The sequence below is a fragment of the Musca domestica genome, unplaced genomic scaffold (genome assembly GCF_030504385.1).
Source record: "Musca domestica strain aabys unplaced genomic scaffold, Musca_domestica.polishedcontigs.V.1.1 5, whole genome shotgun sequence".
NCBI lineage: Eukaryota > Metazoa > Arthropoda > Insecta > Diptera > Muscidae > Musca > Musca domestica.
Genome location: NW_026712346.1, coordinates 5,084,760 through 5,156,848, shown reverse-complemented (window position 1 = coordinate 5,156,848; position 72,089 = coordinate 5,084,760). Strand labels below are relative to the sequence as shown.

The 72,089-nt window shown below is 33.9% G+C and overlaps 1 long non-coding RNA gene across 1 annotated transcript; it reads right to left on the bottom strand.

Annotated features, from left to right (window-relative positions):
- Positions 1-58,197: 58,197 nt before the first annotated feature.
- LOC131805016 (uncharacterized) lies at positions 58,198-59,188 on the bottom strand. Its single transcript, XR_009343468.1, has 3 exons — positions 58,997-59,188; positions 58,852-58,928; positions 58,198-58,784 (listed from the first exon to the last, which is right to left on the bottom strand). It is a non-coding gene; the product is annotated as an uncharacterized LOC131805016 (long non-coding RNA).
- Positions 59,189-72,089: the final 12,901 nt, after the last annotated feature.

The following is a 72,089-nucleotide window of genomic DNA, read 5'->3' as shown; positions in this document are numbered from 1 at the left end:
TCCATGGTCTCAATGGCCTAATTTTTTATTGGGACCCCTATTGCGATTTCCTCCCTTCAAACTACCTCACCACAGTAAGAGAACTGATTTTTTGTTTAGAGATTCATCTTGTTATTACAAGGTGTATTTAGAATAATCAATTAAGGGATTCAAGAAAATTAAATAATTCAAGAAAATATAAAATATATATGAAAGAAGTGATTATACATTTTGAAATTCATTTGCTTTAAATGTAATGATTTAAAACTAATTTTTTTTTAATCTATTTTTGTATTATGATATATAAATAAAATTTTTTTAACCTTAACTAATTTTGTGGATGTATTCGAAAAAGATACACATATTGCGATATCAAAAATACCAAATAAAAACGAGACTTTAATGTCCTTTTGGAACAGAAAATGGTCTAAAGGACAATATAAAAATTTTAAATTTTCGGAAATATTTGATCCTTCGAATACATAATTTTTTAAGACTCATATGCAAAGATTTTAAATATTGATTATAACTTACTTACATCGAATTTCTTATCTGTTTGGGGTTTTCTCTTGTTTTGTGTTTTTTTTTAAGTTCTGGAGAGTCACATTACATTGGTGTGATCGACGAGGTCTCGTAGAACATCTTTGTATGTGTTGTTGTGTGAAGGAAGGATAATGCTTATTTTCTCTGTAAGATTAGAAGTAGTAAAAATTGGTTATGTGAAATGTGTTGCATATGTTAAGGAGAAATTTATAGAAATTATGATATAGATATTTTAAAAAAAAAACTTCTCTGACTTGTTTTTACAAATTTTATAAATACAAATTGTAGTACTGCCGGAGGTGGGATTCGAACCCACGTTACTGGTATCTAGACGGCGGACAAGGCCATCGTCCTACGCTCTGGGCTGCCGCCGATGATTGGGTACGTTGTTCTATAGATATGTTTTGTGTATTTACAGCCACCACCTTGGCTTACAATCATCGGAACAATCCGTCACTCGGTTTATAAGTTATTTTATGAACTCGGATTTGTCTATGTGAGGTGGTAAAGCTTGGCTGAAAGCATGCAGCCTTACACAGTGGTCGGTTTTACACAATTTTCAACTGTTGATAGATTTCCAAGGTAAGAAAACAGGTTTGACGTCGGTAGTAATTAAGATCGAAGAAAAAAATTCTCCAAAAACCAAAAGTTGAAAATGATGTTCCAACTGGTGGCAAATCTTTGTTAACCGTATAAGGAAAATTTTGGAAAATCTATGAAAGTAAAATAATTTGTCTAAAACCAATCTTTCATAGAATTTTTACGCCACTGCTTACCTTCTGTTAAATTTATTACTCTTTTGGTTTAGTTGAAGTCGATGGACTTAAAAAAAGAGATACCTATCGAAAAAAATCAGAGGTCTTTTCTGCGAGCCAGGACAAAATTTTGGGGAAACCTTTAATTTACATTTTATTTTTCAATCCTGCTTATTTGTCAAGCTTAAAAAATACCTTGAAATTAGGTTTGGTTGTGTTTTCCAAGCAAATTGTGGAAGCAATTGTACATAAAGTTTCGGGTGTCTTTGATATTTACGGATTTATATGCACTTTTTGTTATGTTTAAAATAAGCAAAAAATGGGTTGAGTTTTTTTTTTCACTTAATTGGTGTTCACACTATCAGAACGAGGAAACAAAAGAATGATTGTCGATTTGTTCCAACTGAGGAAAGTGCAAAATTCGTGGTATTTGATTTCCACCACTAATATGCAATATTACGGCGAATTTAATTGACAATACACACGTAATTTATAGCATAGCATCCCAGCACACAATTTGAATAACATTGGCTATGTGAGTTATTGTCTGAGCGTAGTTTCTCACACTGTGCAAGTTCTCGTCTTCATATAGCCCCCATTTAACGGTACCCCCGATATTCGGTTTTTTGACGATTTTATTCATTGGAATTGTTCCAAATTTGGTATTTAAAGTTTGTAATTGACACCATAGCCTAAGACTGAAAATTGTCAGTGCATGTCCACTCTTCGTGTAGCCCCCATATAACGGTACCTCCCGATATTCAATTTTTTGATGATTTTAGTGATATAATTCACCGGAATTGTTTCAAATTTGGTATTTGAAGTTTGTAATTGATACTACAGCCTAAGACAGAAAATTGTCTGTGCAGGTCCACGTTTTTATATAGCCCCCATATAGCGGTACCTCCCGATATTAGGTATTTTGATGATACTACAGCCTAAGACAGAAAATTGTCTGTGCAGGTCCACGTTTTCATATAGCCCCCATATAACGGTACCTCCCGATATTAGGTATTTTGATGATTTTAGCGACATTATTCAGGGGAATTGTTTCAAATTTGGTATTTGAAGTTCGTAATGGATACTACAGCCTATGACATTGTCTGTGCAGGTTCGCGTCTTCGTATAGCCCCCATGAAGGTACCTCCCGATATTCGGTACTTGGTTGATTTTAGCGACATTATTCACCGGAATTGTTTCAAATTTGGTATTTGATGTTCATAGTGGATACTACAGCCTATAACAGAAATTTGTATGTGCAGGTCCACGTCTTCGTATAGCCCCCATATAACGGTACCTTCCGATATTCGGTATTTTGATTATTTTAGCTACATTATTCAACGATTTTTTTTAAGTTTTGCATTTGAATATTGTAATGGCTTATGACAAAATTTACCTATGTAGGTCCATGTCGTCGTATAGGTCCTAATGTAACAGCTACATTCGGAATTTCTAAGAATTTTTAACGGATTTTATTGTTTTTGAGAAATGCCAAATTCGTTCCAAATGGCGTTTCGATGTACGCTTGTATTTTCCAAAATTTTCTTGCATATATCTAATTCATATTTATTGTAACCACTTGGATTTTTATACGAAACAGTGGATTAAATAAACCAGCTGTTAGATCCCAAATTTTGTTTCCAATTTTTATTTTATCATCAACAAAATACAGTTTGCTATTTCCAAAATTCCAATCGTATGCTTCGTCTTTGTGTGGGCCATATATGGCATCAAATGCATTTTTTCCCAATAATGCGTTCAAATTGTTAGACTCATTATCATGCACTGTTTCTGTTTCAGTAGAGTCATCTTGATCCTCGTTTTTATACCCTCTACCTTGGAAAGGAGGGTATATTAACTTTATCATTCCGTTTGTAACATCCCTAAATATTCGTCGTATACCCCATAAAGTATATACATTCATAATCAGCATAAAATTCTAAGTCGATTTAACGACGTCCGTCTGTCTGTCTGTTGAAATCACGATACAGCCCACATTATTTGACGTAGAGCATCAAAATTTAGCAGAATAATATCGTGTCTAAGATATTTCGTATTAAAAATGAGTTCCTCTCGATATTCGGTATTTTGATGATTTTTCCCACATTTTTTCGTGGATTTGTCTGAGAATTGTATGTATGTTGAATGTCTGCGTCCATTTTAAATCAGTGGGTGATTTAAAGCTTTTTTTAAATAGGTGGTTTCTAAACCGATGGTTTTCAAACTGGTGGTTTTTTTATTAAAGTGGTTTTTAATGAATGTAATTTAAAATTTTTAAACCGATGGTTTCAAACTGGTGGTTGCTTTATTAAAGTGGTTTTTAATGAATGTTATTTAAAATGTTGAAACCGGGGCGCTTTATATAAACTATTACATATGAAAGGATGTACCTTTCAATACAGCTGGACGGATTAAAATCTATGTCTTATTGAACCTCTAATTCAGCCATTCAAAATGCTATCATCTTTGTTTATAACTAAAAATCCTTCCAGCATACTCCACGAATCTCGACAAATTTTTTAAAAATATATTCCATGTTAGTCTTGTTTAAATATAATAAAAAAAATTGCATTATCTCTTACAAGATGTTTTGGAATTCTTGTGTATGGTTGACATAAATAAAAAAATATATTTCATCGTAAAATTTATTTGTTATTGTTTCTAGATTTTCGTTTTAAATATATTAAATGATTGTTTATTTCAAAAATAAATTCAAATGCAATCAAAACATACAAGGAAGAGGATTACTAAGTAAAACTATAAATCCACTTCCATTTAAGCTTCACTTACCTGGTTATCAATATTGTGGACCAGGAACAAAATTGGAAAAAAGATTACAACGAGGTGATAAAGAAATAAACGGCTTAGACCATGCTTGACCTTGAATATTCCAAAACAACTGATATAAATCTACCAAATAAAGCAAATCAAGAACTAGCAGAAAGTGAAAGCGAAAGATAGTACTTGGGGAGAAAAAGTTAATGCTTATTTGGTTACCAACACTATGAAAGATAAATCCAAGCTTGGTATGGGTATAACGAACCGGTGAGTCATCTATAATGAAAGCAATAAGCTCAACAAAGGATGCAAAGAGACAGAGGAAAATATTCGTCATAATAAATCTATAGAAAACATAGCTATAGGCAAGACACTCTATCTCAAACCATTTAAAAAGGGATTGGAATTTTTTACAAAAATAAACTATCGACAAAAAAGCTACCTAATAGACCTCTAACCGATTTAGATATTAGAATGTATGCAAGGAAATATATTCCGTATGACAAACTTCCCAAAAAACCACACATTATAGAATGCGGTATTGTAAATCTTAATTCTTATAAATGTCCTGGGACCCATTGGTTATCATACTGTAAAAATTATATTAAAAAAAATATTGTAATAGCTTCGGCAATCTTCAACCTGCTTTGGAAATACTGCAGTATCTGGGAACTGATGTAACTTATAATAATGTAAGAAAACAAAAATGCAATTCTTTAAACTGCGGGCATTTGTGTTTGGAGTTCCTTTTAAACGTTCGTCTATAAAGCGAGAGTAAAAGTAATAAACGTTAATGTAAAGAAAAAAACTTTAATAAATGTTCTATAAAAAAACAATATCTTTTTTTATTCGATTTGTATTTCTAGCTTTTATTTAAGTATTTATAAATTAAGAATGTGTATAAATCAGAAAGAACTACTAGGCAAAATATAAGAAACATTATAATATTATCAATTATTTAAGTACTCCGTATAGATGGGGTTATTGAAATTGAATGCTTTATTTCTTTGGAATGATATTGCTGTGATATGACAATAGTATGCATTCCGCACGTATAAAAGCCTGCTTCAGGCAGAATATTATTAAAAAAAGTTTAATGGTATGTTGTTGGTTGGAATTCCCCGCATTAAAGCACAGTTACTAGACTAATGTTTGTGTTCTGCCAGTGGCGAATCTGTTTCTTTCCAACAACAAATTTAAACTTCACAAAAATAATAAGCAACTCTATCTGTTTGTCCCGTATAATAAAATCCAACCATTGACTCGAATTGACATCGAATGTCTTCAACCTTTCCTTCTCTCTATAAAAACATGTTGAGTATAAGTTTTGATATCTAGAGAAATACATGCTTTTACTGAAACTTCTATTCTTATACTGATTTTGGGTAAAATATGAAATGCCTTTTTTATACCCTCCACCATACTATGGAGGGTATATTAACTTTGTCATTCCGTTTGTAACTCCTCGAAATACTCATATCAGACCCAACAAAGTATATATATTCTTGATCAGCGTAAAATTCTAAGTCGATTTAGCGATGTCCGTCTGTCTGTCTGTCTGTCTGTCTGTCCGTCTGTCTGTCTGTTGTAATCACGCTATCTTTCGAATGAATTGAGATAGGTGGCTAAAATTTTGCACACATGTTTATTTTTCCAGTAGGCAGGTTAAGTTCGTAAATGGGCCATGTTGGTCCACGTTTTCATATAGCCCCCATATAACGGTACCTCCCTATATTCGCTATTTTGATGATTTTAGCGACATTATTCACGGGAATTGTTTCAAATTTGGTATTTGAAGTTCAAAATGGTTACTACACCCTAAGACGGAAAATTGTCTGTGCAGGTCCACGTCTTCATATAGCCCCCATATAACGGTACCTCCCTATATTCGGTATTTTGATGATTTTAGCGACATTATTCACCGGAATTGGTTAAAAATTGGTATTTGAAGTTCGTTATGGGAACTACAGTCTGTGACAGAAAATTGTCTGTGCGGGTCCAGGTCTTCGTATAGCCCCCATATAACGGTACCTCCCTATATTGGGTATTTTGATGATTTTAGCTACATTATTCACCGTTTATTTCAAGTTTCGAATTTGAATATGGTAATGGCTTATGACAAACAATGCCTATGTATGTCCACGTCGTATAGACCCCAAAATAACGGCTATATTCGGTATTTTTAAAATTTTAACAGAATTTTTTAAGGATTTTATTTTTTGAAAATTTCCAAATTCGTTGCAAATTGTGGAGGGTATTAAAAGTTCGGCCCGGCCGAACTTACTGCTTTTTAACTTGTTATACAAATAAGAATGATTCTTTTGTGTATTTTATACCCTCCACCATACTACGGAGGGTATATTAACTTTGTCATTCCGTTTGTAACTCCTCGAAAAACTCATGTCAGACCCAACAAAGTAAGTATATTCATGATCAGCGTAAAATTCGAAATCGATTTAGCCATGTCCGTCTGTCTGTTGTAATCACGCTATCCTTCGGACGAATTGAGATAGAAGGTTAAAATTTTGCACACGTGTCTATTTTTCTAGTAAGCAGGTTAAGTTCGTAAATGGGCCATGTAGGTCCACGTTTTCATATAGCCCCCATACATAAGTACCTCCCGATATTCGGTATTATTCACCGGAATTGTTTCAACTTTGGTATTTGAAGTTCAAAGTGGATATTACAGCCTATGACAGAAAATTGTCAGTGCAGGTCCACGTCTTCGTATAGCCCCCATATAACGGTACCTCCCGATATTCGGTATTTTGATAATTTTAGCGACATTATTCACCGGAATTGTTTCAGATTTGGTGTTTGGGATTCATAATGGATACAACAGCCTACGACAAAAAATTGTTTTTGCAGGTCCACGTCTTCGTATAGCCACCATATAACGGTACCTCCCAAAGTTCGGTATTTTGACGATTTTAGGTACAATACCCATCGAAATTGTTTGAGATGTATTTGAGGTTCGTAATGGATGCTACAACCTTTGACGGAAATTGTCTATGCAGGACCAGGTCTTCTCACAGCCTCCTCCCTATATACGATAGTTTGATGATTTTAGCTACATTATTCACCGTTTATTTCAAGTTTCGAATTTGAAAATGGTAATGGCTTATGACAAACAAGGCCTATGTAGGTCCACGTCGTATAGACCCAAATATAACAGCTATATTCGGTATTTTTAAAATTTTAACCTTATTTTTTGAAAATTTCCAAATTCGTTCCAAATGGTGGAGGGTATTCAATTTTGCTTTTTAACTTGTTTTTATTAAGCTGAATATGGTGAATAAAATAAATCGCTTGGTAAAATAAATTTTAATTCTAATTTAAAGGTGGTGGTATTGTTCGCTTCATTCAATTTTTTTTCTTAGTAATCGAAAATTTTACTGAAAGATAGAAAATGAAGTCCTCCAATTTTTAAACCATTTTCATCCCATATTTTGTTTGAGTTTTGTAGGCGCTGCTTATTAAATATTTCTTATTAGTTTCCATATGCTTTTTCGGTGTAGGAATTCATCTTATTACTCTTGTTTTTAAGCTGTATGATATTTATATAATGTTGTATCTATCCATCCATTAATATTGTTTAAATATATTCCCCAATTATTATATAAAACAGAATGGGAAGGCAAACACAAAAAGACGACATTAATTTATTCTTATTTATTTTCTCTTTAATTTATTCCATTGCATCATCACTCTCATCTTCACTACATAAATCTATTACATCTTCATAAGTTTCCTCCTTCGCATATTCCTACGTATCTTCGATATCGCTTTTCTCCAACACATTTGACCAGCTCTCCACTGATATTATTATTAGTTTTTCTTGGAGATCAACCGTGAAATATGAGTAGGTCGCTTTCAATGTTTTGCCCCTCAGGTATCCTTACCCTTAGAAATTCTTCTGATTGTTCCTCATTTGGAACATCCCATACACTTGCATCTAGCGATCTTTCCTCAGCAACTTCTTCAGTTGCTCCTTCCTTGCACCATATGTTAGTTTCATGAGATGGTCTTTTTTCATCAGCTCCATCGGGGGATATTTTGTTAATTGACCCTTTATCTTTGGTAGTCGTTTCCTTCTCCGACCAATCCATACTTTCTAAATCCAGATCAAATGGTTGGATAATTAGTCCTCAAGCTGCCAAATCTTTATCCAATTCCGCTAAATTTTCGGGCGTGAAACATTCATCCTCTTCCCAATAGATAGATGACTGGTTTAAAACTTTTGAAGGTATGGAAAGATGTTTTTGTTTTTCAATCGTAAAAAATTTGATTCTTTATAGTTGAAGTCACAACAGAAAGTGAATTTGAATAGTAGATTGTTATACCCCGGCTACTGAATCAAGATAAATTATTCACATTTACGTGTTTGTTTTCTCTTTCGAGACGAGCTTAATGATCTAAAATTTGCAGTGAAAAGGAAAGCCAGATAGACACTATCACACACTCACCACTATGCGACGCGTTTCGCCGTTGGTTAAGCGGCTCATCAGGCATATTTGGTGTGGATGATGGCTTACAAGGGCCGTTCTCTGGAAAGTAGTATATATTTCGAACTTATTGCAAATTAGCATATGCGAATTATACACTAGAAACTCTCCAGGTTCGACTCAAGTTCTATTGGCAGATCTTTTTCACAGCAAAGTTTTTGTTTTTTGTAGTGATGGATTTTTTGTCCACAACAACTACATTGCTTCAAATGCATACACTTGTTTTAGTGCTACTTTAGGAACATTTACTCCACAAATCACCTTAAATATATATATATATATATATATATATATATATATATATATAATATATTATGTATAATAATAATACATATACGTATCGTGTTTGGTGCATCAAATATGTGAAATTGGCGAAAATATATATGGGAGCTATATCTGTATGATCTATTACTTTGAAATAGATCATACATATCGTGTTTGGTGTATCAAATAATCGAAATCAGTCGAAAATATATATGGGAGCATATCCAAATCGGAACCGATTTCAATATAATTTAGCAAATGTACGTTCGTTTAAAATTCCGTTACACTTTCTAAATTTCATTGAAATGAGAGACATATAGCGTGTTTGGCGCATCAAATACATGAAATCGGCCGACAATGTATACAGGAACTATATCCAAATCTGAACCGATTTCAAAATAATTTGCAAATATATTTTCTGATCAAATCCCGTCATTCATTTCAAATTTTAGGAGGTACCTCCGATTCTGATGCTATATCTCTAGTTCCAAGTGGAATTTTAAAAATTATTATAGCCTATGTTACTTTCAGGCCATGTTGGCGTATACTTGAAAATTTTTTAGGAAAATCTGTGCAGCGGTTTTCGCGTCCATAAATTACAAACAAACATACAACAATTTTCCTTTTTTATAGATATATATGTACTAGTTGCACGGGTCGCGTTACTGGCCCATGGTATTAGTGTTTAATGCACATTTTTAATAACCTAATGTAAGTTTTAAACTATAGATTTTCTATTTGAAAATTTGGCATATACATCGCATATATATTTTTTTTATATTTTGTATATATATATATATATATATATATATATATATATATATATATATATATATATATATGTGTATATGTAAGAGGAATGATTCGGGGACAGCAAAGAAAAATGATTTGGTAACAATTCTTTATACAATATAGATTATATAAGCATACATAACCCGATATCTGAGCGAAATAATTTATATCTTATGTTCTACGACGTTTTATATTCTTTGAGATTTATTTGGGGTCATCTGTTATACTGTGAATCATTTCGGACAATGTACCTGAAATGCGGGTATCATATACAACAATAGGTGTTGCCACCGCTATGTTAAATTTTACCATTTTTTTTTTTTTTTTTTGTTTTTTTCTAAACTATATTGAACGACCTCTCCTTTGAATTTTAATGAATATGAATATGTACTAAAAGGGTACAAAAATCACTTAAATATACTAAAAGCAGCATATTCGTATTGGCCAAACGGAATGAGCTAAAATTCTAAAATTTGAAACGACAGTAACTGATGCTCAAAAAGTAACTTTTAAAATATAGCTATCAGTGGAAAATGATTCAACTAATAAATTTCTTAAAAAAAACTTGTGTTTAAAAAACTGACCTGACCAGGAATTGAACCAGGGTCACCTGAGTCGCAATCAACAAAAATAACCCAGCGCCAGCCGACTACCGATTGAGCCACAACACTAATGATGATTTCGTAATCTAAATAAAAACAATAGATTTACATTTTGATGGCCGCTAGCTTGAATGTATACTAAAGGGAATGGTTTGTTATGAGAAATGCAACTACATGAAAGGACAACAGCTTAACATCTGTGTACGTGAACCAAATAAACTGTTCATATTGGTACAAACACAATTTTATTAAAATAATGTGCAAAATAACAATATGTGAATTCTATTATTTCAATTATAATAGGTTTATCTCATATTTTATTCTTTGCTTTTTTGCGGAAAATTTCATATTTCTATTCCTATATCAGCCGTGAGCAAATAAGAAAGACATAATTTAAGGGAGTAAAAAAATTTTATTTTTCATAATTTGGCATAAACTTTTTGATACATCGATATTGTGAACCAAATATTTAAAATTAACAAAAGTCTTAAATCTGATTTATAAAAAGAAGAAATAGGCATCATGTCCAGAATATATTTCATCTAATAATAGTAATAAAAAAGTAGAACAAAAACTGAACTAAAAATACCTGCATTTTAATTTTCATGGGCCGTTACTTTCCATGACGATGCTGTTAAGAGTTTCAGATGCAACATCAACATGAACTTTTGTTTATAAACATGTTGCACGATTCAGATTGCGATTTTAGATCATCCTGTTGCAGTGGAGCGGTGGTCGGGTTGGTTAAGGGCAAATGTTGGCGTGGACTGGGTTGGGAGTTCAAATCTGCGCTGGGGCGTTTTAAGTTTACTTATTTATATTTTTTTTGGAACATAAAACGGATGAATTCGGTAACGTATGTAAATGGTACAGGGTATATATCATTTGGTACGGTTAAAACAGTAATATAAACAAGTTAAAAAGTATCAGTCGGTATTGCCGCCAGAGATATACCCTCAGCCTATGTTCGATTATCTAAATATATTTTGACTAGTGTTAAGGTTATTCAAACATTTGACCCTCTATGGAGCAGATCCCAAAGGAATGGGCCAATATTGCCCATTTCCTATCGGACCCAAAATATGATTTCAATATTTTGTGGGGGAGGTACTTGATGGAGTGGACCGATATTGTCCATTTTCACACCTGTCCTAGCACTGGCGCAAATATTACGATTCGCAAAGTCGGAGCAAATTCGGATTAGCCTTTCTCTTTCTGTGCAAAAAATTTGTTTATTTTTGAAAATTTCGACCTTTTGTGGGGGAGGTACCAGAAGGAGTGGGCCGATATTGTTCATCTTAACACCAGACCATGGGTTAATATAAATATTGGGATGTGTGAAATTTGAAGACAATCGGACTCTTACATAACATTTTATGAGAGTTGTAATTATTCAAAATTTTGACCATTTGTGGGGGAGGTACTTGATGGAGTGGACCAATATTGCCCATTTTCACACCTGACCTAGCACTGACGCAAATATTAGGATTTGCAAAGTTGGAGCAAATTCGGGTTATCCTTTCTCTTCCTGTGCAAAAAATATATTTTTTGAAAATTTCGACCTTTTGTGGGGGAGGTACCAGAAGGAGTGGACCGATATTGCCCATCTCCGAACTCGATCTAAGTTTGACAAAAATATTACGTTGGAGCCAATTTGGACCAAATCGGATACTCCCTTGGAGAGTTATCGTGCGCACCAGCCAGACAGACGGACGGACGGACGGACATCGCTAGATCGACTCCAAATGTTCTAAAACGGATTTGGTCCAAAGAGACCTACGGTTTAAAACCGTTATTTCGACTAGGCACGTTTTGGCCGTATCTAATGATATATACACTCTGTAGCCATATAGCTGAGGGTATAAAAAGCGATGTCCGTCCGTCCGTCTGTCTTTTTGACTGGCTGGTGCGCACGATAACTCTCGAAGGGAGTATCCGATTTGGTCCAAACTTGGTACATCGTAATATTTTTGTCAAACTTAGATCGAGTTCGGAGATGGGCATATCGGCCCACTCCTTCTGGCACCTCCCCACAAAGGTCGACATTTTCAAAAAATACATTTTTTTGCACAGAAAGAGAAAGGATAATCCGATTTTGCTCCAACTTTGCAAATCCTAATATTTGCGTCAGTGCTATTTGCTAATGGACAACATCGGCCCAATCCTTCTGGTACCTCCCCCACAAAGGGTCAAAATTTTAAATAATTACAACTCTCATAGAGTGTGATGTAAGAGTCCGATTGTCTTCAAATTTCACACATCCCGATATTTATATTAACCCAATGTCTTGTGTTAGGATGGAATATATCGGTCCACTCCTTCTGGTACCTCCCTCAAACAACATCGAGATATTCACAAAAAAAAAATTCTAAAATTTTGCAAAGATCTGTCTTTGGTCTACAGGCCGGTTATGTTCGAAGATGGGCTATATAGGTCCACGATATCGTATACCCCCCATATAACGGTACCCCCGAAATTCGGTATTCTTATTATTTCAGCAACATTTTTCAATGAAATTGTCTGAAATTGTAAACAAGGAGTTCGTAACGATTACTTTGTCCCCTTACAGAGAATTATCTATATACGTCCACGATATCGATATTCGGTATTTTGATTATTTTAGTCACATTTTTTAATGGAATTGTCTGAATTGTACACAAGAAATTCCTAATGAGTATTTTACCCCCTGGCAGAGAATTGTCTATATAAGTCCACGATATCGTATAGGCCCCGTATAACGGTACCCCCCGATATTCGGCATTTTGAAGATTTTTAAATGGAATTGTCTGAAATTGTACACAAGGAGTTCTTTATGAGTGCTTTACCCCCTGGCAGAGAATTGTCTATATAGGTCCACGATATCGTATATCCCCCATACAACGGTAGCCCCAAATTCGATATTTTGATGATTTCACCCACATTTTTCAACGAAATTATCTGAAAATTCTCTCGAAGTGTTCCTTGTGAATACTTTAACCCCCTTAAAGGGAATTGTCTGTATTGGTCCACGATATCGTGTAGCCCCCATATTACGGTACCCCCCGATATTCGGTATTTTGATGATTTTAGCCACATTGTTCAATGGATTTGTCTGAAATTCTACACAAAGAGTTCTTTGTGAGTACTTTACCTCCTGAAAGAGAATTGTCTATATATGTCTACAATATCGTATATCCCCCATATAACGGTACTCCGATATTCGATATTTAGATGATTTTATCCACACTTTTCAACGGAATTCTGAAATTGCATAAAAGGAGTTCCTTGTGAGTACTTTATCCCCTGAAATAGAATTGTCTATATAGATCCACAATATCTTATATCCCCCATGTATCGGCACCTTCCAATATTCGGTATTTTTAAGATTTTAACAGTTAACAATTCTTAATGGATTGTATGTTTTTGAAAATTTTCTAATTCTTCCCAAATGGTGGAGGGTATTCAAAGTTCGGCCCGGTCGAACTTACTGTTTTTTTTTTACTTGTTATAACAAATACTGTGTTGATAGAAATATTGAGATGTACCACGTCTGGAGTGGAATCAGATATTTATTTCGCGTTTTATAAGCTTAATTGATATACAAAATGTCAACCTTTTTGGGAGAGGTACCTGAAGAATTGTATTCCATCTTTTCGCCAGACCTTGGGTTAATAAAATTATTGGGATGTGTGAAATTTGAAGACAACCGAACTCTTACATCACACTTTATTAGAGTTGTAACCATTCAAAATTTTTACTCTTTGTGGGGAAGGTACTTGATGGAGTGGACCAATATTGTCCATTTTCACACCTGACCTGGCACTGACGCAAATATTAGGATTTGCATAGTTGGAGCAAAATCAGAATATCGTTTCTCTTTCTGTGCAGAAAATATATATATTGGACGTATATGTTCCATCTTAACACCAGACCTTGGGTTATTAAAATTATTGGGATGTGCGAAAGTTAAAGACAATCGGACTCTTACATCACATTTTATAAGAGTTGTTATTATTCAAAATTTTGACCCATTGTGGGAGTGGTACTAGATGGAGTGGACCGATATTGTCCATTTTCGTATCTGACCTAGTGCATCTGACGCAAATATTAGGATTTGCAAATTTGGAGCAAAATCGGATTATGCTTTCCCTTTCTGTACAATATATTATTTTCTTTGAAAATATTGACATTTTGTGGGGGAGGTACAAGAAGGAGTGGACCGATATTGCCCATCTCGGAACTTGATATAAGTTTTGAGAAAAATATTACGATGTACCAAGTTTGGACCAAATCGGTTAGTCCCTTTGAAAGTTATCGTGCGCACCAGCCAGACTGACGGATGGACGGACATCGCCAGATAGACTCCAAATGTCCCGAACCGGATTTGGTTCACAGAGACCTAGTGTCTAAAAGCGTTATTTTGACTAGGCACGTTTTAACCGTATCAAAAGATATACGTTTATAAAATCCGAAATAAGCATCAGGTTCACTTTATATTTCACACATTCCATTATTTACACTAACAAGAGATCTGCTGTGAAAATAGATAAAATTTTGAATACACATGAAGCTTATACGATTCCATTCAAGACATAGTACATCTCAATATTTTCATCCACACAATATCTGTTATAAAGATGTTAGAGATCGGACCATTTCGTTTGCTACCTGCCCCACATAGGTTTCACGAGTTTGGAAAACAAAACGCTCAAAGAATGCGAAATAAACATTCAACACTCTTCAAATTCCACACACACAAACATTTTTATACCCTCCACCATACTATGGAGGGTATATTCATTTTGTCATTCCGTTTGTAACTCCTCGAAATACTCATGTCAGACCCAACAAAGTATATATATTCTTGATCAGCGTAAAATTCTAAGGCGATTTAGCCATGTCCGTCTGTCTGTCTGTGTGTCTGTCTGTCTGTCTGTCTGTCCGTCTGTCTGTTGTAATCACGCTATCTTTCGAACAAATTGAGATAGAAGGCTAAAATTTTGCACACATGTATATTTTGCCAGTAGGCAGGTTAAGTTCGAAAATGGGCCATGTAGGTCCAAGTTATCATATAGCCCCCATATAATGGTACCTCCCGATATTTGGTATTTTGATGATTTTAGCGACATTATTCATCGGAATTGTTTCAAATTTGGCATTTGAAGTTCGTAATGGATACTACATCGTAAGCCAACAAATGAGCCATGTAGGTCCACGTATTCATATAGTCCCCATATAACGGTACCCGCCGATATTCGGGATTTAGCGACATTGTTTACCGGAATCGTTTCAAATTTGGTATTTGAAGTTTGTAATGGATACTAAATCCTAAGTCAAAAAATGAGCCATGTAGGTCCACGTCTTCGTATAGCCCCCATATAAGGGTACCCCCCGATTTTCGGTATTTTGATGATTTAAACGACATTATTTAGCGAAATCGTTCCAAATTTGGTATTTGAAGTTCGTAATGGATACTACGGCCTAAGACAGAAAATTTTCTGTGCAGGTCCACATCTTCATATAGCCCCATATACCGTACCCCCCGATATTCGGTATTTTGATGATTTTAGGGACATTATTTATTGTTTCAAATTTCGCATGTGAAGTTCGTAATGGATACTTCAGCCCATGCCAGAAAATTGTCTGTGCAGGTCCACGTTTTCGAATAGCCCCCATATAACGGTACACCCCCCCCCCCATATTCGGTATTTTAATGATTTTAACTTCATTAAAAACAGATTTTTCTTCAAGTTTCACATTTAAATTATTGTAACAACTTATGACAAAATATGCCTATGCAGGCCCACGTCGTCGTATAAGCACTCGGTATTCTTAAGATTTTAACAGAATTTTTAACGGATTTTATTTTTTGGAAATTGCCAAATTTGTACCAAATGGTGGAGGGTATTAAAAGTTCGGCCCGGCCGAACTTACAGCTTTTTTACTTGTTTCTAATACAATATCTGTTGTGCAGATGATATCTATCAGTGAACCCCTTCTGGTACCTCACCCACAAAGGGTCACAATTTTCGATATTTTTATCTGTCATAACTTGCGAAACAAGTCAGCGATTCTTTAAAACTTGCTATTTCTAAATATATCTCTCTTTGCCAGAAACCTGAGATGAATATATAATATATGATTTTCCATAAATTGGATATAAATGTTTCATTTTCTTGTAATATTGCCCATACCAATATTTGTATATCTACTAGATGAAGCATGAAAATGGAATACTTCGATCGACTATATCTGGTACCTCACGCACATGTTCACATTTTCTAAAAATTATGATATATGTCATGTAAAGTTAAAATATTACCAAAGTTAAATGTTTCAAACCTGTCACGACGCAATATTTATATCATTAAGGTCCGATAGAAAATGGCCAATATTGGCCAATTCCTTCGGAACCTACTCTATAAGGGGTACATTGGCTGAAGGTATACAACTGTCGGCATAACCGAAAGATACTTTTTAACTTGTTCTATCAGATAATAGGTAGGCAGGCGACATAACAGAAATGTACTGGAAATTTTAGAAAGCGGAAAAAATTATCAGTTATAATAGGCATGCTCTCAAAAATCTATTCCAAAGCATTTCCTTGTACATTGAATTGATAAAAATCAACAACAACACTAAAAATGTGTCAGCTCTGTTTATAAAGTAATGCTATGTCGCGATATCGTGACATCACATATTTTTCCACAACCAACGCCATCTATTGAAGAAAAGTAACAATGTAATGTCCCATCTTATTATATTTTATGTCTTTGTATATACCCATTCTAGCCATATGGCTGAGGGTATAATAAATATTATGAAACATTGGTAGGTCAATTGTATTTAATGATAAAAAAATTGTACTATTTATAATACATTACCGAATTCATCCGTTTTATGCTCAAAAAAAAAATAAATAAGTAAACTTAAAACGCCCCTGCGCAGATTTGAACTCCCAACCCAGTCCACGCCAACATTTGCCCTTAACCAACCCGACCACCGCTCTACTGCAACGGAATGATCTAAAATCGCAATCTGAATCGTGCAACATGTTTATAAACAAAAGTTCATGTTGATGTTGCATCTGAAACTCTTAACAGCATCGTCATTGAAAGTAACGGCCCATGAAAATTAAAATGCAGGTATTTATAGTTCAGTTTTTGTTCTACTTTTTTATTACTATTATTAGATGAAATATATTCTGGACATGATGCCTATTTCTTCTTTTTATAAATCAGATTTAAGACTTTTGTTAATTTTAAATATTTGGTTCACAATATCGATGTATCAAAAAGTTTATGCCAAATTATGAAAAATAAAATTTTTTTACTCCCTTAAATTATGACTTTCTTATTTGCTCACGGCTGATATAGGAATAGAAATATGAAATTTTCCGCAAAAAAGCAAAGAATAAAATATGAGATAAACCTATTATAATTGAAATAATAGAATTCACATATTGTTATTTTGCACAGTATTTTAATAAAATTGTGTTTGTACCAATATGAACAGTTTATTTGGTTCACGTACACAGATGTTAAGCTGTTGTCCATTCATGTAGTTGCATTTCTCACAACAAACCATTCCCTTTAGTATACATTCAAGCTAGCGGCCATCAAAATGTAAATCTATTGTTTTTATTTAGATTGCGAAATCATCATTAGTGTTGTGGCTCAATCGGTAGTGTTGTGGCTCAATCGGTATATATATATATATATATATATATATATATATATATATATATATATATATATATATATATATATATATGTATGTATATATATATATCGCATGTATATATATATATATATATATATATATATATATATATATATATATATATATATGCGATGTATATGCCACATTTTCAAATAGAAAATCTATAGTTTAAAACTTACATTAGGTTATTAAAAATGTGCATTAAACACTAATACCATGGGCCAGTAACGCGACCCGTGCAATAATTTAGCAAATTTACTTTGAAATAGATCATACATATCGTGTTTGGTGTATCAAATACACGAAATCAGTCGAAAATATATATGGGAGCATATCCAAATCGGAAACGATTTCAATATAATTTAGCAAATGTACGTTCGTTTAAAATTCCGTTACACTTTCTAAATTTCATTGAAATGAGAGATATATAGCGTGTTTGGCGCATCAAATACATGAAATCGGCCGACAATGTATACAGGAACTATATCCAAATCTGAACCGATTTCAAAATAATTTGCAAATATATTTTCTTATCAAATCCCGTCATTCATTTCAAATTTTAGGAGGTACCTCCGATTCTGATGCTTTATCTCCAGTTCCAAGTGGAATTTTAAAAATTATTATAGCCTATGTTACTTTCAGGCCATGTTGCCGTATACTTGAAAATTTTTTAGGAAAATCTGTGCAGCGGTTTTCGCGTCCATAAATTACAAACAAACATACAACAATTTTCCTTTTTTATAGATATATATGTACTAGTTGCACGGGTCGCGTTACTGGCCCATGGTATTAGTGTTTAATGCACATTTTTAATAACCTAATGTAAGTTTTAAACTATAGATTTTCTATTTGAAAATTTGGCATATACATCGCATATATATTTTCGATTTTTTTGGAGTTTTCGTCCTCAGGTTGACATTAACTATGTAATTCCGTTGGTAACTGCCCTTAATACTCATGTTAGATCCAACAAAGTATACACATTCTGTATCAGCATAAAATTCTACGTCGATTTAGCGATATTCGTCTGTTTATTTTTCTGCCGGTCTGTAAGTCCGTCTGTTGCAATCATGCTATTTTTTGAACGAATTGAGATATAAGACTAAGGTTAAGTTTGTGAATGGACCATATCGGTCTAGATTTTCGTATGGCCTCCATATAACGATTTGCAATTACGATAGACGTCACCATATTCGATATGCGTCTTTGGAACTTTGTACGGGCTTTTATATTATTCTCAGGAAGATTGACATTACAAAATGTAAACATTGAGAAAGAGCTTTCATATAATATTATCTTATATTCATCCACCAAATGTGTTCTAACCTGGTATTTGATTATTTCAGTACAGCTAGTCTTTTTATACTGGTCTTTTTATACTGGTTCCACATATATAACCTGCCAATTTGAGGTATTTTGAAGGATTTAAATCAAGTTCGAGGTCAAAAAATTGCAAGAAAAGTTCAATTTATTATTTATTTCCTATTCGCCAGTACCTCTTTTTATTTAATTAAAACTTCCAATCTCAAGATAAAAGAGGAAAATGTTTGCATGTTTGATTTTTTTATTTATGGACCCAAAAACCGCTAAACAAATTTTCCTGAAAATTCCCAAAAATATATTTGTACGTCTACACTTCTTACGTTTTATATATTCTTGAATTTGTTTTAATATATCCTCCATCACACTATGGAGGGTGTATTGACTTTGTCATTCCATGTGTAACTCCTCGAAATAATCGAAAATGTAAGTCGATTTAGCGATGTCCGTCTGACTGTTGTAATCACGCTATCGTAACACATGTGTATTTTGCCAGTAGTTCGCAAATGGCCTCCATATAACGGAACCCCTAAATATTCGGTATCTTTATGTTTATAGCGACATTATTCACCAAAATTGTTTCGAATTTCGTATTCAAAGTTCGTTACGGGTACTACAGCCTACGACAGAAAATTGTATATGCAGTTCCACGACTTCGTATGACGGCTTTATAACGGTACCTCCCAATATTCGGTATTTGTATGGATTGGAATTGCGTATTAAAAGTTCGTAATGGGTTCTAATTAAAACTAACTAACCAACTAAAAAATTAATTAATTAAAAAATAGCTGCCATATAACGACACTTCCCGATAATACCGAATATCGGGAAGTGTCGTTATGTTTCGTTATGTTGTTTGATGATTTTAGCGACATTATTCAACGGAATTGTTTAACATTTCATATTGTCCTAATGGGTACTGCAGCCTATGACTCAGGCTTGCGTCATAGACAAATGAAAATATAGACAACGAAAAGTTAGTTTTGTCTTTTTATCCAGGTGGCTCTTATCATGTTTTGCATAGTCAACATGCTGATTTACGCATTCAACCCACTCAACTTCGAAAACACATTTTATCTTTTTTCACATTTCTTTTATTATGGAACAATTTTTAAATGACAAATATCCTACAGGGTGGGAATATTGAAGTCATTCAATTCTTAAATGTTAAAAATAACAAAAACTGTAGGAGGGGTTTGAACTCGTAAATCAGCATGTTGACTACGAAAAACATGATGAAATCCACCTGGAAGAAAGATAAAACTAACTTTTCGTTGTCTATGGTACGTTCACCAAAAACACACAAGGAGTATGAGCATGCTGGGAACGGCGCTTAAAATGATGACTTTTAGGAACAGAAACTTCGACTGATTGGTTTCAACGATTTAAGAATAATCTTAAAATAATCTAAACAAATAATGCTGTTACAAACTTGTTAGAAGTTTATATACTACACTGAAACAAACAACGTCACGTACTGTACAAACTAATTTTGTCGACAATATTCTCAACCAACTTGGAGCACAAACCCTCACACGACGTATACGACATCTACTAATTCGATTTCTTGTCCATGACAAACAGAATAAAAAGGAGTAAGTTTGTTTCGCAACATTTAATTGTTAATGTCCAGTACACCTACTAAACAATGTTCTGTTTTGTCGTATTGGGCATTCGATTTTTTTTAATTTCTTCCTTTAATTAGATATCGTGACCAGAAATGCCCAAAGGCTTTATCCACAACAAATCAAAACTCGTTTTTTGATTGAATCTGATACATAAAGCTATGATACACGCTAATGCAAAATGTCAAGCTTCTACGCTCAACAAGTTAAAAAGCAGTAAGTTCGGCCGGGCCGTTATAATGGGATCTATACGACGTGGACCTACATTGTTGTCATAACCCATTACCATATTCAATTTCGAAACTTGAAATAAACGGTGAATAATGGAGCTTAAATCATCAAAATACCGTACATAGGGAGGTACCGTTACATCGGAGCTATACGAAGACCTTGACTCGCATAGAGAATTTTCTGTTACAGCCTGTAGCATCCATTACGAACTTCAAATACCAAATTTGAAACAATTCCGGTGAATAATGTCGCTAAAATCATCAAAATACCGAATATCCGGAGGTACAGTGTAATGTACGGGTTAATATTTATTTTACATCATGGATGTGTTCTGTCCTTTGTGTGCATGGAGGACTTTGGGAGCCATTAAGTGGTAGCTACAGTCGGGATTTGGGGGGTTCTTGTCCACCTTCAACCAATATTCCTTTACAGATATTATTTCAGACTCCTATAACAAAATCAACAATATGCACAGTCCAAGTGGAACAGTGATTATACAAAAACAAGTAAAAAAGCGGTAAGTTCGGCCGGGCCGAACTTTGAATACCCTCCACCATTTAGAACGAATTTGAAAATTTTCGAAAAAGATAACTTTCGCCAAAAATTCTGTTAACATTTTTAAAATATCGAATATAGCCGTTATAATAGGGCCTGTACGACAAGCACCTACAAAGACATTATTTGTCGCAAGCCGTTACCATATTCAAATTCGAAACTTGAAATAAACGGTGAATAAAGTAGCCAAAATCGTCAAAATACCGAATATAAGGAGGTACTGATATATGGGGCCTATACGAACACCTGGACCTACATAGGCAATTTTCTGTCACAGGCTGTAGCTTCCATTACGAACTCTAAATAAGTAATTTGAAACTACTACGGTGATTAATGACGCTAAAATCATAAAAAAACCGGATATTGGTAGGTACCGTTATATGGGGGCTATACGCAGACGTAGATCTGCACAGACAATTTTCGGTATCCATTTCGAACTTCAAATGCCAAATATGAAATAATTCCGGTGAATAATGTCGCTAAAATCATCAAAATACCGAATATCGGGAGGTACCGTTATTTTTAGTTCAATCGACATGATTAGATTATTTATTAAAGTTACTATGTGTAATTTAATATTATATTTAGTGGGAAAATCGGGGCATCATCATATACATTTGTTGATAATCAGCATAAACAGAGCCAAAAATGTTGCCTTGTGGAAAGTTGGTATAAGTTCCAGGTTTAGTGGACCCTTCGAGGTGCCCTCTTCAAACAGGTCTGTCTGAACAGCGATCTGGACATTTTGATATTTATGTATTGCAGGTTAGGTTTAGGAGATATCATTCCTAAATCATCTATTAATTACTTAGATGAAGTTGGGAAAAATAGAATTGTCCAGATAACTCCCCGGATAACAGAATCTGATCGATTTTGGTATGATCATTCAAGTTGTTGTTGTTGGAAAATTTAGTTCATCATGGTTGGCATATCAGAATTTATAGATGCACGACTACCCCGTGGGTAGTGTAATCTGGAACTTGAAAACAGTATAACCAAGACTTCATCGATGTTGGGTATGGAATAATTTTTTAATAATTTTTTGGGTAGATGAATCGCAGTTTGGACACAGGGAAATATGATGTATTGGGTCCTTGATCTTTTTAGAATTGTGGGTTTGAGATTAGATTTCCAAGAAGAAACAATTTGGGTATTGACTTATTTGGCAGTGATCCAAACCACGAGGGTTGTTTTAATAGGAATAACTCTGCGGTATATTCTTCACAAATTTCCCTAAAATTTACTGGGAATACACGAATGTCATTTTTTTACCATAAAAACATATTACCTTTTTTAAATATATTTATTTAAAGCAGGATTGTTCGTTTTTTAAAATAATACAAATTTCACTATCACTTTATAATACTGAGGGATTGGTAAGATTTTTATCGATTTTATTCTTTGAAGGTCTTAAATGAAAAAAAAAATAATTTTTCTGGTAGATATGATACTGAGCTTACGTTGGCTGCAACGAAAGAAAAGAACAAAGTATAATGTTAAGTGCGATATTTACTTATGATTATAATGTTGCCAGCACAAATTAAGTGTTATCAAAACATAAAAAATATTAAATTTTCAACAAAATTTATCTTGTCTGCCAAAAAATGTAGTAGAATTCAAAAATTAAATTTGTTTATGCACCTGGAGACTAGATAGGGAATTATTTGCAATTAATTTATTTTTGGAGCACTGTGAATGTTGATAACACAAGACATGAACCTTTGTTTACTAGCGTAGTAAAATAAAATACTACAGATTAGAAACAAAGAATGAATGGAATGTCAATGAAGATCGAGAATTGCAAAAACAAAAACTTGTTTTCGCCATTGCTTTCATTCTCTTCTATTGAACTCGTTCTCAATATGGTAAAGAGATTTTTAATAAAAAATAATAGTGAGTTTATCAAAATAAAGAGATATTTCTCTATTGGTGAATTTGTTTTGGCTTTTATTGCAGCTCAATGAATTTTATTAAAATAAGTTGGAAGAGTAGTGTATGCTGAAGGCCTACAGTGGAACCTAATTAGAAATAACAATGGGTATAATATTATTTGTCTATTTCATCTCTGTGACAAAATGTCCACCACAAACCCTATAATTCGACATGGTTTTCGCAGGATAATTAGAGGGACAAAGGACGTCTTAACTTTTTATTTCCTTTCCATGATACGTACCAATAACTTTGCCGTCCATGTCCTCTAATACCTAATAGTATTGGCCTAATTTTTCTTTAATTTTGGCCTTTACGAAGACTGGGGCAAGCTTAGCGTTGAAGGCCTTTTCCTGATTACTTTGAACGAAATTGTGTCTATAAACAATGTGGCCAATTCTATAATTTTGAGGTCTTGTTCGTAAATTATATGAAGCTTGATTTTTGTAATAAGCTTTTTTAATGTGAATTCGTAGGTCATGACAAATTAGTTGAAGACCATCTCTTGACAAAGTGAATGTTGGTTCGTTTAGTAATTTCAGTTGACGGAAGAGTCCATAAGAAGGTGCGTGGGTGACCATATCAAAGCCGTATAATGCTCGGAAGTTTAGAAAAAATTGAAATGATATTTTCAGGTAGTACCGCATATCTTGTGGGTTAGATACTATCATTGACACCTGAATTTTAGAGCAAAGTTTCTTAATTTTGAAATATTTCCCTAAACGTAGGGTAGATCTCTTGGGGTCTCATAAGTACCCCAAGAGATCTACCCTAGAGAAGAGACGTTAAATATCTCACTTCTCCGTCTTAAATATATTTCCCAACGCCTATGGAGAGGAAGATTGGGGTAAATGACATCTCCCAGTTCATTTTCAGAAGTATTCTGAAAAATATTGGGCATTTTAAGGATGGTAATCGATTTTGAGTCGGTGAGGGTCCTCAACCTATACAAAAATTCGTCTATATTTAGACCATTTGCCGAACCATCAAACTTTAGGTTCCAATTATTTATGATGGAAGTTACTTTATCTGAAGGCATACAGTTAAAATTAGGTGGGATATTGATTAAATTGGTGGTTAACATTGCCATTATTGTTGGGAATAGGATCCTGATTGATGGTCTTGTTTTGATTGTGGCTAATGTTAGCGTTAGCACAAGGGTGTGGGGGGTTAATAAGGGGATTGTTAGTCCTTCCAATATTGTAAATAAAATGTTGCGTCTCTGCATTATTTATCCTTGAAGGATTTTGAGTAATATTTAAATTTTGTAAAATCCTTGATATAGAGGTTTCAATCATCCGATTTATTTCCATATATTTAACAGCAGGGGGATTTACGGTTTGACTGGCATTAGTACAAAGGATAATAAAAAAATTATCATTATTCAGATAACTATTATTTTGGGTTGAAACATGAGGTTTTTCTGGGTGTGGATTTACATCATTACTGAAAGATGTGTTTTGCATATCTTAAAAAAAAAATTCTGCTGGCACTCCTAGTAATTTAGGTACGAGCCATTGCTCCTCTACATTTTCCTCGTTTGCTCTGCTTGGGTAAAGGGTGCCTTTTAGAGGTGACAACATAATTTCTAAATTCGTTAAGTTAGCATGGATGCTGACTCACAGGACATTGCGCAGAATTGGACAGATGTTACTCAATGCAGTCTCTGTGAAAAGAGTGCAAACATTGGCTTATAATTAAGCAATCTTGTCCTTCACTCATTGACTCATTACAAACCTGACAACCATTTGATAAAGCATTAGCAGGAGCTTAATGCTCTTCTGGTAAACAAGATGCTTGTTCTGCCACTTTTTATGCGAAAATACTTAAATTTTTCAGAAAAATAAATTGTTTTTTTTAGTTTATAAACAGTCAGTTACCGAAAATATATATGAAAATGCTTGTAGGGAAAATAAGAAAATATACACTATTATTAAAGTGATTTTAGAAAATATTCATATACTTAAAAGTACTTGATGTCGATTTTTCATAAATATTTGGACGTTTCTTGCTAGGTAATGTTCAAAATAGAAAGAGTGTATACAAAGCTTACAATTGAGACAAGAGGAAAAAATACAGGTCTATGGATTTTGTATATCTATTGTAATATTATTATTTATATCTTCGGTCATTCATTCGAAGTAAACTTCAAAGGAACGAAAAAAAAAGATATCATGCAAGTATTCTATATTATGATGTCTTGATATAATACCAAATTGAAACTTCTAAAAAAAATATTCAAAATTAAAAGTGGAACAGTGATTATACAAAAAAAAATCTACAAAGTAATACCCCGAAAAACTGCATAGTTATATACCCTCTATACCCTTGACAACCTTAGACCATAATGGCATATTTTGATATGGACCTCAAAAATACCTTTCAACTCATTTCTATTTTGGCATCTCTATAAGCAAGAAAACGTGCTATTAAGATACTACCAATTCATTTTGAATTCACTATAAACTTCATTAAAATCATAATATTTAAATAATATGTTTTAAATTTGTATGCAATTTGTTATATATGATCCATCAACTAATAAACTATTTGTAAATAATATAATTATAACCGCGATTGATATGAATTGCGTATTGATGACGGCCTTCTCCAATTCTGGAAGCTGAATTTCTTTTTACAAATTTATATCATGCTATAAAATTATGGGTTTTACATGCATTAACATTATTATGAATATATTTATCTTCTACTGAACATGACTTACAATAGAGAAATTTTGATCTACATTGAATGTATTAAAACTGAACTAATCAACTAGAATCATTTTTAATTCAATCGACATGATTAGATTATTGATTAAAATCGAAATATTAACAAATTTTATATCGGGTTCACTGTTACTATGTGTGATTTAATATTATACTTAGTGGGAAAATCAGGGCATCATCAAATACATTTGTTGATAATCAGCATAAACAGAGCCAAAAATGTTGCCTTGTGGAAAGTAGGTACAAGTTCCAGGTTTAGTGGACCCTTTGAGGTTCCCTCTTCAAACAGGTCTGTCTGAACAGCAATCTGGACATTTGGTATTTATGTATAGTAGGTTAGGTTTCAGGAGATATCATTCCTAAAAAAAATAGAATTGTCCAGATAACTCTCCGGATAACAGAATCTGATCGATTTTGGTATGATCATTCAAGTTGTGGGTTATGGTGTTGGAAAATTTAGTTCATCATGGTTGGCATAGCTGAATTTATAGATGCACGATCTGGAACTTGAAAACAGTATAACCAAGACTTCATCAATGTTGGTTATGGAATAATTTTTTAATAATTTTTTGGGTAGATGAATCGCAGTTTGGACACAGGGAAATATGATGTATTGGGTCCTTGACCTTTTTAGAATTGTGGGTTGAGATTAGATTTCAAAGAAGAAACAATTTGGGTATTGACTTATTTGGCAGTGATCCAAACCACGAGGGTTGTTTTAATAGGAATAACTCTGCGGTATATTCTTCACAAATTTCCCTAAAATTTACTGGGGTTACACGAATGTCATTTTTTTACCATAAAAACATAATACCTTTTTATACCCTCCATCATACATAGTATGGAGGGTATATTAAGTTCGTCATTCCGTTTGTAACTCATCGAAATAATCATTTTAGACACAACAAAGAATATATATTCTTGATCAGTCAGTCTGTTGTAATCACGCTATAGTTTAAACGAATTAAGATAGGAAGCTAAAATTTTGCACAGATCTCTCTTTTGTCTGCAGGCAGGTCAAGTTCGAAGATGGGCTATATCGGTCCACGATATCGTATAGCCCTTATATGACGGTACCCTCTGATATTCGGTATTTTGAAGATGTTAGCCACATTTTTCAATGAAATTGTCTCAAAATTCACACAAGTAGTTCCTTGTGAATACTTTACCCCCTGAGAGAGAATTGTCTATATCGGTCCACGATATCGTATATCCCCCATATAACGGTACCCCCGATATTCGGTATTTTGATAACTTTACCCACATTTTTCAACGCAATTGTCTGAAAATCCACACAAGGAGTTCCTTGTGCGTACTTTATATCTCAGCAGAGAATTATGTATATAGGTAAACAATATCGTATATCGCCCATATAACGGTATCCCCCGATATTCGGTATTTTGATGATATAGGGAGGTAGTTATGTGTGGGGCCAATACAAAGTAGTTGACCTGCATAGACAACTTTCTGTCATAGGCTGTAGTATACATTACGAACCTCAAATACCAAATTTTTAACAATGCCAGTGAATTAAGTGGGTAAAATCATCAAAATACCGAATAGCGGGGTGTACCGTTAAATGGGGACTAAACAAAGTCGTGAACCCACACAGACAATTTTCTGTCATAGGCTGTAGTATCCATTACGAACTTCAAATAACAAATTTGAAACAATTCCGGTGAATAATGTCGCTAAAATAATCAAAATACCAAATATCAGGAGGTACCGTTATATGGGGGCTATACAAAGACGTGGACATGCACAGATAATTTTCTGTCTTAGGCTCTTTGGAACTTCAAATACCAAATTTGAAACAATTCCTGTGAATAATGTCGCTAAAATCATCAAAATACCGAACATCGGGAGGTACCGTTATATGGGGGCTATATGCAAACGTGTACCTACATGGCCCATTTACGAACTTAACCTTCCTACTGACAAAGTAAACATGTCTGCGAAATTTTAGCCTTCTATCTCGATTCTTTCGAAAGATAGCGTGATTACAACAGACGGACATCGCTATATCGACATAGAATTTTACGCTGATCAAGAATATATATACTTTGTTGGTCTGACATGAGTATTTCGAGGAGTTACAAACGGAATGACAAAGTTAATATACCATCCATAGTATGGTGGAGGGTATAAAAATAGCGATATTATTTAAGAAATGCTAAAAGGCGTAACAGCATACTATAATTTTCATAAGACCCAAAAGGCGTAACCCACATTATTTTAAAGTAAAAGTGCAAAATATCACACAAAGCTAGAATTTAGAATTGTAAAACTTGACAAAAGTCCCCATAGTCCCATGTGTGCAAAAATAGTTATTCGAGGACCGAGGCAATTGTAAGTTGTGACTGTATTACAGGCGGATTACTTTGTTTAATTTTCTGAGTTGTGATCAAATGTCCAGTTCAGGACAAAAAAAAAGAAATTTCATGTAATCTTAATTAGAAGCTTAATAAGTCAGTCATAGAGAAAAAACATTGTCTAATCAATTGGTGGAGTATGGCTAAAGGGAAATGTCAAATTCTTTCCTTTTAAAAAATTATTCTGTAGGAAATGTAAGAAAAATGAAGTCTAGAAGTTACTTTATATTAATGTAGCACATAACATAAGATGTTTGAAATATCGTAAAATAAAAATTATTGTCCATTGAAATATCAGTATTAACCCTTTCAGTGTTTTTGTCAAATATATTTGACATTTAAAAGTACTCTCCTTCTTTGCCATTTTTTGTTTTTCTTACGAACCGTTATTTTTGATATTTTTAATAACAGACACGTTCGCCATTTAAAAATATTGCAGTTCTATTCTATTAGTTTCGTTTTCGAATTTCTGAGCACATTTTAGTAAATTAGTACGGAATTTCAGATTTTTATCTCGACAAAAATTTTCATTGACACTGAAAGGGTTAAGACTAGGAATTGAACCCAACACCTAGACGGCTAGCTTAAATTTCGCTTAACAAAATAGACCAATAACTCAGTCGTAAATTTATTATAATTTTTCTTTTATACTACGTTCTTTAAAAGTATAATCAATAAATATGTGTGTTACGGTTCAGAAAAAAAAATTACCAAAAGACGAAACCCACATAACTTCAGGAATTGCGAGAAAAATAAAATGTTTCTCCAAATATACATTTGTTATCTGTTCTTAAATATGATACTAAAAATGTGCGCTATTTTCTAAATAACATTTCAGTTATAACGTTTTTTTCTTTCTCCTGTAATGTTACAGTGGGTTTCGCCTTTGGACATTTTAATTTTTATATAAAACAAAATGTATATTCAAGGAAGTAAAATTCAATCTGAAGAAATACTTATAAATGTATAAATGCTATGAATCTGTGCAGCGGTTTTCGAGTCCATAAATTACAAACAAAAATTGTCCTTTTCCCGGACTCGCGTTACTGGCCCATGGTATTATTGTTTAATGCATATTTTTAATAAACTAATGCAAGATTTAAACTATAGATTTTCAATTTGAAAATTTGGCATATACATCGTATATATTTCCGATTTTTTTCTTCTTTTGGAGATTTCATCCTTATGTTGACATTAACTATATCATTCCGTTAGTAACTGCTCGTAATATTCATGTTAGACCCAACAAAGTATACACATTCTGCATCAGCATAAAATTCTACGTCGATATCCGTCTGTTTGTTTTTCTGCAAGTCTGTAGGTTAGGTTAGGTTGAAAAGGGGGACGAAGCAATCTGCAGCATGCGGGCAGTTTACAGTCTGTTATATTTGAAATTCACTTGCATTCATGAAATTTCTTAACTGTCTTATATCATTTATCATGGTCTGATTAATGTCTGTAATGGAGTCGTTCCCTAAGAATTGGGATCTGAAATTTGCAAACGCTGGGCATTGGCAGAGAAAATGTTCCTATGTTTCGCCATCATCACCACATGCCCTGCATATGCTATGGATATATGGGCGTTTTTTGCCCATGTCTTTAACACTAGACGTGACGCATTAAGCGACACTGGATTGTCTACGTTTATTGCCTGCCTGTTTTGACGAGAGAGTTTGCTATCTCGTTACTCCTAACCTCCATATGACCTGGTACCCATATAATGCGTACTACGCCGTGTTGAGAGTCTGTTTGTTTTTCTGCCAGTCTATAAGTCCGTCTGTTGCAATCATTCTATCTTTCGAACGAATTGAGATATAAGGCTAAGGTTAAGTTTGTGAATGAACCATGTCGGTCTAGATTTTTGTATAACCTCCATATTACGATAGAGGTCACCATATTCGATATGCGTCTTTGAAACTTTGTACGGGCTTTTATACTATTCTCAGGTTTGATATTACAAAATGTATACATCGAGACATAGCTCCCATATAATATTATCTTCTCATATTCTTCGACCAAATGTGTTCTAACTTGGCATTTGATGATTTCAGTACAGCTAAATTTAGTCTTTTTATGCTAGTTCCACTCATATAACCTGCCAATTTAAGGTATTTTAAAGGATTTAAATCAAGTTCTTCGTTATAAATCATTTGTCAGAAATTTGCAAAAAAAAAAAACAAATTTATTAGTTATTTCCTATTCATCAGTACCTCCCTATATTTAACCTCAATATAAAAGGGAAAATGTTTGCACGTTAAATTTTTTTATTTATGAAACCAAAACCCGCTAAACAAATTTTCCTGAAAATTTTCAAATGTATGTTTGTATGTTAATGTTCCTAAAGTAAAACAAACAACATTGTTAATGATAAAACATTACAATAAATATGTTTTATATATTCTTGAATTTGTTTTAATATACCCTCCATCGTACTAAGGAGGGTGTATTAACTTTGTCATTCCATGTGTAACTCCTCGAAATACTCATGTCAAATCCAACAAAGTATATATTTTGTATATAAGAGTAAAAAATGTAAGTCGATTTAGGGATGTCCGTCTGTCTGTTGTAATCACGCTATCTTTCAAACGAAATGAGAAAGATGCCTAAAATTTTGCACACATGTGTATTTTGGCAGTAGTTCCTAAATGGCCTCTATATAACGGAACCCCTCAATATTCGGTATCTTTATTATCATAGCGACATTATTCACTGAAATTGTTTCGAATTTCGTATTCAAAGTTCGTTACGGGTACAACAACCTACGACAGAAAATTGTATATGCAGTTCCACGTCTTCGTATGACGCCTTTATAACGGTACCTCCCAATATTCGGTATTTGTATGGAATTAGACGAATTACAAACCGGAATTGTTTGGTACTGCGTATTTAAAGTTCGTAATGGGTTCTAATTAAAACTAACTAACCAACTAAAAAATTAATTAATTAAAAAATAGCTGCCATATAAGGACACTTCCCGATATTCGGTATTTGATGATTTTAGCGACATTATTCAACGGAATTGTTTAACATTTCATATTGTCCTAATGGGTACTGCAGCCTATGACTCAGGCTTGCGTCATAGACAAATGAAAATATAGACAACGAAAAGTTAGTTTTGTCTTTTTATCCAGGTGGCTCTCATCATGTTTTACATATTCAAGATGCTGATTTACGCATTCAACCCACTCAACTTCGAAAACACATTTTATCATTTTTCAAGAATTTCACATCATTATTATGGAAAAATTTTTAATGACAAATATCCTACAGGTTAAATACTTTACTAAACATTTTTCAGTAATTTCCAAAAGTGTTAAATTTTCGTGAAATAAGTGATTTTATACCGTTTTTACTAAATTTAATATTGTGCGCATAATCCTTGCTGTTTATGTTCTTTTCTTGTCGTTATTTACAACTCAGCGTTGTTTATGATGTTTGTGCTGATTACTTTCTGCTGTTCTGTACATATTAAATTGGCTTTCCTTAGCATACTTTTAGGCAGTAACTGTAAATTTATTACTACACTGTTTCCCTTTGTATTTCTCATTAACATGGATTGCTCAAATATAATTTTAGATGGATCTCTCTTTGTAACTGGGACAAATTTGATCCGTTTAGACTCACCTGCTGCGGCTCAGCCACACAATACTGCCATATCTTTTGGCTCGGACATCCTACCCTCTATTGATTATAGAACTATGGAAAATGCTTCTAAAATAACTCCAGTCGAAATTCAATCTTAGTGCTCGCAATTATTGATAACTCCTCCAGTACAATTGCTAATAAGCAAACGTTATCTTTTCTACCTTCTAGGGAACGGTTGAATGAAACTTCTGTTACTGCAGAATATAACATTCCTTCTATTTTGATCAAGCCTCCATCGGTTAAAAAAACAAAATCTGTTCCTGCAAATTAAGATAAAAATATCCCGTATTTCAATAATCCATCCATAAAGTAACCCCTTATGCCCTTGCTTACTGATCAACTTATTGTTGTTTCAGTCATCACGTTAAACCCAGTTAATTTTCCGGCCAATCTTTAGGTTGTACCGTTGTCAAAAAACTAACTATCAGAACGTGAGAGTCTTTATACCAAACATATAAACATTTATTTAAAATCATTTGACTGCGGTTTCAAAATTTTGGTCTTCATAGAGGCATGGCTAAAACCTGAGATTCATGACACAGAGATGTTATCTGATCAGTATCAAATTTACAAAGAAGACAGATTAAATAAAATTGGTGGAGGGGTTTTTATTGCCGTTCATAATTCCATTGCCTCAGAACGTACGTTACAGTTTGCAATATTATATAAATTAATACAAATAATTATACAGTATTTCAACTTGCTCTTATATTGCTCCAAATTTAGATATTGACAGACATTTATCATAAGCATTCAGCGTTAATAAGAGAGGTGGCATCATATTATTCCTCAAACTCTAAAATGATTTGTCTTGTGTTATTTTTGTCTTGTTTTAATCTACCCAATATATAATGGGTCCCACGAGAAAATATTGTAGATTATGTTCCTGTCTCTTCTACTGAACCGTCTGCTGAGATGTCATCTTTTTGGGAAAGCATATTTGTCTTCAACTGTAACTTCTTCTGCGTGTAGAAGTCCTCCCTTCTCCGATTTTTTGAACTCAGTAATATTCAAATGTACATACTACATCTGAAACTAAATCACGTAAGCCAAACTTGGGATCTATATTATCCAATATAAATTGGGTTTTTGAAGGTAACATTGATTTTCTTACTTCGAGCTTTTATAAAATTTTTAACAATGCATTAGCTTACGTCACAAATTGGGCGCTTACGTAACATAAAAATGATCACACTATTTCGCTCGAACTAAGGCGTCTAGCTACAAACTGGGTGGAGTGGACTAGTGTAATCACCCCTCCCAGGGAGTTTTACTCCTCGCGGCCAAAAAACTGACTGCGGGGATGTTCCCCTAAAACAAAAAACAAATATGAAAGAAGGTAAACGTAAGGAAAAAGTTAGGGTGCGGTGCACCACAGGCGGGTGTTTGTGATCCAGCCACGAGTCACACCCTGTCGTCATCCAACGATGGTGTGCAAATTTCTCCCGCAGATGTGGGTGCCTTGGTATCTGTTGTCGAAGGTATTGCTACAAGCACACAGCCTTCGGGCAACAAAACAGACAGAGGGTTTGAGGAACTCAGGGGAAGCGTACGTTCGACCTAGCCTTCAACGACATGTAGCGCCGAGTCCGACTGCAGCAGTAACAATACTACCGTCCTTCGAATCCCTACTAAGGAAGAGACGCACAAGACGATAGAAGAAGTGAGTGAAATATTGAAGTCACTCAATTCTTAAATGTTAAAAATAACAAAAACTGTAGGAGTGGTTTGAACGCGTAAATCAACATGTTGTCTATGAAAAACATGATGAGATCCACCTGGAAGAAAGATAAAACTAACTTTTCGTTGTCTATATTTTCATTTGTCAATGGTACGTTCACCAAAAACACACAAGGAGTATGAGCATGCTGGGAACGGCGCTTAAAATGATGACTTTTAGGAACAGAAACTTCGACTGATTGGTTTCAACGATTTAAGAATAATCTTAAAATAATCTAAACAAATAATACTGTTACAAACTTGTTAGATGCATATATACTACACTGAAACAAACAACGTCACATACTGTACAAACTAATTTTGCAAATAATATTCTCAACCAACTTGGAGCACAAACCCTGACACGACGTATACGACATCTACTTATTCTATTTTTGTCCATGATAAACAGAATATAAAGGAGTAAGTTTCTTTCGCAACCTTTTATTGTTAATGTCCAGTACACCTACTACAAAAGTTCTGTTTTGTCTTACGACTTTGTTCATCTGAAGCAGGGCCTGCTGGGCATTCGATTTTTTTTTTAATTTCTTCCTATAATTTAGATATCGTGACCAGAAATGCCCAAAGGATTTATCCACAAAAATCAAAACTCGATTTTTGATTGAATCTGATACATAAATCAAGAATAGCGATACTATTTAAGAAATTCCAAAAGTATACTATAATATTCAAAAGACCCAAGAGGCCTAACCCTCATTATTTTAAAGTAAAAGAGCAAAAACTCACACTAAGCTAGAGTTTACCATTGCAAAAAAGTGGCAAAAGTCCCCATAATCCCATGTATGCAAAAATAGTTATTCTAGGACCGAGGCAATTGTAAGTTGTGAATGTATTAAAGGCGGATTACTTTGTTTAATTTTCTGAGTTGTGCTCAAATGCCAGTTAAGGACAAAAGAGGAAATTTCATGTAATCTTAATTAGGAGCCTGATAACTCAGTCATGGAGAAAAAAATCAATTAGTGGAGTATGGCTAAAGGGAAACGTCTACTTCTTTCCTTTTAAAGAAATATTCTGTAGGAAATGTAAGAAAAATGAAGTCTAGACGTTACTTTATATTAATGTAGCACATAACATAAGATGTTTGAAATATCGTAAAATAAAAATTATTGTCCATTGAAATATCTGTATTAAGACTAGGAATTGAACCCAACACCTAGACGGCTAGCTTAAATTTCGCTTAACAAAATAGACCAATAACTCAGTCGTAAATTTATTATAATTTTTCTTTTACACTACGTTCTTTAAAAGTATAACCAATAAATATGTGGGTTACGGTTCAGAAAGAAAAAAATATATACCAAAATACGAAACCCACATAACTTCAGGAATTGCGAGAAAAATAAAATGTTTCTTCGAACGTTTTTTCCTTCTCCTTTAATGTTATAGTTTTGTGGGTTTCGCCTTTGGACATTTCCGGTGAAGGTAAATAGCTGTGAAAAATGTCTAAAGTACTGTGATGGGGGCTCCATTTCTGATTGTTGGGGTCTTGGTTGCCAAATGAGAAATGACACGCAATTTTTATATAAAACAAAAAAACTATAGATTTTCAATTTGAAAATTTGGCATATACATCGTATATATTTCCGATTTTTTTTTCTTTTGGAGTTTTCGTCCTCATGTTGACATTAACTATATCATTCCGTTAGTAACTGCTCGTAATATTCATGTTAGACCCAACAAAGTATACACATTCTGCATCAGCTTGTATGCATCTTTTACACTACTTTCTTTAGAAGTATAATTATTAATAAATATGTTGGTTGCGGCGTTTGACATTTCAGAAAGCAAAAAATATACCAAAAGACGAAACCTACATAACTTCAGGAATTGCGAGAAAAATAAAATGTTTCTTAAAAATACATTTGTTATCTGTTCTTAAATATTATAATATTTAACATTTCAGTTATAAAGTTTTTTGCTTCTCCTGTAATGTTATAGTTTTGTAGGTTTCGCCTTTGAACATTTCCGGTAAAGGTAAATAGCTGTGAAAAATGTCTAAAGTACTGTGATGGGGGCTCCATTTCTGATTGTTGGGGTCTTGGTTGCCAAATGAGGAATGACACGCAATTTTTATTTTTAAATAAAACCAAATGTAATATAAAACCAAAGAAGTAAAATTCAATCTGAAGTAATACTTATACATGTACTAGCTGACAAGTTGCGTTGCCGGCCCGTAATTTTAGTCTTTAATGCATAGTTTTTAAAGCATAATAATTCACAGATCTAGCTCACATAAATGGCACAATCTTTAGTATAAATGATGACTCGACTAAATAGAAATAAATACGAATCGCAAAAATTTGCATACAGGTTCACATAACGGGCGAATTATAGTGTTTCAAAAAACCTGATCCTATTTTTCAGCCAGAGGTTTTAATTTGAGAGTTAAAAACTTAAATAATAAATCACATATATTAAAATGTATACTTTTTTTTAGAGCCCCATATAAGAACTTTTATTTAATAGCCCCATATAAGATGGGTATCTACCCCAAATCAGCCTAAACACACATTTTAAGCCAAATCGATTCGAAAAATATAATCAAAACCCTCGAAATAGGTTAAATCAGGAGGTACTTTTATATGAGAGCTTCTCCAAATCATTGACATTGAACAATTTCGGCGAAGAGGTCTTCTATCCCCTTAGAAGCTAAGATGCCAAATAAAGGTAAAATTTCACTGATAATATCTCAAATTGCCCACATTTAAGGTATTTGAAAGTGCTACATCATTTGAGAGGTGCTATATCACAATGTAGATCGATCTGATACATATTTTGTACATTTAACCCATAGGACTGTATCAAATTTAAAACTATATCGTAACTTTTGCGGAGTATAGAGCAAAATATTTGTGGACCTTTGTGTTTGGTTAAACTATATAAAATGGACCCTAAAAACCTTTGACCCGAAAACCCCCTTTTGGGAGTTTTATCTACCAACCGAACAATTTCCCAAGTGTAATTACTGACGATAGCGCATAATCCCTGTAGTTTCGGAAGAATTTTCCGAAGATATGAATCCCTTTCTTACTATCCCTTTCCACTATTTTGTATAGTCCTCATATTACAGTGCCTCTTCATATTCGGTATTTCACTGATTGCAGTCCCGATGAATTTTGCATTTTAAGTTCTCATTGGATGGATTAGTTCCATATCTAGTCAATTTCTTGGAGTTTTGGACCTCAGAATCAATAGTAATTTCTAAATTGAAATCCTGGTAATATGACTTTCATTTAACTATCATAAAGTTTCATCAATTTATAAAAGGAATGGACCCAATAAAGTATGTTAAAGAGTATAAATCCTTGTTGATTCAATTATGTCCGTGAGCCTCTTCGTTCACCATCTGCAATTACTATAGAGTTCACCAAATTTAATATGCGTCTTTCAAACTTTGCACAGGTTTTAATATTATTCTTAGAATAATTGATGTTACAAAAGGTATATATTTGTTCTCATTTAGATATATACCCCATATAATGTTATCTCCTAATATTCGTCGACCAAATGTGCTTAAAATTGGTCGATTTGAGGTATTTTGAAGGGATCAAAAGCACTTTTAAGGTTATAAATCATTTGTCAGAAAATTACAACAAAAGTCTGATTTATTTTCTATTACCCAGTACCCCTTTATATTCGTTATATCATCGTATTTGATTAAATTTTCAATGCTCAATTATGAGTATTATAAAGGTCTTAGCAATATTTTCCAGATCAAAAGTAATTTTATAATTCGTTATTTTTAGAAGATCATCTTATAAGGTATTTAGTTTTTACCAGCCGATTAAACTATATCCGTCTGTGTATGCAATGAAGGTGAAATATTTAGGTTAATTTTTGATCTACAATATTCCTATGAAGTTAAAATATATCCGTTTCGTTTAGGTATAAAAATACCACCCAATATTAGTCCTTTTGCATGTTTTTGTTACGATTTCTACCGAATTATCTGTAATTTGATATTTAAGGTTTTCGGTACTGTGAAATCAATACCGGCAATAACTGGCTACAATTGGTTCCCCATTAGGCATAGCCTTAATTTAAAAGCACCTTGAGATTTTTAGCCGTTCTCAATTGATGTGTTACTATAATTTCTTAATTTTTTTACATATAAACTGCTGTGACCAGTTCATATGACCCCAAACAGACACCTAGGGTTGGAGGAAGGGTCAAGATTACGTCGTTTGGCAAATATTAGGTAAATCGAAAAATGGGCGTGGTCTCTTTTTCTTTGCATAAAAACCTAATTCGGGGTAGAACGAATATTTATGAAAAAAAATATCCAAATCATTCCACCCATTCTCAACTGATTCAATTACCAACGAACAACATTTTTTATATATATAGATTAAAAACTAGGCGTGGTCAGTTCCTCAGCGTTCAAATAAATACTTAGGACTGGATGGAAAGTCAACAGTATCTCGTGTAATAATTTTCAAGCCGATATCTTTATTATTTGGCAAATATAAGGATTTTAGATAAATCGAAATAGTGGGAGTAAAATTAGGCGTGGTCAATATTTTCTATTGTATATTTCTTTAAAAACCTAACTCGGAGTATGACGAACGTTTGTACAAAAAATTATGCAAATCGGTCCAACCGTTCTCAACTGATTCCATTACCAACGAACAAGAATTGATTTTTATATACAGAATAAATGCTATGAATGTATAAATATTATTGTCATTCATATTTCAATATACACTTCATAGTATCGTGTTTGTGTCAAGCTGTTAACAACATTTCATCCTAAAATAGTTAGTCGTATTTAAATAAACACCAAAATATCACCGATATTATCAAACTACAGTTACAAATTCAAATTTATTTAACAGATCTCATAATTGATTGGATCTGAAAGCAAGTATCTATCATTGACTTAGTATATAATTGTAGAAGTGTATCTCTATATCTATAATAATATTATAATTTACATCTATAATAAACTGAGTACGGATCCCAAATACTGGTTATGGTATTAGGTCAGAGTAGTAAATCTTCAAATGGGTTTTAAATTTTCAGGTCAAAATTTGTATTTTATTATGTAGGTCCCATATAGCCGTACCTCTCAGGTCCCTTGAGTCAATTTTCCTTATATGAAACCTAAATTATTTGAAATGGCCTTTGGGTCACCTCATAATAATAACCCAAAGGGCTATTTAAAGTTATTTCAATTCATCTAAGGTACACTATTGTATCCTATAGTACCTAATATGTCTCAAATAAACCTGGAGATAATAAATATGTCACAAAGTGTCCACTAGTGTCAATTAGATGTCTCATCTGGGACAATATATATGAATGGGTCATTACAGATCAATAGAGTGACTCAAGGTGATCCATATTATTTACAAAAACGCTCATTAATAAGTTCGAAAAAAATGCAATCATTTATTTTAGTTTCATAAATTAATTACTATATGTCTTCTAATAGATAAAGCTTGCTCCACTGGATCTGAAAAGTTATAGACATTTTTTTGGACATTTTTCGAACAATTTCCATATATCTAGTAATATATCTCTTTTATTTAGCATTTCCAAATAAAATAAAACCTTTTTCAACGGAAATTGAACCTTTCACAATTGAAAAGGTTTTATTTCCAAATGAAATAAGACTTTTAATTTGTAGAAAAGAACATAACAATACATTTTATCTTGCTATCACGTCTACAATATTTTGCACCGTTGGAAGGCCACTGGGTTCATATGACCACGTTTAATGAATATAAAGATGAAACTTCTTAATAATGTCTTCCTTTTTTCACACAAAGCAGATAGATAATAGATTTGATATTGGACACTTGTTGTTTTTAAACCCTCCACACTGAAAAGGAGGGTACATTAAATTTGTCATTCCGTTTTTAGCACCTCTAAAAATTCGTCGTAGACCAAATAAATATATATGTTATTATGATCATGAAATTATAAGCCAATTTAACAATGTCCGTCAGTCTGTCTGTTGAAAACACAAAACAATCCACGTTTTTCACGCAGAGCTTTGCAATTTTGTAATACAGTTTGTATTGTGTCTAGATGGTTGGTATAGAATATGAGATATGTCGTTTCACGTATTCATATATCCCCCATACGTTACCTGCATCTGTAATGTGATTGTCCATATTGGTACTAGATTTCCATATAACAGTACCCACCAATATTCAGTGTTTTGATTATCCTTGCCACATTTTCCATGGTGTTTTGAATTTGGTATCTAAGACTCGCAATGTATAATAATCTTTGTAGAAATTGTTCCCGTTTTGGTATAGCCCCATATAACGGTTCACCAACCGATCTCACTGGTATTTGCAAATTAAAGTGGAACACGTTACAACCCAGATGCTTTTATTTGAAAATGTGGTTTCCTGGTATATATATTTTTTATGCATTTTATGATTGCTTCGGTAATTAAGACGTCAAATGTTCTACCACAACAATATCACTTGAAAATTAATTTGTGTAATTTAATTAAATTAATATTAAGTGATACTAATAAAATAATATTTAACATTTTGTAACTATCACTACTTTAAAGGTCTTACAAAGTCACCTTATAACTTTTATCATTATTACTTCATCTACACTATGACCAATTTCCGAAATTGATGACAATGTAAAGGTGACTTTGCTTGAGGTTGAAACTCAACTGTCGGAATTCCAGTGATGAGGAATCAATTTGATCTCAATTGTAGTGAAATCGGTGCTACCTGTTGCATATAGCAGACGCCTTGTCATTTAACTTGTTGGCACGCTTTTAAGTTATAATTATGTCTGTTTGAATCAAATCTTTATTAAGATGATATTGTAAATCTTTTAAAATGCCAACGCTACTTTAAAAACAAGTAAAAAAGCAGTAAGTTCGGCCGGGCCGAACTTTGAATACCCTCCACCATCTGGAACGAACTAGAAAATTTTCAAAAAAAAAAAAACCAATAAAAATTCTTTAAAAATCTTTAAAATATCTAATATAGGAAGGTACCGATATATGGGGGGATATACGATATTGTGGACCTATAAAGACAAATCTATGTCTGCGTGTAAAGTACTCACAAGGAACTCCGTGTATGGATTTTCAGACAATACGATTAGAAAATGTGGCTAAAATCATCATAATACCGAATATCGCGGGGTACCGTTATATGGGAGCTATACGTTATCGTTAACCTATATAGAGAATTCTCTGTCGGTGGGTAAAGTGCTCACAAAGAACGCCTTGTGACCATTCCGTTGAAAAATATGGCTTACAACATCAAAATACCGAATATCGGAGGTACCGTTATATGAGGGCTATACAATATCGTGGATCTATATAGATAATTCTCTGCCGAGGTATAAAGTACCCACAAGGAACTCCTTGTGTGGATTTTCAGACAATTCCGTTCAAAAATGTGGGTAAAATCAGAAAAATACCGAATATCGGGGGGTACCGTTATATGGGGGCTATACGATATCGTGGACCTATATAGATAATTCTCTGCCGAGGTATAAAGTACCCACAAGGAACTCCTTGTGTGGATTTTCAGACAATTCCGTTGAAAAATGTGGGTAAAATCATCAAAATACCGAATATCGGGGGGTACCGTTACATGGGGGCTATACGATATCGTGGACCTATATGGACAATTCTCTGCCGAGGTATAAAGTACCCACAAGGAACTCCTTGTGTGGATTTTCAGACAATTCCGTTGAAAAATGTGGGTAAAGTCATCAAAATACCGAATATCGGGGGGTACCGTTACATGGGGGCTATACGATATCGTAGACCGATATAGCCCATCTTCGAACTTGACCTGCCTGCTGACAAAAGAGAGATCTGTGCAAAATTTTAGCTTCCTATCTTAATTCGTTTAGACTGTAGCGTGATTACAACAGACGGACAGACGGACGGACAGGGCTAAATCGTCCTAGAATTTTACGCTGATCAAGAATATATATACTTTGTTGCGTCTAAAATGATTATTTCGATGAGTTACAAACGGAATGACGAACTTAATATACCCTCCATACCTTTTTTGGTGGAGGGTATAAAAACATATATAATATTTTTTGCACACAAATTAAAAGAGATCGTAATATTTAAAATTTGAGATGCCTACGTTTGAAAGCCTCTAGACTCGGTTATTTTATCTTGAATTGACAAAATAATTACAAAACTCAAATGTACATAAATTTATGGTCCTTGATCATTCTGTTTTAAACATTTTTGTTAAAGAATATGACACCAGTTAAGTAATTTAAAATAGGATATATATATTTGTGTTGTACACAGCCAGCCACAGCCAACTTTTACCACAAAAGTATTTTTCCAAATGGATTTGTTTCACTTCATGATTCCCTTTGTTTTGCCATCACGTACATTGCCATGAGGGCAGTTTGTTCCAACTGGACTGTGGTGTGACCTGCCCTTTGAAATGACTATAAAAGTTACCACGAGGTACGTGATAAGAAATATTTTTTGTTGCTGTTGCTAGAATACATGTTTTTATACCCTCCACCTTGGAAAGGAGGGTGTATTAACTTTGTCATTCCGTTTGTAACATCCTTAAATATTCGTCGTAGACCCCATAAAGTACATATATTCATAATCAGCATAAAATTCTAAGTCGATTTAACGATGTCCGTCTGTCTGTCAGTTGAAATCACGATACAGCCCACATTATTTGATGTAGAGTGCCAAAATTAAGCAGAGCAATTTTTATTGTGTCTAGGATGGTTGGTATTGAAAATGAGATATATCGGTCCACGTTCTGGTATAGTCCCATATAACGATACCTCCCGATATTGGGTATTTTGATGATTTGTGCCACATTTTTTCACGGATTTGTCTGAAAATTGGTATTTGTAGGTCATAAGGAGTCCCTGTGTGTGTGGCAAAACATTGCATGTATAGGTCCACGTTTTGGTATAGCCCCCATATATTATTTTTGCCACATTTTTTCACGGATTTGCCTAAAAATTGGTATTTGTTGGTCATAATGGGTTCCAGCTCCGGTGGCGAAATATTGCATGTTTGGGTCCACGATTTGGTATAATACATTTGAGCAAAATTTTATTAATCGACTTCATTTCTTCGGAAGCTAGAGCGATTTCCACAGACGGACGGACATCGCTAAATCGAAATAGAATTTTATGCTGATCATGATTATATACACTTTGTGGGTCTAAAATGTATATTTCGAGATGTTACAAACGGAACGACAAACTTAAAATACCCTCCATATTACGGTGGAGGGTATAAAAAAATAATATAAATGTCCTTCAAAAATATATAAGTTAACATCATTTTTATGTTATGTTTTGACATACAGACTTGTGCAAATAGTCGTAGAATTTTACTCTGATCCAAAACTCATATCCTGTGTTGGATCCTAAAAGATTATTTCTATGAATCACAAGCAGAATGACAAACATCACAACCTGTTATTTTTCCCAATATTGACCAAGAACGTATATATCATTTCATAGAAATCAAGAGATATGAAGATTTCTCTAATTTGGAAGGACAATAAATTTGTCGATCAATATGAAATGAATTTATATTCCTAACATTTGAATTCGTATACAAGTTCTGTCAAATAGAATTCAATCGAAAATGATAATCTTAACAGTTGTAATTCTTACAATTTCGGAAATATTTGTTTCAAATATGTAGTAAGATATATTTATGTACTAGCTGGCCCGGTCCGCGTTGCCGGCCCTTACTTTTAGTCTTTAATGCATATTTTTTTAAGCATTATAGAATTATGAAAGCGGCACAATTTTTATTATAAGTAAAATAACTCCATAGTAATTTCTATATAGAAATAAACATTCTTGGGAAAAACTATAATAGATAATAATCTACTGTCGGTTTTAGATATTTTGAATAGCCTGATCTTATTTTTCAGCCTAAGGCTATAATTGAGTGTTAAAAACCTGTATGATATAGAACTTCTATAGTAGCCCCATGTGAAAACTCAGCTAATTTTTTGGTATTGAATTTCCAATGTTAAGAATACCGTGCTGCGTGGTATTTAGTTTTGTCCACCTCATAATTGAGGGCGGAATGATTTCAAAATAGTCAAAGATAATTGCTTTTTTACACCCATTACCGTGAAATATTAATTAATTTATTTTTGTCATTTAAATTGTGAGTTGGAGAACCCATAAAGTCCATATTTTTCATCATAGTATAATTCAATAACGAACAAAAAAATTAATATTCGTGATTTTTTCATGTTTCTGCCACAATTTGATATTTCGGAGTTTATGGCATGTAGATGTTAATCCCACATCTACGTTCCCAACCAATATTCTCTTGGGAGTTTCAAATTCAATAGTATATCAAATTTTCTTTTCTGACCAAACATTGGTTAGGAAAGCGGATTTGTGGGTACACTAATGTGAGAACTATACTCGAATAAATGCCTATGTGGACAATTATCTGAGGGACGATTCTCTACCCCAGAGTTGCCTAAATACAATTTTTTAGCCAAATCAATTGATGAATGTGGTCAAGACCAAGATGGACTCTACTCTGAAAATTGAAAATATTATGAGAAGAGGTTTTTTACACCCTTAGAAACAAAGATGCCAAATAAAGGCCTAAAGATGAAAAAAATGTCGAAGATCCCGAACATGGCTTAAATTATATGATGGTTATACCAAAACATGATCATATTTTGCGAGGATGGTTTCTTATCAAATTAAAATGGGTGTGAGAAAAATGAGGTTAAAATGTAAACAATACTTGAAATAGGGTTGTACCCTTATCCGGGGGTCATATATCATGACCTGCAAAAGCGATTTAAGACATCTTGAAAGTTTAGGAACAATTTCTTTCTTTTTTCCTAAATGTCCAATTCGCTCTACCATTTTGCACCCTTTATATTCGGTATTTCACTGACTGCAGTTCCAATGAATTGCATTTTGAGTTCTCATTGGGCGGATTATTGCCATATGAAAGATGTAGGTCCACGTAGGTCACTCATTTTATTTTAAATATTATTCATTCAGATTTCAAGGCAATAAAAAATATTCACTTCAATATAGTATGTCAAATTGAAAAAAATCACACCAAAAAGAAATTTGTTATTAATATTTTTATTGGATACCATTCCAAAATTGTATGAATTGTCAAGCCGTTCTTTAGTTATACCTTATGCATTTTTTCCCCGATTTGAGAATTTTTGCAATGAGATCTCTTTTTTCAAGATTTTTAGAAATTTTGACTTAAATTTGGTGTGACCGCGTTAAATTATTTCGATAACATCTATTTCGTTTCGCCACCACATAATTTGGTACTACACTTCAATGTAACCCGGCTTCTATTTCAGTTCTAAAGAAATCGAGTCAAAATAAATTGGTATTAATATTCGAATCAAAAAGAAAAAAAAAAAATATTAAAAAAAACACTACAAATGTACATTCGAAAAAAGTAAGTCAAAATAGAAAAAAAAAAACATACAAAATAAAACATTACGATTGTACATTTCAGAAGTCAAATTGAAAATGTTAATATATCACATTTTTACGCGATTTTTTTGAATATTATCCTTTTCGGAAAAGAGACAATTCAGAATTTGTATGAATCGTTAAAATCAGATCAGCGGTTCTTGAGTTATAAGCGTAGTAACTAACACAACTTACATTTATATATATAGATTCCAATATTTCTTATGGTGTATTCATAAAAATGTCCGACAGCACCTTCCTCATCGACTGCTCAAACCAGGGCAAGGCAGAGAGCCTCAAAAATTTTTTGTGATTGTATGTGTTTTGAAATAAAAAAATATTGCAAGTGTTTTTTTTTTGCCTCTCTTTACACAGTGAGAAATAATTTGTTATCTTTAAACTTTAAATTTTCTGTTTTCAAAACAACTTTGTAAAAAATAATATTCTGATCAGACAATTCGGAGATATATTTGCAAATTATTTCAATAATATTCATTTTAAAATAAAACAAGTAAAAAAGCTGTATGTTCGACCTAGCCGAACTCCTATGTTCGACCTAGTCGAACCCTCCACCGTTTGGAATGAATTTGGCAATTTTCAAATAAATAAAATCCGTTAAAAATTTTGTTAAAATCTTTAAAATACCGAATGTATATTAGGGTCTATATGACGACGTTGACCTGCATAGGCAATTTTTGTCATAAGCCAATACAATATTCAAATGCGAAACTTAAAAAAATCCGTTATATAGGGTGTCCGACAGCACCTTCCTCATCGACTGCTCAAACCAGGGCAAGGCAGAGAGCCTAAAAAATTGTTTGTGATTGTATGTGTTTTGAAATAAAAAAATATTGCAAGTGTTTTTTTGCCTCTCTTTACACAGTGAGAAATAATTTGTTATCTTTAAACTTTAAATTTTCTGTTTTCAAAACAACTTTATAAAAAATAAAAATCCGTTATATAGGATGTCCGTCAAGATAAATTTAAATTTAATTAGAAAAGACACAAACCAAGGTGATTTTTTCTCCGGTTCGCAAAGGGTTAATAAAGAGAGAGAAGAGAGAGAGAGAAAGAGAGAGATAGAGAGAGGGAGTAGTAAAGCAGAGAAAAATTAAAGGTAAATTAAATTATATTAGTTTTCATCAAATTTCATAATATTCCGTACAAATTTCAAATTTAAAATGAAATCGCTAAATAAAAACCTAATTAAAATTTACGTTGAAAAACTTTGAAACCCTTAACTCTACATTTAAACCGAGAATAAAATATTTAAAAATGAAGCGGTGTCGTGGCTGGGCACAAATGAAAGGTATCGAGGAGTACTTTCCGAATCTGTGGAACTTATAGTCAAAAAGAATTTCAGACTTAGGAATTTTTTGCATTTTCTGAAGAATTATCGCTCATGTTTAGGGAAATTGCAGATAAAGGCGTCCACAGAACAGAAACTAAAAATGAAGCGGTGTCGAGGCTGGGCACAAATGAAAGGTCTCGAGGAGTACTTTCCGAATCTGTGGACGTTATAGTCAAAAAGAATTTCAGACTTAGGAATTTTTTGCATTTTCTGAAGAATTATCGCTCAATTTTAGGGAAATTGCAGATAAAAGCGTCCACAGAGCAGAAACTAAAAATGAAGCGGTGTCGAGGCTGGGCACAAATGAAAGGTCTCGAGGAGTACTTTCCGAATCTGCGGACCTTATAGACAAAAAGAATTTCAGACTTAGAAATTTTTTGCATTTTCTGAAGAATTATCGCTCATGTTTAGGGAAATTGGAGATAAAGGCGTCCACAGAACAGAAACTAAAAATGAAGCGGTGTCGAGACTGGGCCCAAATGAAAGGTGTCAAGGAGTACTTTCCGAATCTGTGGACCTTATAGTCAAAAAGAATTTCAGACTTAGGAATTTTTTGCATTTTCTCGACACCGCTTCGTTTTTAGTTTCTGTTCTGTGGACGCTTTTATCTACAATTTCCCTAAAATTGGGCGATAATTCTTCAGAAAATGCAAACAATTCCTAAGGTCCATATATTCGGAAAGTACTCCTCGAGACCTTTCATTTGTGCTCTACCACGACACCGCTTCATTTTTAAATATTTTATTATCGGTTTAAATGTAGAGTTAAGGGTTTCAAAGTTTTTCAACGTAAATTTTAATTAGGTTTTTATTTAGCGATTTCATTTTAAATTTGAAATTTGTACGGAAAACTATGAAATTTGATGAATACTAATATAATTCCTAAGTCTGAAATTCTTTTTGACTATAAGGTCCATATATTCGGAAAGTACTCCTCGAGACCTTTCATTTGTGCCCAGCCACGACACCGCTTCATTTTTAAATATTTTATTCTCGGTTTAAATGTAGAGTTAAGGGTTTCAAAGTTTTTCAACGTAAATTTTAATTAGGTTTTTATTTAGCGATTTCATTTTAAATTTGAAATTTGTACGGAAAACTATGAAATTTGATGAATACTAATATAATTTAATTTACCTTTAATTTTTCTCTGGTTTACTACTCCCTCTCTCTCTCTCTCTCTCTCTCTTTATTAACCCTTTGCGAACCGGAGAAAAAATCACATTGGTTTGTGTCTTGCTAATTAAATTTAAATTTATCTTGACGGACATTTGTATAGGGACTATACCAAAACGTGGACATACATGGCCCATTTTCAATACCAGTCCTGCAGACGTAATATACATTTGAGTAAAATTTTATTAACCTACTTCGTTTCGTTCGAAAGCTAGAGTGATTTCCACAGATAGACGATAGGTATAGACGGACGGACGGAAATCGCTAAATCGACATAGAATTTTATGCTGATTAAGAATATATATACTTTGGGGGTCTAAAATGTATATTTCAAGGTGTTACAAACTTAATATACCCTCCATACTAAGGTGGAGGGTATACAAAAATGACATAAATGCCCTTCAAAATGTATATAAGTTAACATTTTCAGAAATGTTATATAATTTTGATGTTATTTGTGTTTAATAATTTCGGACATAACATGCTAACCATCTAAGTTGACCGTTTAAAAAGTAATACCGATTTCCACAGGCTAGCATACGCAAATAGTCGTAGAATTTTATGCTGATCAGAAACTCATTTCCTGCGTTGGGTTCTAAAAGATTATTTGTAATAATTACAAACAGAATGATAAACATCGCATCTTGCTATTTTTCCTAAAATTGAGTAAGACTGTACATGTCATTTCATAGAAATCGGGGGATATGAAAATGTCTACTAATTTAGAAGGACAATTAATTTGTCGGTTAATATGAAATGAATTCCTACTCCTATGATAGAAGTGGACGCTTTAGTTATTGAAAGCATAACAAGAAGACTCCAACTGAATCTATTCCAATGTCTAAACTGTATGAAATCGTGACTTGAAACATGCTGATCCTTTTTTCCAAAAATTAAATGAGGTTGATATGCTAATTGGTAGTGATATATTACTATCCATGATATTGAACGGAACTAAAACAAATGTCTTTAGGAGCATGATAGATCAAAATTGCGTCTTTAGATGTTATATTTATGGACTTATAATTTATACAAAAATAAATATAGGCAACATCTGTGGAAATCACTCTAGTTTTCGAACGAATTGAAGTAGATTGATAAAATTTTACTCAAATATATATTATGTTTGCAGGACTTTTGGTACTGAAAATAGGCCATGTAGGTCCATGGGGTATAACCCCATATAGCGGTACCTCCCGATATTCGGTATTTTGATGATTTCAGTGACAATATTAATCGGAATTCTTTCAAATTTGATGTTTGTAATGGATGCTACAGCCTATTACAGGAGGCTATCTGTGCAGGTCCACGTCTCCCGGTATTTTGATGATTTTAGCGACATTATTATTTTTCAAATTCGTAATGGATGCTACAGCCTATGACAGGAGATTGTTTGTGCAGTTCCACGTCTTCGTATAGCCCCCATATAACGATACCTCCCGATATTCGGTATTTTGATGATTTTAGCGACATTTTTCAGCGGAATTCTTTCAAATTTGGTATCTGAAGTTCGTAATGGATACTACAGCCTAAACCAAAAACGGTACCTCCAGATATTCGGTATTTTTATGATTTTAGCTACATTAATAACCGATGTTTTTTAAGTTTCGCATTTGAATATTGTAATGGCTTATGACAAAAGTTACCTGTTCAGGTCCATGTCGTCGTGTAGACCCTAATATAACAGCTACTTTCGGTATTTTTAACGATTTAACATAATTTTCAATTGATTTTATTGTTTTTGAGAATTGCCAAACTCGTTCCAAATGGTGGAGGGTATTCAAAGTTCGGCCCGTCCGAGCTTACAGATTTTTTAATTTTCTATATTTCGAGGGATCCCTTATGAAAATTGATCACCTTTTTAACATTATTATCATAATTTCTTAAATCGTAACTGACATCAACATGTGTCAATTATTCTTTTAAAGAATTTATTCCATTTATTATTTACTGTAATTTATTATTCACCTTTAGTGAACAATTTCAGTATATATCTGTATTCATTTTTAATTTTCATATTTTATTCACCTCTAGTGATTTTTGACTTAAAGAGCACAACAAATTTTTTCAGCGGTTGGTTTGTAAATACCTAACTACCAGTTATTGTGCCTGCGACCCAAGATTCGTTTTAAATAATTTTATTTTGTCATGAACATTTCATCTTTTTCAATCATAATATGTAATACATAATGACCATTTGTCTTTCCTGTGTGTATAAATCTTTTCCGATTTATGGAGAAAACATTTTTACATATTGTTAAAGATTCTCAACAATGCACATCTTTACAATTTCTTAGTACATTGTCACAATTTCACACATACACCAAAAATACACCGTTTTATGTTTTGTGTATATTCCTTTATTCTCTATAAATGTTTATTTTTTACACATGAAAAACATTTCGTAACTCACGAATGTAATCAATGTGAGATTGACGTATTTTTATATGATGTAAGTGTATGTTTTGATTTTAGTTGTGTAAAACAAACACACACACAAAAGAGATTTTCTATTTAAAATGGCTTTATTGTTTAGTTAGCAACAAGAACAAAAGCAAAGGCGCCAAATTAAAAATGAAAAAATTTATTTTTTTTCTTTGCAAATCAGCCGATTCTTTTCATAAAGGCTTCGAAGGACCATATAGAAGTTCCGATACAGGCGTATGGACTTTTGGATGTCCTAAATCTACAGAGTAGCTTTAAAGCCGAAAGTTTAAGTTGAAATGAAACACTTGTTTTAATGAGAACACTCTGTGGGTCTTCCCTTTTTCGATCGTTCCCAGCGCCTCACTTTCGCGCTCCTGTGGACCGAAAGGGCCACCTCCGTTATATACTCCGGAGAGGATTATTTAATTCATAGTTCGATTTTGCTAATGTTAATTTAAGTGGTATGTAATTACGTTTATTTCGCGAGGGGACATTAAATTTAATTTCACCAGTTAAATACTCAGAATCAATTTGACCCCGCAAAAGTTTGATGACAAAAATACATTTAAGCAATAATCGCCTTTTCTCTAGTATAGGAAGATCGATAAGTTTAAGCCGGTTCTCATAATGTGGGAGAAGTTCATTTGAATTCCATCCTAAACCTCTCAGAGCAAATAAAAGAAATTGGACCTGTACAGATTTTTTTTTTTTTTGAATATATTTTATTGAAAGGACTCTAAAGTAAGCAGCTATATTCTAAAGTAGGTCAAACAAGGCTGATAAATAAGCGTTTGGTCACATAAGGATCGTCGAATTCCTTTTCCAAAATTTTGAAATCACAGTCAATGGATATTAAGTAAATATTTCTAGGCTAAGTGTTAAAAACTCTCACTCTCACTAGAAAAGAGATAGTGATTTAGTATTTTTTTGACAATGGTAAAACTCCGTTAATAAACGGGGTTTGTTCTTTCCCTAAATACAAATACCTTTACCAACAATCCATCCGGCCAGAACGTTCTATTAACTATAAAATTATATAATTAACATAAGTAATGATTTTAAATTATGAAAAATCGCGAGGTTGGATGTGTTAAATTTAAAAAATGTTGTGCCATTATCAGGTAAATTTGGAATTTTTGTTTTTATATAAGACCGAAGGTTATCAACTGCAGTATCGGTATCCAAAGGGACACAAATATAGTTTTACGCGGCGCTACAACAATAAGTTGATCCATAGGCAAAGGCGTAGGGAATTCGTTATTATTGTCTGCAGAAACAGACTTTTCATTAATAGTATCTGCAGAAACAGATGGAGGCTTAGCCAGAAGGCTTATTGGAGGCTTATTAGATTCTGCAGTAACAAAAGCTTCCTTTGACGGTTCTGCCGAACGTTGAGAAGATAACGTTTGCTTATTGGTGTTATCGGTAGAAATTAGAGGAATAGTATTAGCTATTGTACTGGACGAGTTTACAACATTTGCAGGCGCTAAGAATTGAGAGGCTATAGGTTCTGATTTAGAAGATTCCATTTCGAACGGAGCATTTCCTGCAACAATTTCAATAGTTTCATAATCAATAGAGGGTGGGATGTTCGAGCCAAAATATTTGGCAGCGTTGTGTGACTAATTTAAACGGATAAAATCATCAACAGGTACAAAAACTGAGGATTTCATTCGTTCCGGAGATCCATCTAGGAATTGAAAATTATTAACCTTTTTCTCAACATTTTGAAGCTTTAAAAATGCTTCGTCGAAAACCTTCTTCAAAGCTATCAATTCAATTTTAGACTCCTTGAACTGAGTATAAAAGTTATTTTCTAAGGACCTACAATCAATACATGCCCAACGTAAACCATATTTTTCCCGATCAGTAAGAACATCAAAATGGCGGACATAAAAACCTGCACATTTTAAATGTTCATTCTTGTCGCATAGCACCTAAGTCAACAGGCCAGGTTGCGTCACGAGTGAGTTGTTTTTTTATTATTAATTATGTTTGCATTGACTCAGGTTACATAGATTATACTCTATATTTTTGTTGTGCGTTTTTTTTTTTTTTTTTTGGTTAAACATAAAACCTTATTTTGGCAAAACTTGTTTGTCATATTTAATGAATACCAACATTAATCTTTACTATAATTGGCTTAATTTTTTAATAAATATAATGAATTATTAAGATTTAGTCATATATCATTTGCGAAAGGAGAGGGTCTGTACGTTAGAGGTATATTGGGCTGTCTATGATAGTAGCATTATCATAATTCTTTATCTCCCATTTGTCTGTCCCCTTTTCCTTCTATTCTTTTTCCGCTCTATCTTTTCTTAAAAAAGAGCTACCACATTTTACTGTTATTTGGCTAACTTTTTTTGTGAACTGTAGTTTATCATCTTAATGCTGGTTCCATATTTACAATTAAAAATAGATTATTATTTGCGATTTTAGCTTATGGGGATTTTGTATCAGGTTTCTTTTACGAGAGCACCTTCCTTCTCTTCTATTTTCCATTCTTCTAAACAATTACATAATGCATTTTGCCAATTGGCTTAAAACTTTTGTCAAACAACTATTAGAACTATTGGTGTTAAGACAGAATATAATGATTTTATAGTGTTTTATTATCACTGCAATGGTTAAGAGATACTTTTAGTTGTCCTATTAGGTTATAGTGGATTAACGCCAAGAAATTAGGTCTAATATCAGGACGAAGTCGAGAGATTTCAGGAGGTTCATTTGAATGGAAACGCCACCGAAACGACTCCAGCAATGGGATTAGGTTCAGGCAGAAATGCAGATAATAATAACATTCTGAATGGTCGAGAAAATATTATGAACACAATTCGCAATTGGAAATTACCATTTCCTTGTTATAAACAGATATACCAGTCCAGTATGTTATTTGTAGAGTCACCATTATTACCACTAATACCCTTGCTGAAAATATCGAAATGTTATGCAGATATGTCCACATCCTATTTGAAGACCATGAATTAGAACGGTACTGGAGATATCATCGCCAGAATGAGATATTGGAGTGGAATGGATTGTGCGCTGGGTTAAAGATCCAGTATAAGGGTTGCTTCAATGACTTCGCTTTGAAGGATGATATTCAACGAAGGAAAAGGCATCAGGGCGAGACTTTTGACGAGTACATATGTCGGACCCTGAACTGTGTGAAACTATGATGCGTATTCTCATATCAGAAATAAGACACGAGGTACTGCATTTGGAAATATCGAGTGTTTCACAACTTAATAAATTTGTAAGAAGACATGAAAAACATCGTTAGGAAACTGTTGGAAATTGGAACCGATACCATTCCAGGACCAGTTTGTAGAAGTTGACAATGAGTAACTTCAGGACATTGACGAATCAGAGAGCGGTGACGTGATGGAAGTCCATTTAATTGTTTTCTGGAATTGCCGCGATAGTGGCCATACATACAAACAATTTATGTAGGACAGAGCGATATTCTGCTATGATTGTAATCTGAGTTATACTTATCGTTTAATTGCCCTAAATGTAACGATCCGGGAAACGTCAAGAAGTTGTCCCTAAGACGGCCGATGGCCAGCAGCAGAATATATATGTCATACCTAAGGTGAATTTTATATTTCAAGATTGTGAAAATTAATTTGAATTTTAAGTCGTTGAATGAATATAACATGATATGTTATGTGGGATTCGTTATTGAAGAATTCTAACATTTCAATATATATGAAGAGTGAAATTGCGGAGATTGATAAGACTGGCTTTGACGACGGAAGTATAGAGATGGGTAAGGATGAAAAACGGAAATTGGACGCGGTAGTAGAAACGTCCCGAGTTCTGAGAGAAAAGAAATGGGTTGTACTCATTTGGTTGAGCATTCGATCTATACTGGCGATTCAAAGCCTATTAAGCAGAGGCCATAAAAAATACTTTATGAGGAAATCGACATCGTTATCGAGGAGTGTTCCCAGTCATATTGGTACTGTGGAAAACTAAATTCGCTAACCATTTATATTTTTATCCATTTTCCAATACAGAAGGAATTTTGTCAAGATTGCCATATGTACAGTTTATTTCCAAAGTGGACTTTAAAGAAAATATTTGGCAAATCACTTTGGTGATCACCAGAGGTGTTAATAGTTAAGCGTGACAAAGCACAATTCTGTGTAAACAATAGAAAACTAAAATCTGTAACCCTTAAGAATTCTTCTCCATTTCCCAATATAGGAAGAATTTGTCAAGGCTGATATCTGTCCAGGTTATTTCCAAAGTGAACTTGAAAGATAAATGTTGAAAAATACAATTGGATGGTCTATCGTAGCCAAAACAGAGTTCACGGCTCGCAACAGGCCACTATTCCAATTCACAAGAATGACAATGTCCCGCTTAATGGATCTGTTTATACCCTATAATGTGAAACCCAAGTTTTCGTTTCTTTGGACGACTCATTGATTATGTCGAATAGTTTTGATGTGCACTTACAGGAACTTCAGTATTTTGCCACACAATTTCGAGAGGCTGGACTCACTACAAATGTAAAGAAAAGTAGTTTTGCCATAAGACATGTAACTATTAAGAAACATACGCTAACATTTCCACTTACTCAGTTATTATCGAAGTAGAACAAATTTTTTGAGTGGAACGATAAAGCTTAGAATTGTTTCGATGAACTTACATCGAAATTGTGTCGACACCCGTTTAAATGCATCCCAACTTCAGTAAACCGTTTATACTACAACGTGACGCAAGTACAGTGTGCATTGGAGAAGAATTGGTTCAGCAGGACGGCAGTGGTATTGAAAGGCCCAAAGCTTAAATTTCTCAAATGCCTAATAAAGCCCTGCGGAACTATACAATAACCGAGATAGAGTGTTTAGCAGGAGTTCTTGCTGTGTAGAAATTTAAGGCATATATAGAAGAGCATGAATTCAAAGTCACCGATCATGCCAGCCTTAAATGGTTTATGAGACAGACTCATTTATAAGGAAGATTGACCAAGTGGGCGTTGAAATTAAAAAGCTTCAACTTCAGTATAGAGCAAAGTCGAGGAACATATTATGTGGTTCCAGACACATTATCTCGGAGTTTTGAAGTGAAAGGAAATGTTTCTGAACTTGAAGTAAAGCCTTCAGTATATCTTGAATCAATGGCTTTTGATGAAGAGGAATATTCTAAATTTGGGGAAGATCTAAAGAGTACCGAGGGGTGAAGTTTGGCATTCCGAATGAAGATGCACAGTGTTCCTGAATGTTGTTAGAACCAACGAAATTACACCCCGAAGTAATTTATACAGATTACTAGATAACCCGGACCGCGTTGCTGGCCTATAGTATTAGCGTGTAATGCGCATTTTCTCTTTTCTTTTCAAACAGCCTAAACTTTGATAAACATTGTTGGCTTGCAACTATAGCCAATCTACAAATTTTGTGGTTTATTGTTGTATTCGTTTCAACTTATTTATTTAGAGAACACAATACATATTTATGGTGAATAAAGGACATGTTGCACATACGCTTTTATATATGTTTTCAATTTGTTGGAGTTTTCGTCGTCAGAATCGACAATAATTTGAATAAATAAATTGAATATAAATAAATTGAATTTTACTATCATAAATAAGGTGTCAATGGTTATGGACCCCATAAAGTATGTTAAAAAGTACAAATCTTTGTCGATTAAATTATGTCCGTAAGCCTCTCCGTTCTCCATTTGCAATTACGATAGAGGTCGCGAAATTTGATATGCGTCTTTCAAACTTAGCATATTTTATTCTTAGGATTATTGATGTTATAAAAGGTATATATTTGTTCTCATTTAGATATAGCTCTCATATAATATTATCTCCTAATATTCGCCGACTAAATGTGCTCCAATGTGACATTTTATGATTTCAGTGCACTTAAATCTAGTCCTTTAATACTGATTTCCCATATAACCTGCCGATTTGAGGTATTTAATTAAATAAATAATTAGTCTTAGCAATATTTTCCAAATCAAAAGTAATTTTGAATTCGTAACTTTTAGAAGCCCATGTTTATACAAAATCCAATGTCAATCCGTCCGTCTGTGTATTTGGCCGTTCGTTAAAATCGCAATAAATCAATTGATTGCCAGAATTGTATGTTTCACGAAGCAAAAAAAAAAATGTCCTTTGTTAAATTATATCTTAAATTATATCTTTGATACAAAATTCCTTTCAATGTATTTTAAAAGCGAGATAGACCCATAGTTACTTCTGAGGATATTCATAGAATCACTTTCTGAGTTGAATAATGCATGTCAGTCAGTCAGGTTAATATTTGAACATTTATACAATATTCCTAGGAAGTTAGAATAAATACGTTTCGTTTTCGGCTAAACATTCGTCCTTTTGTATGTTTTTGTTATAATTTATACCGATTTAAATGTAATTTTACATATTAAGTTTTCAGTATGTAATGTTCAAATTTTTACCACATTATTTTGAGGATGAATATTCAACCTACTCTAGGCCACGTTCAACTTGAAACTGGAAGATTTAAAGGTGAAAACAAAATTTTATTATTTTTGAACTCAGTTTGGACTATGGGAGCCTTCGATAGTGCTAGCAAGCAATCGGGTTTGGGGGGTTCGTGTCCTCATGAGTCAATTTATATCTTCCGAACATAAATAAAAAATTTTATAGACTCCCTAGTTTACAAAAGAACTACTATTGGATGGCTATGATCTTGACCATGTACTAAACCCCTTTTTTGGTCAAAATGAATAAAAAAAAACTGCAACGATCAACCCTAGAATATAACAGTAGGCTCTCCAGATATTCGCGGAGGCCTAGCCTCTGTACCCTCCCAACCACGGTCTCAAGGCTATAGGTTGTTTGAGACCCCAAAATTATCCTTCGATTCCCCCTAGCTTACCTCACCATCGTAAGAAAATATATCGTGACTTTAGCAACTCATCTTGAGTAATAACAAGATGTATTTAGATAAATATGGAATTTCATTTATCAAATAAAATATATATAAATATGGAGAAATTCATGAAAGCTTAAGTTCTAAAAAAAACTTGATTCATACTAAATTCCATGGGAAATTATATATATATGTACATCAAATGTATAACGGATTGAATATATCCTTGCTAGTTCTTCAATTTTTTAATTAAGCATTTGATTATTGAAATTTCTTGAATTTTAAAATACATTGAAAGGAATTTTGTATCAAAGATATAATTTAACAAAGGAAATTTTTTTTTGTTTTGCTTCGTGAAACATACAATTCTGGCAATCAATAGATTTTGGAAAATAAATTTTTTTCTTAAAAAAAAATCACTAGCTTATTACAGAAATTACAAAATCTAACTTATCTTTATGCAATAAGAATAAACAAAAGGATCAAATTTTTACCATATGAATTAGTGTCAATAGAAAAATTAATTTATAGAAATTACTAAAGGATTGATTTTTGATGTACTGACAGATCTCCTTGATCCTTTCGTTTTATCCTTTTATTCTTAATTCTGTTTTTTTTTTTGATATGCAAATATTTTAAGTTTTTGTTAAATCCATTTTTTTTTTTTGGTTTTTACTCACTTTTGTTTTTTTTTATATTTTTTAAGAATTTTATGTTGATCCTTTTTACTTATCTCAACACATTATTTCTTCGCTGTACTTTGATCCTCGAGGCCTCGATGAATGATTGTATTGCGTGTTTTTGAAGAATATAGGTGCATTGGTGCGTTTCGCTGTAGGGTTTAAAGAATTTTAAGTGTTAAAATGTTTGCATATTTGAAGGAACTCAATTTTTCTGTGTTTGATACTTATGAAACTCGTGGTAATTTAAATTTTTAGAAATAAAGTATTTTGTGTCAGTGGCGGGATTTGAACCCACGTTGCTATGATTGCTGCTCACTAGATGTGCCCCTTAGCCGACTGGGCTACTGAGCTGTGTTGGCAAGGATGGCTTCAGCGCAGGTTTTACTAGTGGATGTTACCCATAAGCTTTCCTGCTGTCCAATGATTGGTTATTAGCTAGCACGTACAAGTATTGGTGATGGGCTTTGTTGTAGAAACGCCACAAGTTCTGGATTTCAACATGTGTTTATGTTACACCGTAGTGGATTTGATTAGGTACACTCGTATTATACTTTAATTGTATTTGTCTTTGAAGGCAAAATTATGTATAGTTGGTTTCTCCCAATCCGCAATGTAGGTAGTAAACCAACATAACCTTTTTCTTCAAAAGTATTTTTAGCCAACGGAAGTGAATTTTGGTATGGTTTTGTAATAAAATATAATTTGTCCAGCAACAAAAACGGAAATCCTCATTCACGGCTTATGATATTTCGCCGCAAACGAGGAATGTAAAATCGATCTAACAAATGAAAAAAAACTATACTGATTTCATGCATAATTAAGGTCACTGGAAAATCACTTCTTACCTCAGTTTTGGAATTTTGAGAATTGGGTGATAAAGAAGTTTGTGTTAGTATGTGATAGATCACGATGTACGAGTTGTCTAATAATTAATGCAGAAGGTAATTTGTTTAAATTTTAAATTTTCGAAAAAAAAGAACCAAAAAATACCTTTTATTTTCATTAAAACCACACCTCCGTAGAAATTTGGCGTATCACGCACTTAATTATGAACACGGATTGTTAAAATTTTAATTGATTTTACAAAGCAGATCAACTCTTATTATGTCTTAAAAAACACTTATCAAAATTTCATATATACTTCGAAAAAAGTATTTTTTTTTCTAATGGAATGATCACTTGTTTACTAGCCTGTTGCAAAAATGTAAAAGACCGACGGAGGTTTAAACAAGGGCTATGGCAGCGATTTAGTTGGCTTCCACTACCTAGAACGCATTTGAGTCAGGAGAAACTAAACGAAATAACATGGAAACAGCAGTTGTTCTCTGCTTAATACGGACAAGAATCGACTCTCACTTCTCACTACTACATTAATACTAGTTGCTTACTGCCATGAAGTCTCCAAAATGAACGGAAACTCATTTAAAGACAAAAAAAATATAAAAGTAAATTTGCTCTCAGCCGGGCTCGAACCCACAACCTCACGATCCGTAAGCACGCGTGCTACCTCCAGCCTATTGCAAATATTGAGGGTGGTTGGACCAACGCACCACTTGAGCTAATGGATTATGTCTAATCCGTTTTTATCGCATGCGTTACGATAGAATTTCAGAAGGAAGAGATGAAGAAGATAATATCGAAAATATTATTTCGCAGTACACTGCGTTGCAAAGGATGGTAAAGGCAATAATTTGATTTTATTCTGGGCCATAATTCACCACAAAACCGAGTAATATCGATCCTTTGGATGACGATATTAATCGGAATATGATTATAAATTATGGCCGGATGTCCTTTGCGTGATAAGTTCCAAGAAACTTACCATCGAGGTCTTCTAATTCATAATACACATTACCAACTTTTTTCTTAATTTTTGCGGGAATGAAAATTGGAGCCAGCTTAGCATTGAACTTTCTCTCAGCATTGCTTTGGGCAAAATTGCGTCGGAATATGAGTTGACCTATTGAATAAGATATTGGTCGTGTTCGCAAATTGTATTGGTCTCTGTTAGTGTTGTGTGCCTCCATTATGTTCTTTCTTAAGGCTTTCCGAATCAATTGCAATTTATCCTGTCTTTCAAGAATATCATTGGGTTCATCCAACATATTAAGGTTTTTAAGCAGAGAATAGGTATCAGCGTGGGTAACCATATTGAAGCCAAATATGGCAAAATAGGGTGAACATTTGATAGACTGATGCATAGAGTTTCTCAATGCACAACTAATGTAAGAGAGATTCTCATCCCACAGTCTCTGGTCATTTTTTAGGTAGGCTCGAATACTGGCTATAATTGACCTGTTAACGCGTTCTGACGCGTTAGCCCTGTGCCCCTTAGCCGACTGGGCTACTGAGCTGTGTTGGCAAGGATGGCTTCAGCGCAGGTTTTACTAGTGGATGTTACCCATAAGCTTTCCTGCTGTCCAATGATTGGTTATTAGCTAGCACGTACAAGTATTGGTGATGGGCTTTGTTGTAGAAACGCCACAAGTTCTGGATTTCAACATGTGTTTATGTTACACCGTAGTGGATTTGATTAGGTACACTCGTATTATACTTTAATTGTATTTGTCTTTGAAGGCAAAATTATGTATAGTTGGTTTCTCCCAATCCGCAATGTAGGTAGTAAACCAACATAACCTTTTTCTTCAAAAGTATTTTTAGCCAACGGAAGTGAATTTTGGTATGGTTTTGTAATAAAATATAATTTGTCCAGCAACAAAAACGGAAATCCTCATTCACGGCTTATGCTCAATTATACTATAATTGACCTGTTAACGCGTTCTGACGCGTTAGCTTGCGGCGAGTATATCGCAGTGTAAACGTGATTTATGCCGAATTTTGTCAAAAAACTATTAAAATCATTAGATTCAAATTAGCTTCCGTTGTCGCTGATGATCTGTTCCGGAACGCCGAAGGCATGGAAAATATGCTTTAGTAAGAAGTCTTGAATGGGTGCGGAAGTGAATTTTTTTAAAGGGCAAAGCCAGTGATACTTAGTTAGGTGGTCCAATACGATAAAAGTACCAATATATCCATTTTTGGACCTGGGATAAGGCCCTAAAATGTCCACATATAACCGCTGGAAAGGTCGAATGGTTTGTATTGGATTACCCATATGGGGTTTAAGGACATAATTTGGATGTTTGGTGGTCTTGCAAGTTTCGCAATTGCGTACGTATTCCCGGACGTCTGTTACCAAGCCAGGCCAAAAAAAAAAAAAACACAACGTAGCAATTGTAAAGTTTTTCCCATTCCACCGTGAGAAGCGACTGGAGAATTGTGAAAACGAATTAGTAAAGTTTGTCTCATTCCTTCTGGAATCCAAAGCTTCCAAGCTGAGCTTTCTTGGGCCGGGTCACCAGTGTAGTGGTCTGTGCGAATATACACAAATTTTTCCAGAACTTTTAAGTCTGGATATTTTGTTGGATTATTCAGAATCTTTTTCTTTAAATTTTGATAATCAAGGTCTTCAAAACAAGGGGATGATAAGTCTATTTCTGGTTCTATGTCTTCCAACGCAGAAATTTCTTCGACATGAATCCTTGATAAAGCATCAGGCACAATGTGTTCTTTACCCTTACGATGGCTTATAGAAAACTTATAGGGTTGTAACTTAAAAACCCAACGGGCCAACCTACCCGATAAGTCGGATTGTTTCATGAGCCATAAAAGTGAAGAATGGTCAGTAACGATCTCGAAATCTTGTAACTCAAGATAACTTCTAAATTTTTTTATAGCTTCGATAGCGGCTAGACACTCGCGCTCCGTCACGCTATAATTGCGCTAAGCTGTGTTTAATTTCTTTGACATGAATGCGATTGGCTTTTCCTGTCCCTGTTCATCTATTTGAACCAACACTGCCCCAATGCCGTAATCCGACGCATCACAATGCAAGTAAAACTTTTTGCAAAAGTCGGGATTAGACAATACAGGTGCAGTGGTTAACAGAGTCTTAATTGTTTCAAAAGATTTTTGTGCGTCAGAAGTCCATTTAAATTTGCGCTTGGTGGAAAGAGTTTCTGAGATAGGGAAGGTTATAGATGAAAAATTTTCTATAAATCTTCGGTACCAACCGGCGAGGCCCAGAAATCCACGGACTTGCCTTACGCTTTTTGGTACCGGCCAATTAACTATAGTCAATTTTCTCTGGATCCGTTTGGATACCTCCATTCCCACACAAAACTGACTTTTATCGATGTTGAGCGTTAAGTTCGCTTTTCGGAGCTCTTGAGCAATTCGTACCAGTACAGAAAGGTGGCTACTGAAATCTTCGGACACTATAATGATATCGTCCAGATATCCAAAAACACAGTATCGCAGAACTGGAGGAATAATCATATCTACCAATCGACACATGGTCTGAGGCGCTGTACAGAACCCGAAAGGCATCACACAAAAGTGATACAGTGGCTTCCCGGGCACTGTAAAAGCGGTCAGAGCTTTCGATTCCTCTGATAAGCCGATTTGCCAGTAGGCATCTTTCAAATCGAGCTTCGTTATAATATTTGCCTTAGGCAATCGGGCGAAAATACCCTCGATACTTGGTAACGGATATGCATCCTTTTTCGTCACCAAGTTCAATTTTCGGGCATCTAAACACAGACGTATCTTGTTGGGTTTGACCACAAGTCGCATTGGCGATGACCAGGCTGACACTGATGGTTCAATTACACCGAGTGCGAGCATCCGATCGATCTCCTTGTACATTAAGGTCTCTACTGCCGGAGATACCGGGTAAAACCGTTGTTTCACCGGCTTCGCATCTCCGATGTCTATGTGGTGAGTCAAGTACGAAGTTCTACCAAGACCTTGCTTAGAACAATTTGGAAAAAGATCAATAATGGTCTTTAATTGGGATTGTTGACTCGAAGTCAATGGGTATTTAAAATCTTCTGAGCTATCGGATGGAATAATTTTCTGTTCTTGAACACATGGCGGTAATGGTACTTCTGCGTTGGAATTACAAACAGAAGATTCTAATGCTGGTATAACGGATGAAGGACCTGACGAATTAAAGGGATTACAAGTAATTAAATTGTCAAAAAGGTCTGGGGCTATAGAAAATACTCTCCAAAAATCTAAACCTAAGATGAGACGTTGGTCTATGGTTGGTACTATCAATAGTTTTAATTTTTGAACCACTCCACGAAATTCTACATCAACACATAACGATCCTAACGTTTTTTGTACGGTACCATTAGCTGTTCTTACTGCCATTTTATCTCCTGTGAACTGTGAATATTGAGAGAAATCCTTTGTAGCTAAATCAGAACCTATACAAGAAACGTTGGCTCCACTATCCAAGAGGCCATATTCGGTTAAATCTAAAAAGCTTACTTTAGCATAGAAACGTCTGTCCGTTGGTCTAGAAATTATGGTGGAAATTTAGAAAGAATTTAGAAGCATATTTTCGTCTTCGGTAATACCCTCTAAGTCTACGAGTAGATCTCTTTGGCCTTTTATGTGGTTTCATTAAAAATTCAGAGACAGAAAAAATTCGATTCCTTTTTTCCATATAGGTTTAATATCGCTCATGGAAGGGCCTTATCGGGTGTAAAAGGCTGTGGTCATATCTAGTGGTTGGTAAGTGTGGTTGAAGTATGGAAATTTTTGACGAAGATTCGATTATAGATTCATCTGAATTTAGTGCTGAAGGTACTACGGTAGATTTGGATTCGGGTTCGGACCTATCCCGTTTTTTGAACTGCTACCAATTCTTCGGTTAGCGCATCTTGCACACTGTGTCTTGTACACATTTTTGAGACCACATCCGTAGCAGAATACAGTGCGGTCTTCAAGACAGTCGTCCCAATAGTGACCGATCTTCTCACAGTTCCATCATTTTACATGTGAAGTATCTTTTCTAACAGCATTAACGCATATATTATTACTGAACTCATCGGAATCTTGATCTTCGTATTGAAGTTCAGCAACGTTTCTACGAGGATTTTGACTACCAATAGAAAACTGACTTTTTTGGGTTATTGTTTACGGAATGAGTCATCATTCATGAGATTTTCTCTCATTTGTACTAGTTTTCGTAAGTGAGCAATGCTCAAAATGGCGACAAATAACAATTCGTGGCGAATATCCGGCCTGAGATTTCGGACAAGAATTTCTACCATAGATTCTTCTTCAATTGGATGTCTTAATCTATCAGCAATTGAACTGATGGAATCATAGAATGAATCAAATGATTCGCCAGACTTCATTTTTCTAGACCTAATGGATTCCATTAAGTCAAAATCGGAACGCAAATCTTTAAATTGTGTCCGCAAAGTCCCACAGAAATTCTGTCCATTGGATTGAATCTACCGTTTTATGGTATCTCCAAAACCAATCTTTTGCTTTTCCGGTTAACAGAATCGGAATGTTTTTACAAATGTGGCTAAAATTTCCATTTAGGTGCTCTTTTGTCAGAGTCCGAAGACGGTACAAAAATTCGTCTACTGATAGACCACAATTGGAACCATCGAAATGTAAATTCCAATTCTGTATTATAAATGTGACCCGATCTGGTCGTATAATTTGGGAAGATTCTTCCGAACAAGATGGTCTATTGACATAAATTGGTGGATTCGTTGATTGCGACACATTTTGGTAGGTATTTCTGTCGATTCAACACTTATTAGAGGAAACTTTTTAAGATTTTTAAGTTCAAAAGTTGCTTTACAGCTAGGACACTGATTAGAATTGGCAAAGGCTAGTTCGACACAGATACGGTGGAAGATGTGTTGACAAGTTTCCACAATACAACAATCCTGTTCATCGACTTGCATAACCTGTTTACAATAAGGACATTTTAATTCTTGTTCCTTTATTATTCCAGAATCCCTAGTTGGATTAGTTAAAGGACTATGTGCCACTGCCATTTTCAAAATCAAACAAATAACTATTTATATTATCAAAATAATCGGAAAACAAATATCGAAAATAATCGGAAAACAAATTTTGACAACCTTTTGTATTTTGTAGGACTCTTCTTACTTTTGGTTGAGGTATGAAGTTAGGGGTAAAAGGGAAAAATTATCATGAATTCTAAGGGTTGATTAGGACAAAAAACAATGTTGGGTTATGGAATACATACATCGAATATGAAAGATTTCCTAGATGTCCAACCATCATACTTCTTGAATTCTTAACTTTCATTTTCGGACTATATTTCGCCTCGAGCAAAATAGAGTAAATCCTGAAAGCAACAGGATGATGATACCTCCAGTCAAAACAAGTAAACGAATTCATAAACTATGTATATAAAACTTGTGATTTTAGAAAACATTTTTTTGTCAACCTTCATTTGGAGCAGAAATTCTTGTTAAAGGACATCTCGGTCATGTTCTCCGAGACTATCAGAGAAATGAATATCAAGAGCGTCTGTAACTAGTATTCTACATCCATTTCTATGACGACAAAAAAAAAACTTTATAAATTCACCTCAAATATGAAATCTAGTTGGGGACAGGACAATCAATTCCAAAAGGACCTTACCGACATATAATTGGAATTTCTAAAATATTGTTATACATGGAAGACATTATAGAAGAATTTACAACTATATGCTGTAGATGGAAACATTTTTTTATAGATGTAAAATATATAACTGGTACGTCCCAGAAAGGACTAAATTTTGTCATGAAGGACCGATTGTTTTGCCCCACGTTGGGCGCCATAATATTTATGTAATGTTCAAATTTTTACCACATTATTTTGAGGATGAATATTCAACCTACGCTAGGCCACGTTCAACTTGAAACTGGATGATTTAAAGGTGAAAACAAAATTTTATTATTTTTGAACTCAGTTTGGACTATGGGAGCCTTTGATAGTGCTAGCAAGCAGTCAGTTGTAGACTCCCTAGTTTACAAAAGAACTACTATTGGATGGCTATGATCTTGACCATGTACTAAACCCCTTTTTTGGTCAAAATGAATAAAGAAAAACTGCAACAATCAACCCTAGAATATAACAGTAGGCTCTCCAGATATTCGCGGAGGCCTAGCCTCTGTACCCTCCCAACCACGGTCTCAAGGCTATAGGTTGTTTGAGACCCCAAAATCATCCTTCGATTCCCCCTAGCTTACCTCACCATCGTAAGAAAATATATCGTGACTTTAGCAACTCATCTTGAGTAATAACAAGATGTATTTAGATAAATATGGAATTTCATTTATCAAATAAAATATATATAAATATGGAGAAATTCATGAAAGCTTAAGTTCTAAAAAAAAACTTGATTCATACTAAATTCCATGGGAAATTATATATATATGTACATCAAATGTATAACGGATTGAATATATCCTTGCTAGTTCTTCAATTTTTTAATTAAGCTTTCGATTATTGAAATTTCTTGAATTTTAAAATACATTGAAAGGAATTTTGTATCAAAGATATAATTTAAGATATAATTTAACAAAGGAAATTTTTTTTTGCTTCGTGAAACATACAATTCTGGCAATCAATAGATTTTGGAAAATACCTTTTTTCTTAAAAACAAATCACTAGCTTATTACAGAAATTACAAAATCTAACTTATCTTTATGCAAAAAGGATAAACAAAAGGATCAAATTCATCATATGAATTAGTGTCAATAGAAAAATTAATTTATAGAAATTACTAAAGGATTGATTTTTGATGTACTGACAGATCCTTGATCCTTTCGTTTTATCCTTATTCTTAATTCTGTTTTTTTTTTTGTAATGCAAATATTTTAAGTTTTTGTTAAATCCATTTTTTTTTTTTTTTGGTTTTTACTCACTTTTGTTTTTTTTTTATATTTTTTAAGAATTTTATGTTGATCCTTTTTACTTATCCAACACATTGTTTCTTCGCTATACTTTGATCCTCGAGGCCTCGATGAATGCTTGTATTGCGTGTTTTTGAAGAATATAGGTGTATTGGTGCGTTTCGCTGTAGGGTTTAAAGCAAGGCTAGGCAAAGAGTATCCCTTGGGATATCTGTGTGTTCACCAACACAATTGTAAAAAATAAATTGTTTTGATTTTTCTGTCAAATTGGTTTTGGGAGAATATTTAGTTTTATTCGAGCAGTCGATGAAGAAGGTGCTGTCGGATATTTTTATGAATACACCGTAAGAAATATTGGATCACATAAATATATCTTACTACATATTTGAAACAAATATTTCCGAAATTACAACTATTAAGATTTATATACTTGATTGATTTATTTTTGACAGAATTTGTATAAAGAGGGATATCATTTCATATTGACCGACAAATTAATTGTCCTTCTAAAGTATTGGATATTTTCATATCCCCCGATTTCTATGAAATGTCATGTACAGTCTTAGTCAATTTTAGGAAAAATAGCAAGATGCGATGTTTATCATTTTGTTTGTAATTCATAGAAATAATCTTTTAGAACCCAACGCAGGTTATGAGTTTCTGATCAGCATAAAATTCTACGACTATTTGCGTATGTCAGCCTGTGGAAATCGGTCAACTTATATATTTTTTAATTTTAAAATGAATCATAATTGAAATAATTCTGCAAATATATGTTCGAAATGTCTGTCAAAATATTAATTTTTTACCAACGAAGTTGTTTTGAGAACAGAAAATTTTAAATTGAAAATTTAAAGATAACAAATTATTTCTCACTCTGTAAAGAGAGGCAAAAAAACACTTGCAATATTTTGACATTTCAAAACACATACAATCACAAAAATTTTTTGAGGCTCTCTGCCTTGCCCTGGTTTAAAGAATTTTAAGTGTTAAAATGTTTGCATATTTGAAGGAACTCAATTTTTCTGTGTTTGATACTTATGAAACTCGTTGTAATTTAAATTTTTAGAAATAAAGTATTTTGTGTCAGTGGCGGGATTTGAACCCACGTTGCTATGATTGCTGCTCACTAGTTGTGCCCCTTAGCCGACTGGGCTACTGAGCTGTGTTGGCAAGGATGGCTTCAGCGCAGGTTTTACTAGTGGATGTTACCCATAAGCTTTCCTGCTGTCCAATGATTGGTTATTAGTTAGCACGTACAAGTATTGGTGATGGGCTTTGTTGTAGAAACGCCACAAGTTCTGGATTTCAACATGTGTTTATGTTACACCGTAGTGGATTTGATTAGGTACACTCGTATTATACTTTAATTGTATTTGTCTTTGAAGGCAAAATTATGTATAGTTGGTTTCTCCCAATCCGCAATGTAGGTAGTAAACCAACATAACCTTTTTCTTCAAAAGTATTTTTAGCCAACGGAAGTGAATTTTGGTATGGTTTTGTAATAAAATATAATTTGTCCAGCAACAAAAACGGAAATCCTCATTCACGGCTTATGATATTTCGCCGCAAACGAGGAATGTAAAATTGATCTACCAAATGAAAAAAAACTATACTGATTTCATGCATAATTAAGGTCACTGGAAAATCACTTCTTACCTCAGTTTTGGAATTTTGAGAATTGGGTGATAAAGAAGTTTGTGTTAGTATGTGATAGATCACGATGTACGAGTTGTCTAATAATTAATGCAGAAGGTAATTTGTTTAAATTTTAAATTTTCGAAAAAAAAGAACCAAAAAATACCTTTTATTTTCATTAAAACCACACCTCCGTAGAAATTTGGCGTATCACGCACTTAATTATGAACACGGATTGTTAAAATTTTAATTGATTTTACAAAGCAGATCAACTCTTATTATGTCTTAAAAAACACTTATAAAAATTTCATATATACTTCGAAAAAAGTATTTTTTTTTCTAATGGAATGATCACTTGTTTACTATCCTGTTGCAAAAATGTAAAAGACCGACGGAGGTTTAAACAAGGGCTATGGCAGCGATTTAGTTGGCTTCCACTACCTAGAACGCATTTGAGTCAGGAGAAACTAAACGAAATAACATGGAAACAGCAGTTGTTCTCTGCTTAATACGGACAAGAATCGACTCTCACTTCTCACTACTACATTAATACTAGTTGCTTACTGCCATGAAGTCTCCAAAATGAACGGAAACTCATTTAAAGACAAAAGAAATATAAAAGTAAATTTGCTCTTAGCCGGGCTCGAACCCACAACCTCACGATCCGTAAGCACGCGTGCTACCTCCAGCCTATTGCGAATATTGAGGGTGGTTGGACCAACGCACCACTTGAGCTAATGGATTATGTCTAATCCGTTTTTATCGCATGCGTTACGATAGAATTTCAGAAGGAAGAGATGAAGAAGATAATATCGAAAATATTATTTCGCAGTACACTGCGTTGCAAAGGATGGTAAAGGCAATAATTTGATTTTATTCTGGGCCATAATTCACCACAAAACCGAGTAATATCGATCCTTTGGATGACGATATTAATCGGAATATGATTATAAATTATGGCCGGATGTCCTTTGCGTGATAAGTTCCAAGAAACTTACCATCGAGGTCTTCTAATTCATAATACACATTACCAACTTTTTTCTTAATTTTTGCGGGAATGAAAATTGGAGCCAGCTTAGCATTGAACTTTCTCTCAGCATTGCTTTGGGCAAAATTGCGTCGGAATATGAGTTGACCTATTGAATAAGATATTGGTCGTGTTCGCAAATTGTATTGGTCTCTGTTAGTGTTGTGTGCCTCCATTATGTTCTTTCTTAAGGCTTTCCGAATCAATTGCAATTTATCCTGTCTTTCAAGAATATCATTGGGTTCATCCAACATATTAAGGTTTTTAAGCAGAGAATAGGTATCAGCGTGGGTAACCATATTGAAGCCAAATATGGCAAAATAGGGTGAACATTTGATAGACTGATGCATAGAGTTTCTCAATGCACAACTAATGTAAGAGAGATTCTCATCCCACAGTCTCTGGTCATTTTTTAGGTAGGCTCGAATACTGGCTATAATTGACCTGTTAACGCGTTCTGACGCGTTAGCTTGCGGCGAGTATAGCGCAGTGTAAACGTGACTTAAGCCGAATTTTGTCAAAAAACTATTAAAATCATTAGATTTAAATTGGCTTCCGTTGTCGCTGATGATCTGTTCCGGAACGCCGAAGGCATGGAAAACATGCTTTAGTAAAAAGTCTTGAATGGGTGCGGAAGTGAATTTTTTTAAAGGGCAAAGCCAGTGATACTTAGTTAGGTGGTCCAATACGATAAAAATACCAATATATCCATTTTTGGACCTGGGATAAGGCCCTAAAATGTCCACATATAACCGCTGGAAAGGTCGAATGGTTTGTATTGGATTATCCATATGGGGTTTAAGGACATAATTTGGATGTTTGGTGGTCTTGCAAGTTTCGCAATTGCGTACGTATTCCCGGACGTCTGTTACCATGCCAGGCCAAAAAAAAAATACAACGTAGCAATTGTAAAGTTTTTCCCATTCCACCGTGAGAAACGACTGGAGAATTGTGAAAACGAATTAGTAAAGTTTGTCTCATTCCTTCTGGAATCCAAAGCTTCCAAGCTGAGCTTTCTTGGGCGGGGTCACCAGTGTAGTGGTCTGTGCGAATATACACAAATTTTTCCAGAACTTTTAAGTCTGGATATTTTGTTGGATTATTCAGAATCTTTTTCTTTAAATTTTGATAATCAAGGTCTTCAAAACAAGGGGATGATAAGTCTATTTCTGGTTCTATGTCTTTCAACGCAGAAATTTCTTCGACATGAATCCTTGATAAAGCATCAGGCACAATGTGTTCTTTTCCCTTTGCGATGGCTTATAGAAAACTTATAGGGTTGTAACTTAAAAACCCAACGGGCCAACCTACCCGATAAGTCGGATTGTTTCATGAGCCATAAAAGTGAAGAATGGTCAGTAACGATCTCGAAATCTTGTAACTCAAGATAACTTCTAAATTTTTTTATAGCTTCGATAGCGGCTAGACACTCGCGCTCCGTCACGCTATAATTGCGCTAAGCTGTGTTTAATTTCTTTGACATGAATGCGATTGGCTTTTCCTGTCCCTGTTCATCTATTTGAACCAACACTGCCCCAATGCCGTAATCCGACGCATCACAATGCAAGTAACACTTTTTGCAAAAGTCGGGATTAGACAATACAGTTTCAAAAGATTTTTGTGCGTCAGAAGTCCATTTAAATTTGCGCTTGGTGGAAAGATTTTCTGAGATAGGGAAGGTTATAGATGAAAAATTTTCTATAAATCTTCGGTACCAACCGGCGAGGCCCAGAAATCCACGGACTTGCCTTACGCTTTTTGGTACCGGCCAATTAACTATAGTCAATTTTCTCTGGATCCGTTTGGATACCTCCATTCCCACACAAAACTGACTTTTATCGATGTTGAGCGTTAAGTTCGCTTTTCGGAGCTCTTGAGCAATTCGTACCAGTACAGAAAGGTGGCTACTGAAATCTTCGGACACTATAATGATATCGTCCAGATATCCAAAAACACAGTATCGCAGAACTGGAGGAATAATCATATCGACCAATCGACACATGGTCTGAGGCGCTGTACAGAACCCGAAAGGCATCACACAAAACTGATACAGTGGCTTCCCGGGCACTGTAAAAGCGGTCAGAGCTTTCGATTCCTCTGATAAGCCGATTTGCCAGTAGGCATCTTTCAAATCGAGCTTCGTTATAATATTTGCCTTAGGCAATCGGGCGAAAATACCCTCGATACTTGGTAACGGATATGCATCCTTTTTCGTCACCAAGTTCAATTTTCGGGCATCTAAACACAGACGTATCTTATTGGGTTTGACCACAAGTCGCATTGGCGATGACCAGGCTGACACTGATGGTTCAATTACACCGAGTGCGAGCATCCGATCGATCTCCTTGTACATTAAGGTCTCTACTGCCGGAGATACCGGGTAAAACCGTTGTTTCACCGGCTTCGCATCTCCGATGTCTATGTGGTGAGTCAAGTACGAAGTTCTACCAAGACCTTGCTTAGAACAATTTGGAAAAAGATCAATAATGGTCTTTAATTGGGATTGTTGACTCGAAGTCAATGGGTATTTAAAATCTTCTGAGCTATCGGATGGAATAATTTTCTGGTCTTGAACACATGGCGGTAATGGTACTTCTGCGTTGGAATTACAAACAGAAGATTCTAATGCCGATATAACGGATGAAGGACCTGACGAATTAAAGGGATTACA